We start from the raw sequence: 72089 nt of genomic DNA on the forward strand, positions 1-72089 counted from the left end.
CAACTACACGGGCTCCCACCTGGCTGGGGGTGTAGGAAGTGGTTCCTGTCCTCACGTTTTTTCCTCCTTTAAAGACCAGTTTGGCTACCCAGCCCACTTCCTGTCCTGGCATCCGCAGCTGCAGATCTCCCCCCTCCAGATGGTCCCTTTGTATCAGCCCAGGCCACATCATACCTCGTTTAGAAATTTTGCCTCCACCAGCTAAAGCAGAAGAGGCTGCTACAGGGTTGATTTTAGGTAACTTCAGGAGATCACCTCTATACCTTCTTTCCTGCCATAGTTATAATAAATCTAACTTTGGCAAGTTGCTGGATTTATTTTAACTGATTGTCATACCTTTAATTTTACTTAATATATTAGGTACTTACGATAGGTTTTCAGTACCAATTGAAATTACACCTAATTACCATACACCTTTTAAAGAGAGCCCTAGCCCTGGTTAAGAAAGCCCAGGGCACAATCAGAGTCAGTAACCAACAGTACCAGTCATAAAAATTGTGGGAGAAAGGGCAAAAAGGTTTACTTTTCACAACCGGGTACAAGGAGGGCTTGACAGACCTTGCACACTTGTGTGAGTGACACTCAGCCACTTAGCATTGTCAGCTATGCAGCTCATTCCCCACACAACGAAAACTCATAGCACAGGGTGCCCACTCAGGGACAGACCCCCTGCTTCTTCTGCTCCTCCATTTTGGATGGTTGAGGCTGAGCTGTCTCCCCAACATGGCAACCCACCAGACCAAAAAGGATCAACGCTCAAGGAACTGCTTGCCTGCTTCCAAAAAGCCTGATCCCCAGGGGAACACAGCCTGCGTGCATGGAAACCACATCTTGCCATGATGAAGCACAGGCTCCTGTCACCTTTGCCTTAATGAAAACTCTGTTTGACAAGTTAGGTACAACATCGCCTCCTTGGGTGAGGACGTTGCATCACACATTAAGGACATAAAGAAAGATGTGACCAACATCAATCAGGGAGCAGCCTCCCTGGCACCAGTGGCGAGGCCAGCGATGAAGAACAGGAAGCTCACCAACTCAAGCTACTGGGCCTGCGAGAACAGTACAAGGACCTAAGGCTTTGCCTGAAAGAATTGAAGAACAGATCATTTTACTCAAACACAAGGATTGGGTGGGGGGTTGCACTACAGACTTGGGCGATCTGGAGGGCTATGTCATCCATCTTTTCCATTAAGTGCTACCTGACCATGCAGAAAAGGAGATTGCTTTAGACCACACTTATAGAGTCGGCCACTGCTCCACCACCCCAGGACAACCCCAAAAAATCCTCACATTGGTTCACAACTATTGTGTATGAAAAGCCATAATGTCAGTGGTCTAGGACCGGACCCAAATTTATTTTAAGGAAAAAATTGTGTGGCACTATCAGGACTTATCCCATCACGATGCAGCACCGGCGCTCCCTGTGAGAGGCTACGGCCTTCCTGCGGGATGTGGAATCAAATACAATTGGGGATATTCCTTCCACCTAATGTTTTTGTGGGACAAAGTAACACATATGGTCTGCACTATGAAGGAGGCCCACTCGATGCTTGTCTGGAGATAGCGTACCAAATCCCTCATCTTGCAGAAGGATCTGCCGCACCACCAGGAGGATGCACCCACAACCCATCCCTTTACATGATGTGCCAAGAATGATCGGGCTACTGTCACACCTTCAGGTCCAGGATGATACCCAGCAATCACTCACTGATTAGACCCCCCGCAGCTACAACAGATGAATCGCCGAAATCCAAACAACAGATGGCCACAGAGGATGCCATGATGAGAAAATTACCTGAGCTTTCTTGCACTTCTACGTCGACCGCTACTAAGCAGAGGTGGCTGTTAAAAAGTAGCCAAACTCCAAATAATAAATAAAGCAGATTTATTGACAGCATAGTTAAGACATCTGCCCAGGTTGATCTCCAAAGGGAACTGGAGCCAACAGTGTGGAACACAGATGACAACAATTCATTTAAAATATTGAATCCCACACAAAGGTTTACAGAGCACATGCCAATGAAAGCACGCAACATGAAAAGAAAAAAGCATATGTTATACAAACTGAATTACAATGCATGAACACAGAATGTAACACATCTCCTTTATCAGAAAATGTGAAAGAAAGAAATAAAGAAAATAACATATAGCTAAACAAAATCATTAAACATTTTTGGAACACATCTCAAACGGTTATTCATTTTGACTCTTAAGGCTACTGTCTCATCATTTTGCCTAATCAGTCGGTTATCAGAACTGTGGTCATCATTTAAAAAATCATAAGACTGTGGGAACACTATTGCTAAAAACCTTCTTGACTTGCATAGCTTTACCAATTTTTTAGATCCCTTATTGATCAAACCAGGTTGTAAGACTTTAATCCAATCACAAACCTTGAAATTGTGCACTCTAGTTCTCCATTTGTAGTCATATAATGTGTTTGTTTTATTTTGCTTCATTTCTTTACTCTTAGCAGTATCATGTATACACTCCTTCTCATGCACAAATTCCTTACATTTTTCCCTTAACCACCATGGACATACACTGGATGCAGGGTCTCTCCCTTTAAGCAACTTGAAAGGACTAACTTCGGTGGTGGAGTGTGGAGTGATCAGGAAATGTGACAGAAAGAAATAAAGAAAATAACACATAGCTAAACAAAATCATTAAACATTTTTGGAACACGTCTCAAACGGTTATTCATTTTGACTCTTAAGGCTACTGTCTCATCATTTTGCCTTATCAGTTGATTATCAGAACTGTGGTCATCATTTCAAAAATTATAAGACTGTGAGAACACTATTGCTAAAAACCTTCTTGAGTTGCATAGCTTTACCAAAGTTTTTGGATCCCTTATTGACCAAACCAGGTTGTAAGAGTTTAATCCTATCACCAAACTTGAAATCATGCACTCTAGTTCTCCATTTGTGTCATATAATGTTTTTGTTTTATTTTGCTTGATTTCTACACTTTTAGCAGTATCATGTATACACTCAATGGGCTCAATGATGCCCCCATCTGATAAATATTTTAACATATCTCTTATGTTTATGGGTACCCCTTACATTTGTTTAACTGAGCATGCATTTTCCTTCAATACAATTTCATGTGTAACATTCCTTAGCTCACCCAGTTTGTCACACAATACATTGTTGTAAGTGTTGATAAGTTTTGATTCCCTTTCAAGACATACACCATTTAGAATAAGAGATATATTTCTCTCCATTTGTTCTTCACCTAAGGACACAGGTTCTTTGGACTGTGGGTTAAGGATTATTCCTAATTTCAACTGGTCACACCAACCTAGCACATTTACTCCTCTCACACCAACATATAACTTTATCTCTGCACCTCTCCCTTTGAAATATAAAGGTACTTGGAAAAAACCTTCTATATCAAAACTTTCAGCAGAAATATCTGGTTGTTGTAAGTTATGATAATTGCTAACGTTGAGTATTTTTACCTTAAAATATTGCGTAGTGATAATTCTCTAAGGTGACCCAGAATCTACCATCAGTTCTAAATCAGTTCCCATCACTTGGAAGATACATTTGGGAGATCTTAAGTCTTTATCAGGGTCTCTGTTTAAGATGGAAATAACAAATCCTTTGTTGGATTCTGGTATTAGTTTAACACAAGTAACTTTGTTTCCTTCAGAAGTGCTAGAAATATTACTCTGTAACTGGTTGGGATGGCGCCTATTGTTCCTGCATACACTTCCGAAATGTCCCATCCTACCACAATTTCTGCATTCTTAGTTAGTTGCAGGGCATCCTGGAAAAGATGCCACATGGAATCTGCTTCCACATCTGTAATATGTGTTGTGGTTACAGAAAGGGTAATTTCTCCTACTCGGGTAACTGTTATTAACTTAGGGATAAACTTTCCAGGCTAGGTATAATTTTTTAGACTCATTTTGAACTTTGACAACACACATTTTTTTTCTAATTTGCAGTCTTATTGAACTTTCATTTAAATGCCTCCATCGATTTTTCAGATTGTTCCATAGCTTTCGCTGTAGCAATTGCTGCCGCTAATTTAGGGTCTACCAAGAGCCATCATTTTTCTTGTATTTTCTTGTTTTTTACATGTACAATAATTTGACCACATATCATTTTATCAGTAATGTCACCAAAATTACAATGTAGACACAAAGATATTAGAGCAGTTAAAAAAATCATCAAATAACTCTTCCTCCTTCTGCACTCTGGTGTAGAATTGAAATCTGTTTAATAAAATAATTATAATGGGTTTGAATCTCTTTTCCATCCTGGTTAATGCCTCAACGTATACATTCATGTTGTCTCCTCCTTCACCTGTCCCACTTTGTGCAACAATTTGAGTAGGTGGTCTAAAAATGTCCTGCCCCTAAACAATGCAGGAATATACATTTTTTTCTTTCAGCTCCCATACCCTCACCATCTATTGCTTTTATATAAGTACTTAATTATTCCTTCCACTTTGACCATGGCATAGGCGGATCACCTTTGTTTTTTAAGAATTTGAAAAGAGGTTCAAACTGCATTGTGTTATAGAAAAAGTTTCTAAAATATAATTATGAATAAACAAAATGAAATGACTGGCAAGTTTTATAATATTTGTTATTACAATATATTGATGTTTGTGTGCTAACAAATAGGCTGCATGGATTAGGAAGGTCTATGTAGATTAGATGAAAATGTTACAAAAATAATGTAAAATATATAAATAACTCACTCTCTGTTCAACAGTGATGAGGATGAGTAAAGTTCTTCAGTAGCAATGATCATTGATGACGCAATGTGAAGAATGTGCACTTCAGCATGTTTAATTTACAAAGAGCACTTTTACCGAAGCCCGGTGAAGCGTTGTCAAGGTAACCGCAAAATGGCCACCACGTACGTTGAACGCACAGGCAGCACAATGACAGAGAGACGCTCGTCTGGATGCGTGTTCTCACCTCTACAGAATGTGGAGGAGCAGAGGATAATGTAGAATCTCCTTAACTAGAATGACGGTGTTGATTTCTCATGTTAGGTAGGAATCCGTTGATCTTGTTGTTGTTTGAAGGGTTACCATGCCAGAGACACAGGGAGTAGAAATACCAAGAAAGTAAAATCCAATTGAAAAATTCCAAATAGCATTTTTCATCGCATGCAGGAATAAATCCACAGATCATCAAAGCGGTAGAATCTAAAACAATTCCAGGTCATCCATTTAAAAAAAGACATTTTAAATGGTAGGTTTGAAAGACATTCCGCTCCCATGCTACAGTATAAACAAGGGTGAATCTTTGATCTTTAGCTTGTCACTATTGTTAAAAAGTACCCAAAATCCTAATAATAAATGAAGCAGATTTATTTTTAGCACGGCTAAGATATCTGCCCAGGTTGATCTCCAGAGGGAACAGGAGCCAAAAGTGTGGAACACAGATGACAACAATCTATGTAGAATGTGGAATCCCACAAAAAGATATACAGAGCGCATGCCAATGAAAGCATGCAACATGAAAAGAGAAAAGCAATACATACATGTTGTACAAACTGAATTGCAATTTATGAACACAGAATGTAACAGTGGCCCACTTAGAGGAGATTGGAGCATTCATCCAACTCATTTGCCTTGGAGTGATGCCCTTTCCCTAGAGATGAACATCCGGATGGAAGATGTACTCACCGCCATATTCCGCCTACAAACAGGCAAAGCTCTGAGGGCTGATGGCTTTTTACTGAGTTTTTATAAACTCTTCACTCCCCAATTGGCCTCTCTCCTCACATGCCTCTACAAATCATGTGGGGGGATCGGTGACTTCCCTACCACAATGAGAGAAGCATTGATCACTGTAAAACCCAAGCCTGGGAAAGACTCAACTCGGTGTTCCTCCTACCACCCTCTATCCCTCCTGACCGCTGACACCAAGCTCTATGCAGGTATCCTGGCTGCATGTCTGAATCCACTCATGCAGGGTATACTTGACCCTTGCCAGGTGGTGTTTATCCCAGAAAGTTGCTCTAGCGATAACACTAATCCTCTCTTCCGTCTCATGGACAAATCTATATGCTGGCGTGTTCTGGAGCTCTTCTTATATATTGATGTTGAGAAGGCATTTGACTGAGTCCCACACCTGTTTCTTTGCCAGGTCATGGATAATATATATTTTGGGAAGTGCTTCCTGAGATGGGTCTGCTGCAGCTGTACTCACCCCACTACCCAAGTGAAAATTAATGGCCTAGTCTCCAAGACTATTACAATAGCCAGAGGCACCCATTAGGGTTGCCATCTTTGCCCTCTCCTCCTCGCCCTGTATATGGAACAGGTACAGAGCATATATGCCGTGGCCCTCTTGGGAGTAATGGATGCATCTAAGGTAGTGTTTGGCTTTAAAGTATATATCCAAAAAACACACACCCCTAACTTGACCATACCACTGATCAACAAAGATGACTTTGAACACTTCTTCCACTTCTTTGGGCAAAGGCTGGGCAGAAGTACTTGGGTCTAATGCTACTCCCCACCTTGCGTGAAGCAGCGGAATGCAAATAAGCCAAACTTTGGTCTTCTCAGGTAAACACCTGCAGGGATGGAAGGCAAAGTGCCTCGCCTGGGTAGGAAATATTGCTTCTGTGGAGATGAGTCTACTCCCCAAGATATGCAGACTATTCCACTACACCTACCCCCTTCTTCTTAACAAACTTCAGCACCTGATAGACACCTACATTTGGGATGGCAGTGCATGGCTAAAAAGCAGGCCTATTAACCCATTGCAGAAGGTGGCTTTGGCAATCCCCACATCACTTACTACTACTTAGTAGCCTAGCTCAGATACATGGTGGAATGGAACAGACCTTCCATGGAAAAACATTGGCGTTTTATAGAGTAATCCATAGCTGGTATGCCCATCTGGAAAGTCCCCTGGCTACCCAAAAACACCCCCCTTGGAGTCTATCTCTCCCCATCACATGTAATGTGATAGATTCCTGGGAAGGAACTATATTAGTAAAAGGTGTATACACACCTACCTCCCCCTTACACAAGTAATAGGTAACCCTGCATTTCTGTCCACTTCAATGGCTGTCAACCAGCCAACTGTAAACACATTAGAGGCCTCTTTGACCACACAGGGATGCAAGACATCTTGCAAATCCAATTCAACTATGGCATCCCCGTCAGTAAGCACTGGCACTACAAAGCTATCAGATACTTGGTTACTCCACCTGTGATTCACCAGTGGACCACTCACGGACTTTGAAAAATGGTTATTCACTAAAACAGACGATAAACACCTTCTCTCTGACAGCTATAGCTTCATCAACAAGCCCATGGATACTGGCAAATTCCTGGCTCAAGGACATTGGGGAGTTGAACTGGAATGCACTTTTTCACCCAGAGTGGTGCAAGATCCTCCACAGAACAAGCACCTCCTCTCACAGCACCAAAGGAAAGGAATCAATGCTCAATGTCACTCACTATTGGTACTATACTCCAGCAGACTAGCAAAATGGTAGTCCAAAAGCATGGATACCTGATGAGAGACCTGCAGACAAGTGAGAACGCTCACCACTTGCTATGGCGCTGCCCCAAATTTAAGAGATACTGGGAGGAGGTGCTGAAAAATATCAATGAAACCTTTGCAACAGACATTCCTCCTTTTCCTAGCTATGTCCTATTGGGGCTGTCAAACCCATTGGCTTACCCACTTTACTGGGCAGGGAAGGGCTATAACGTTGACTCTCTGACAAGTGATTACCGCCATGTGAGGTATAGACACCACGCCCATCCACTCAGGTTGTCTATTCAAGCTGTGAGATGTAGTCGCAATTGAGAAACTAGCAGCCTCTGTAGATCAATCATTACCATACTTCAACAAAATCTGGAGCTCTTGTATCCACTTCCTGGCACAAGACATTCAAGAACTCACTTGCCCTCAATATCGTCATGTTCTCCGATTAATGGAGGGTGAGGACTTAGAGGCACCCTTGGAGTGACTACCTGGACATGCCAGACTCGTACCCCCAGTCACTATCAACAATCCTGGACATTCAACAAAGGGCTCAGCTTCAGTGCATGAAAGTCTCTCATTGGGTGACTCTTCAATACTCCTACCCTTTTCAAGTATTCAACCCTGCCCCACTGGCCCCCTCACATCTCCCCCATCCCACTCACTCTCGTCCTCACTGGCCATTGGATGTTGAAGAGAGTATGTGTTGTAAAACCTGAAATAAAATGAACTGAAGAACAACTTCTTTCCAAACCCTCCCTGCCCTGGAAACAGTCAAAAATGTAGTCCTGATGAGGGCAGGAGTAAAACGTTTTCAATGGTGGAAAATGACCCCTCCTCCGCCTGCAAAAGGGAGTGCAGAAAGAGGTTTCTTCAGAAGGGTGAAATAATTTCATGTGGTTAGAAAAACCAGAAAAAATTATTTTAACAAATGGATTTGCTCTTTGCTGATATCTGCATAGGAAAAATAATAGCAAGCATCAAACGTATTTTATTAAATACTGCCTTTACAAGTTTTATTCTGAATGCAAACAAACACAAGTTCTCTCATTCTTTTGCCTCAATTCGCATACTATCAGGGAGAATTGTGTCAGGGAGAATTGTGTCAGGGAGAATTGTGTGGCATTAAAACAAGCTACAAATAATTATATACAGCAGATGTGTACATGTTTTTTATATGGGAGCTGATGTTGATAAAGAAGGCTGAGCTCACTGCTTACTGTAGTTCTCACCCTAAAAGCAAAGATTTTACATTAATGAGTTGTTAGAAATGTTGTTTCTGGTTGGCAGAGGACTGAAACCTGTCCAAACAGGAACCACAATCCTAGTCAGGGTAAGTCACAAACACACCCTAAATTAACCTGTGCCCACTCCCTGGTAGCTTGACACAGAGCAGTTAGGCTAAACTTAAGAGGCAATGCATAAAGTATTTGTGCAACCCTTCAACCAGTAAAACAGAGAAATCATTACATTACAAAATACAACAGCAAGTTAGAGAAAAATAGCTACATTTCATGAACAAAACAAAAAAATACCAGGTGGCCGTGGCTTGGACGGCAGGGTGGGCGTGGTTTGGACGGCAATGAGGACGGGCGCCTAGGTCCATTACCTCCGTAACCCGGAGGCGTACAACAGCGAATTTTACAGTGAAACAAGCTCGGTCCTGAAACAAAAGACCTGCAAAAGACGTCGGAACACCTGAGGCACACGAAGATCGCACAAGAACGGCCACCAGCAGCAAACCACAGAAGTTTTGGCCAGCATACTCTGCCAAAGGAAGGTCGGGTGAAGCATCACCATAAGGGCGCCCTAAACAAACTAGGGAGCTGAACAGATGCGGACGGAGGCGCATGGATGCTGTGTGGGCTACCAGTAGAACCACGAGACGCGTATGGTGAACTCTAACACTCCGGCTGCTCCATCCCACGCCTAGTAAGTGCCGCAAGAGATTTAGAGGGAGCTGAAGCAGCACAGAGAGCACTAACCAAAATCGAAACTATGGGGAAAGCGAAAGTGTGGCTGGCGGCCGCCATTTTAAAGCCCAAACAACAAACTGCACTCTGTAGCTGCGAGCGGCGCGCAGAGGCTGAGAACGACAGCCAGGCACTTCACTGAGGGAACAAAATAGAAAGAGATTACCAGCATTCCTGCCAGGTACAGCAAAGTTAGCAGAACTACTAGAAGAAGTAGGACACAAACCCGTAATTGAAAGCACACTATAGGGGGCCGCCATCTTGCATCCCGCCCGACGCCAGAAAGACGGTGGCAGCGAAAGAACAGAGGCTCGGCGTGAACCTGAAATAGCCACAATAAATATCAGCAATAACCGCAAGACTCCGATAAAACAGCCAAGTAAGTGCAGCAACACAGAAAGCGCAACTAGCAAAAAACATAATCAGGAAGAAAAGCTAAAGCTGCAGAGGAGCTAGAACATTTGTTGGCCAACTGTAATTTATTTGAGCCAACTTCTTCGGAAGGGGGCCTAGAACAATTACTTACAAGGGCTTGGACCCCGGTAACATAATTGATTACATATTCTTGTTCCCAGGCATTTTAAGCAGGGTTATCCCCTACAGAACAATTACCTCTTCATACAGTGACCATAACCCTGTTGCACTTGAGGTGCCCTGGGGGGACTTCATGGGACCTATGCCTTGCCAGGCTAAGTCAAGGCCTGTTTTACGCTTGGTGGATCAGGGGAGAAGTGGGCAAATGTGGTACCCGAAAATTTTTATGATGAGCTCCTCCCAAAAATAGAGGGCCATACAGCGATCTGTCAGGACACCATGGCCCTAGATTACAACATACTAGGGGCCTTTGAAGCAATTGGTAGTCAAATCTCATACAACTTGACGACGAGAACAAGGCAGGGCACCAAAAACCATTGTCGCTGGTTTGACTCGAACTGCTCCAAGGCGCATAGAGCACTAATATTAGCCCTAAAACATACACCGAGGGACAAGGCGGTCATTACCGTCTTAAGGAAGGAGTAAAAACAAGCACTCAAAGTTAGGAAAGATGACATCAAGAAAGCCGCTTGGGAGAATTTACTTTGCTCGGACGTCCTGCGGGACAGCAGACAATTTTAGACCATAATTAATCCGCTTTTTTTCTCCGACCCGGGCAACACTATTATAGATTGTGTCATCTCAGATGACAGATGGCTGGGCCACTTTAGAGCAGTGTATGGAGACACGGCCACAGATAGCTATGTGAATCAAATGTTAGCCCCTGAGGCTGGTCCTATGTGAGCAAGGTGGAGAAAACAATCCTAGCTACATTGAAGAACAAAGCCCCAGGCCCGATGGGGTCCCTGCAGATTTTTATAAACATTCACCTAAGCTCTGGGCTAGGGTCCTTGCTAATGTTTTTAATGCTGCAAACGGTAACTCACGGCCCACCACTTGGGCCTCTTATATCTTAGTTCCAATCTTTAAGAAGGGACAGCGTGACGACCCTGGGTGCTACAGGCCCATATCCCTTCTAGACTCTGCAATTAAGATCTTAGGCAGAGTCCTCTTGGATAAATTGAGGGATAGTATTGAGAGCTGTGGTGGGCTATCCAATATCCAGTATGGATTTAGAGAGAAGAGAGGCACTTTGGAGCAGTGCTCTAACTTGCACCTGCTGATCTCTAAATACACGATAGCTAAGGAGGGGTCATTATTTTTGGCATTCATGGGCCTCTCCTCAGCTTTCGACTTGGTGAACAGGGCCAAACTGTGGGCCATCCTTCTAAAGATCAGGATAGATGGGGCACTGGTCAAGTTCATGGCATCTCTCCACCAGGAGCTGTTCGCTGCAGTTAGAGTTACTAACGAGGGAAGGTGCACAAATCATTTTAAATCTATGTGAGGGGTGCGGCAGGGCTGTATCCTGGCCCCCTCCTCTTCACTATCTATAATAACGGACTGGGCAGGCACTTGGAAGAGGTGGAAGGGGATGTTCCGCATGTAGGAGACGTAAAGATCCCTGCTCTCCTATATGCAGACGACGCAGTCCTCATAGCCCGTACTGGTATCGGTCTCCAGCGTATGTTGGATGCGTTCGGAGCTTTCATGGACCAACTGGATTTAAAGGTAAACGCAAACAAATCACACACGGTGGTGGTCGGATACCATAGAAACAAGGGCAAACCAAAAACCTTCAAGTGTAAGGGTGAAGTGTCTTCTAGAGTGGCAGTTTTCCCCTACCTGGGGGTGCTCTTCGACGAGAGGGGCTTGTGGGGTCCCCAGGTTGGGGTAAAATGTTCATCTGTGGCCAGGTCTTCTGCGGCCCTCTTGGGTTTTTCAAAAAGGTTGGGGGCTAGACCGATGGAGGCCCTGCTGAAAGTCTTCAACACCAAATGCATCCCACTAGCAATGTATGGTTCACCCATATGGGGCTATGTACATCTCGAACCAATCCAGAGGGCGGAAAACAGGTTTCTACGCTCCCTATTGTCCGTCCCCCAGTCCACCCCAACTTTTTCAAACCATCCGGAGGTGGGTCTGGTTCATGTTACGGATAAGCTCAATCTAGCACCCTTAATATTCTGGCTAAAGACATGGCTCAACAAGGAATTAACTCTTAACCATGCAATAATGAATTATGTCATGTCCCTAGATCATTCTAAAAAAGTTCCATGGCTGGATTATTTGAGGAAGTCTTTTGAACAATTGGGCCGCCCTGAACTTTTCACATACCCATCATGCATTAGGAAAGAGGATGTAGACTTGACTAAAAAGCACTTCATGATGAGGGCAAGACTAGGCCATGAGGAAAGGCAATTGCAGAAAACTAAAGTTAGATCACATTACCTGTTACTTAATTCCACCTCGCTTGAGCCTTACCTCAGTATTGTTACCAGGCCATTTCACAGGTTTTTACTGATCAAGTTCAGATTTAATTTGATTCATTTTTACCTAGGCAGTTATCAGTCATGGGTCAAACCAGAAATAGCGTCACCTTGCATCTGTGATAATTTTTCAAACCAAGATACCATGCATTTTGTTATGTTTTGCGGCTTGTTTTTAGAGATACGGAAAAAATATTTGTTGCCAATTTTAAGGGAGGCAGGCTTCCTTCAAGTGAGGCCAGCATTACTTTACCTCCAGTCATTGTGCAACACTCGTACCATATTTAGCATGGCAAAATATCTAGTGGCGGCGTCTAGAATTAGATCACGTAAAGCACCACTGAGTGTATTGTAAGATGTTTTTATCAATTGCACACCCCATGTAGCTTAACTTTTGACCCAATGTATTGATTATAACCCAATGTACTTATTATAATGTTAGTGTAATATATATTTTTATATGTACATAAATGTTTTATATCTTTTTATGATTTTAATGAAATCGAATAAAGTATTTTGACTGACTGACTGAGTGGGACCTGGCATAACTGTGTTGCTATGTTGCTTTGTGTATGTCATTGTGGTACTTTTTTATGTTTACCTTAGAACTGTTTCTAATGCTGCTATATGCCTGCAGATTTAGCACCTTCCTGGGACCAACAACCATTAATGTGGCAAGATAGAGCTGCTCTGGCTCTTCAACTAATTCTAACATTCCACCCAAAAATGTGGCAGAGACTCTCTTAGCATTTTCAATGCTCTCTTTACATGCCACGACCTGTGGTGTCTGAACATGTGGCTGTGGCTCTTGCAATTTAATCTCTCCCACCTACAGCATCGTGTTTCTTCAATATTTCACACAAAGTGTGCTCCAAATGTTCCCTGGGTGTGGCAAAATAGATGTATAATAGTCAGAGGGATCTGCTCGAGGTCAAATATATTTGAGTTTAGAGTACGAATATATAGAACAAAACACTTGACACGTTTACAGTGCTTAATGCTTTCCAGTAGTTGCAGGTTTTGAGAACCAGCACTAATTCTTGGTACCTGGGACATGTTTTTCAGATTTCTATTCTGTTTAAAAGAGAGAGAATGAGATGCAAGTAAGGAGGTAGGAAGAAGGGAGAGAAAGGTAAACAGTGACAAACAGAAAATGCAGGAATGCAAAAGAATCTGCAAGAATGAGTTGAAGATACAAGTGCACAATTGTGTAAGAGACGCATGAGGGTGATTCACTAGACTGGACTGGGCGGCTTTGGAGTTTAAGCAGTCCCAGTGCTCTGTAATGCCTATGGCGGACATCTAAGAAAAATGTTGGCTTCCGCACTTTTTTTTTTACAAAATATGTACTGCACCATTTCTAGAATTGAATCAGCAGGGAGCTCTTTTTTATTGTACTATAATAAGACTAACGTATGCACGATTCTGCAGAACGTATGCACGATTCTGCAGAAAGAATGTCTCACCTTCTGTTCGCACTCCTCCTGCCCAGACTAGCATAATAAGAACACGTCTTATTTTAATCAGAGGCAAAGAGAAAATCACAAATGAACTTATTTGTGATGGAAGAAGAGCGCTGTCTATCTCTGTGATACCACCTATCTTCTTATAGAGTAAAATATAGCTTTGTTGATGAAATATTGAGCCCGGAAGATGCAGGCATTTGTGATTTGTGTATAGCCTGAGAGATGAACTGTGAATCTGGTTACTGAATGTTTAATACGTTTCAATAACTAGAATTTGATTTTAATTTACACTTTGTCAGAGCCTTCTGGCCATATCTCAAGTAAACATATGCGATTAGCGGTGAACAGTGAAATATAATTTTAATATACTATAATATAATATAACATAATCTATACTACTATTATAAAGGAAGAACTTTGAACCTTTGAGGCGGGTAAACTCGGGAACAACAGCGCCAATACAAACTCCCGATACATCGTTGTAATTGGCAGGGTCTGTAGATGGACATAGGCTATATAAAATTAAAAAATATACGTTATTTAAAATATTTACCTAAAAAAAAAAGTAGTCCCTTGGAAGTAGCGCCGGCAGGCCGCGACATGCGTGCTGACATCAGGAGCCAGGAAGGAGTGGTGTACGCGAGGAGGAGCGGCAGACATGAGCGCGGGGAGGAGCGGCAGACAAGCGGGGAGGAGCGGCGGACAGGCGGTGAGGAGGGCGAGGAGCGGCGGACAGGTGGGGAGGAGCGGTAAGCGGCGGATGAGGTAGGTGAAATACAAAAGCTACAGGCGGGAAGGAGCGGTGAGCGTAGGTTAAATACAGGTGGGAAGGAGGAGCAGTGAGCGTAGGTGAAATACAGGCGGGGAGGAGCGGTGAGCCTTAAATGAAGCAAAAGAGGTAGCAAACGGCAAAAGTGAGTGCATTACAAAAGTGAAAATCGTGAGCCAACAACATAAAAGACCTAACAAACGGTGCATTACATGAGAAAAAAGTGGCAGGAGGAGCGGTGAGCGTAGGTGGAATACAGGCGGGGAGGTGCGGTGAGCAATAAATGAAGCAAAAGAGGTAGCAAACCGTTCATTACAAAAGTGATTGCATTACAAAAGTGAGAATTGTGAGCCAACAAAATACAAGAGGGTGCAAACGGTGCATTACATGAGGAAAAAGTGACATGTGCAGGTTACAAAAGCGTAGAAAGGAAACAGAGGTATAATACTGCAATATATGAAGGAAGGCTCCGGGGGACCCACGGACATTACAAAAGTGAGTGCATTACAAAAGTGAGAATCGTGAGCCAACAAAATACAAGAGCTAGCAAACGGTGCATTACATGAGGAAAAAATGACGTGTGCAGGTTACAAAAGCGTACAAAGGAAACATAGAGGTATAATACTGCAATATATGAAGGAAGGATCCGGGGGACCCACGGACAACGTCGGGGCGGGCGGGGGCCCTGAAGCCTGATTGCTCCTGGACAAGGTCGGGACGGGCTGCTAGAATATATATACATATATATATATATATATAAATATATACACACATATATATGTATATATATATATATATATATATATATATATATATATATATATATATATATATATATATATATATATATATATATATATATTCGTTACCACACCAAACTTCCCATCAAAGAAGGCGCTGACTCCGTGAATCTCAGTTCAAACGTTTTATTTCATGCTCAGTTTCTGCTCAGACGCGTTTTGGCGGCTTGCTCCCGCCTTGCTCACTAACATCTGTCTGTTACATCCAAACATATATATACATGTTAACTATGTCATGTGATGAATTAGCCAACCTGTTACAACTGGCCGTTGCTATGGTGAATATGGTTACACCCCGTGAATTAACAAGTTGGTGACTTGCACATTTTAAATTCATGGTAGTCTTTCTTCACTTGTTATTGTGGACATATATATAACATTCAATAAATAATACATTACAATTGGAATTGCCATTCCCATGTGCTCAATAAAATAAAATAAAATATTTTGTGAATGTTTTTAAAGCGTCACCTCTAATATTGACCCATGCAATATTTTGTGTAGAGTCTGTTTACCGAATTCTTGGCCCCTGGTGTTGACACATGTGTATAACATATAACGCATGATTGGCCGGGGCTTGCTAAGTTGGGAGTCTGTGGGTCTGTAATTGGACACTCGTGCCGAGGGTGAGAGCACAAATGTTACACTACTGCAGGTGGCCGGTGATTTCTGTATTTAACATCGGCCCTGTGACACATGGCATGCCGCGTATGCCACGAGGTAAATCTGCTCTGTTCTTGTATTTATTTAAGAATTGGTTAATGTCAGTAAAATTGTTTAAACATACTCCGGTTGAATGCTGGTTAATGATTTCAGTGTTTACATAATACCCGCTGCGCATATTCATATTATATGCTCCAATGAGGTTGATTATACCAAAGAGACACTCATTATGGCAGAACGTTTCAGACAGAGAGGCTATAACCACAAGTGTATATCGAAAGCCTTGGCTGAAGTGAAGAAAAGAGAACGGTCCAGTTTACTTAAACCTAAGGAGAAAGAATGTGAGTCAGAATCTAGTACAACCAGTAGATTCATCACGTATTACCATTCCAAATCTAGGGAAGTGAGAAAAGCATTGAACAAGTATTGGAATGTGCTCAAACTGGACAAAGATTTAGCACCTGAACTTTCAGAATACCCGCAGTTGACCTTTAGGAGACCTAAGTCCCTGAAGGATCTCCTATGCTCAAGACTCGTACCTGAAATTTCTAGGCAGAGGAACCCAGTGCAAGGGTTTTACATTTGTGGCAGATGTAAAGCCTGCCGCAACAGTAAAAACCTGAAAGAAGTCCAGTTGTCCAAAGACACAGACAAATACAAGATCACAAAACATGTCACATGTCTCACTGACCATGTGATTTATGCCCTCAAATGTCCTTGTCAGCTTTATTATATTGGCAGTACCAAACATCCAGCCAAGAAAAGAGTACTCGAGCACATGCGGGCGATCACCCATGGGGACAAACAATACCCCATTGCGAGGCACTTTGCAGTACACCATAAAGGTAATGCTAATCTGCTTTCCTTTTGTGTGCTGGAAACTGTTCCCAGTAGGGAAAGAGGAGGAGACAGAATTAAGGAAATGAGAAGACTTGAGTCAAGACTTATAATAAAATATAGGACCACACAACCAGGTGGCCATAATTTACACAAAGAACTAACTGTGCATGTAGGCTAGCCTGTGAATTTCTATTGGATTGCTGATGTAACATATGTCGTTTTTTTAATAATGTTTTTTAACTTACTGAATTTCTTTGTATTTTGCACCACAGTCACGAGTTGACTTGATTTCTTTTTATGTTTACAGAACCTGGTGGTGACATTATAAGGGAATCTGTTCAGCACTTTATGAGCATCTGCACGTTTGAAAGAACTGTATGACTGGACCATGCATCGCTCGGCGTTGATAGCCTTTACTTGTGCCCACTTGGGCTTGATCGAACTTTGTTTGGCAATCTTTAAACCTATTTGTTGGCAGCTTTCGATTTGAATTTGTGCCCACTGGGGCTTGATTAGAAATTGTGTGGCAATCCATGAATTATGTTGCTTCATGGCCCACCTGGGCGAAACTATGACTTGTTGGTTTGTCTGCTCAGCAGCTTGAGTGGAACAAATTTGCCACAAACTAGTGAATAATTTTATTCCCCACCCGGGGAAATCGACCCTTTCACTACTGTTTATTACATGAGCTGGACTACCTGAATGAGAGTTGATTAGCCGATTTATGATAACTTTATTGTTTCCTGACGGACATGTCACGTGTTGTTGGTTTCACAGTGGTAATGTGGGAATACCTTTCCCGTTATTTGCCCGCAATTGTACTTTTTGTGAACACGCTGAATTGCACGCTTATTATGAGTATACCAGTCTTGTTTCAAACGTAATGATCACATTTCATTTATTTATGTAAATACGTTTAACAGAGTCTGAACACAGCCCGTTTGTAAACCGGCAAGTCTGTTGTCTATTACATTTGGTATGATGCTAATACCATGTGACTTTGTATATAGTGCACGTCATTCAGTTGGTTTGTTCTCGTGAAAAAGCAGGTTTCACCTGCGAAACGCGTCGAGAAAAGCCGTTGTGAAATAAACACGCTTTGCAAACTTAAAGTGGCCTGGATTTCTTTTCTGAACAAGGAGAGTATTTGGCTGGAATATATATATGTATATATATATTCACGAGGAACTCCAAAACACCACTTCCAACCACACAGATCGGCGAAGCGCTAAGCAGGAGACAGACCACCAGATTGGATAACAGTTCTTTAATCCAGGTTAGATGTTTTTTTGCAGGAAATGCATAACACGTTTCGGGCTACAAGCCCTTGTTCACATGCATAAAACTGTCTGTTACATCTTTACTTTTATAATGCCAAGTGATTACTGGTGCAAGCCCCTCCCACACATCATGTGATCATAGACAAGGTAGACATACTTCTTTCCGCAACATGTGCAAACAAGCTATATAAATAGTATAAATACTTGTATTAGACATGTAATCATTGTTATTTAAAAGCAATAAAAACTATTACTGGATAAATCCGTTAGTTGCTCAAGTTCTTTCCATTTTGTCACATACAAACACCCTGAATTTCATGGGTGGTGCGGACCCTTATTCATTGCATGTCATTAACTTATTTAGTGGTGGGCATAGTCCAGTGAATAAAGTGTAAAGTGCTAAAAGGTATCAAACAGTGCTTGTCCAAAAGTGCAAAGAATCACATAAATATTACAAAATATTTACAAGAGAAGGAAAAAGGTGCATAATACCTGATAAAACTACCTGTATTTAGAAATGATTATTCCATGCAAGCTACACAGACGGACAAAAGTCTCATTCTGTATGATAAAAGCTTGATAAAAAACATTTCATATTATTAACAGGGTTCATCATAAAAAGTGATAAAAGGGGATACTACCAACAGTGTGTGTAAAATAGTGTTAAAAATGGATATATCAAAAAATTATTTTAGGTTAAATATATTTACACGAAGGAGTTGATACTTGCATAGACTAGATCCCTGGCTAACAGGGATCCTGACCAGCCAGGGCAAACAGAGCAAACATATATCAAAATGATAAACCTTAACAACTGGTTTTGCGCATCCCTTGGTAACAGGGAACTTGACTACCAAGGGTGACATAAATCATGTTGATTTACAGGAGATCAAAATCAAGAAATATCAGAAAATATCATTCAAGGACCAGCCTACAGAAAAGTGTGTAAAACCTCAGTGTTGTTGAGGCCATTTGGCCACTTGCTATCGAATTCCAGGATCATATTCGATTCGAGCTGTCTGAGCCTTAACTCTCTGTTGCCGCCTCTTCGCAGTTTAGGCACTGCCCCTACAACAAAGTATGTTAAACAATTTATCTTTATTGTGTTTGATTTCAAAGTGTCGTGCCACTGGGTAACTGGGGTCACTGTGCAAAATTGCACGCAGATGTTGCAGAATCCTAACGTGCACCTGCTGCTTTACTACCAATATAATTGAGGCCGCAGGTGCACATTAGGACATATACTGCAAACTCCGTCTTGCAGGTGTATTGGCCAACAATTCCAATTGCCTTATCACTAAAAGGGGTAGTGTAATGAGTTTTATTTACCCCAAATTTACAAGCGCGGCAATGGAACATTTTTGGAAACCACCTGCAGATTGTAACCAATTCGTTTTTTCTTTTAATTCTGGACATGGTTGATCCAGAACCGCGCCCATATTGCGCGCTCTGCGGAAAGTTACAGTTGGTTTCTGTGGTAAAAAGGACCCCAGGATGTTATCAGATAAAACAATGGGCCAGTTCCTATTAATAATCTTTCTGATATTGCGCTCCTGGTCACTAAAAGAGGTAATGAATCTGGGGCAAAGTTCGAACTTCTCCTCTGATGAAGTGGTCAGAACTACCTCTTCACCAGTAACAGGTAACAGGCTTTCACGGGTCTTTAGATCGGCTTTAGCCAAAGCTCGATCAAAGGTTTTCTTTGAATATCTCCGTTCCCTCAGTCATACTTCTAGCTCCACTACTCATTGCCTAAAATCAATCTCAGAGCTGCAAATCCTTTTTAGTCTGAGAATTTCTAAATTTGGAATGCTCTCGATAGTGTGTTGTGGGTGTAGACTAGAGGCATGCAGGGTGGTGTTGCCTGCGGTCGGCTTTCTGAATAATGTGGTTTGTAGTTTCATCGAGTCATCAATGTAGACTTTAACGTCTAAAAACTCCACCTGGCTTGCACTGATGTGCAATGTAAACTTTAAATTCAGGGAGTTGTTGTTAATTTCCTCACTGAAGGAGACAGCTTCCTCCTTTCCACCTTGCCACACAATAAAAACATCATCGATGTACCGCAGGTACTTAATTACTTTTTCATTGACCCACACTTTATGTGTCACATTGAGGACTCACTCCTCCCACCAGCCAGCGTGGAGACACGCATAGCTGGGGGAGAAGCAGGCCCCCATTGCCATGCCTCTCACCTGTCGCCAAATCTCCTTCCCAAAAGAAAAGTAATTGTTTCTCAGGCACCACTCTATGAGACTCAAAATTGCCTTATTATGTTGATAATAATGTGCGGGTCTCTGGCTCAAGAAATATTTTACTTCATTGAGGCCATCTTCATGTGCTATATATGGTGCTATACTCGTATATAAAGATTCCACATCGAGTGTTATCAGCAACATGTCCTCCTGCCATTCAATTGTCTCTATTTTCTTAAGGAATCTGTGGTGTCACGGACATAGCTAGGTAGCTTTTTGACAAAGTCCTGGAGGAAGAAATCTATGTATTGGCCTACCCTCTCACCCACACTATTTAATGCAGATATAATGCACCTACCAGGCATAGGTCTAATGACTTTATGCACTTTTGGTATCAAGTAAAATGCAGGGAGGGTCGGGAACTCATTATGCAGGAACTTGATCTCATCCCCTGAGATGAGTCCTTCCCTGCGCCATTGTGATAATAACTTATAAAGGCTCTCACAAGCTTTACCATAGTCCTTATTGCTAGTTTTAACATAGCAGTTAATATCATGTAATTGTCTATGGGCTTCCGCGATATATTCTGTTTTGGGTCATAAAACCAAGTCGGGCGGAGGCATTTTGGATGCGCTGGAGTTGTTGTGGGTGTTTGGCTGGGATTCCGGCAAAGAGTGCGTTGCTGTAGTCCAGCCTGCTGCTGACGAGGGCCTGTGTCACCATTCTTCTTGTTTCGGCCGGGATCTATTTGTAGATCCTGCGAAGGGTGCAGAGGGTTTTGTAGCAGGAGGAGGAGACGGAGTTGACCTGTTTGGACATGGAGAGGGTGGAGTCGAGGATGAATCCCAGGGTGCGTGCCTGGTCGGTGGGTGTCGGTGCTGTCCCCAGAGTGGTAGGCCGCCAGGAGTCATCCCAGGCTGAGGGGTTGGGCCAGAGGATGAGGACCTCCGTCTTGTCCGAGTTCAGTTTCAGATGGCTGCTCCTCATCCAGTCGGCGATGGCCATCATTCCATCGTGGATGTTGGTTTTGGCAGTGTGTGGGTCCTTGGTGAGGGAGAGGATGAGCTGAGTATCGTCTGCGATGATGTTGAGGTTGTGGTGGCTGGCCACTTGTGCGAGGGTGGCCATGCTGAACAACATCGGGCTGAGGGAGGAGCCCTGAGGGACGCCGCAGATGATGTCGGTGGCTTCAGATTGGAAAGGCGGGAGGCGGACGCTCTGGGATCAGCCGGAGAGGATGGACGTGGTCCAGTCGAGGGCCTTCTCTTGTATACCGGCTTCATGGAGGCGAGTTTTTAGTGTGCGATTGCAGACCATGTCGAAGGCGGCAGATAGGTCCAGGAGGATGTGGGCTGATGTTTCACCATTGTCTAATTGGCGCCTGATGTCGTCTGTGGCGGTGATGAGGGCTATCTTGGTGCTGTGGTTTCGTGTGGATCCGGATTGGGGTGGGTCCAGGATGTTGTTGTCTTTTAGGTGGCGGGTCAGCTGCATGTTGATGATTTTCTTGATGACCTTCGCCGGGAACAGGAGCAGGGAGAGGGGCACTATCAAATCAAATCAAGGATTCTTTATTCGATGATTAAAAATCACCATAAAAACACATACATTATACATAAGTAAAAAATGTAATTAAATCATTTTCAAGATCCCGATTACAGTAATTATTGTTTACATGTTACAAAAAGGGAAAAGGGATTATGACACTTTAAAACGGATTAATAAAATTTTTTAAACATCATTCTTCTCCTCTGGTTACCCTTAAACGGACCACCACTTTGATAAAGTTCATTATGCAGCATAATGTTAAAGGGTCAGATGCTTTCTGTAGGTAAATTAGGGCCTCATTAGCATGTTCCAAATTGGCTTGTTTTAAAATTTTCACTAGAAATCTGCGCCTAGGCATGGTGAAGAAAGGGCAGAGTAGAACAAAGTGAAGGGAATCCTGCGGAGACTTGTTGTCGCAGCCGCAGGATCCCTTCTGCTCAATTGTTGTTGAGAACCCTGCTGGTGATGCCAATAAATAAGGAAGTAAATTTAATCTAAAGCGGCACATCAAAAATCTATCCTGAGCGTTGTGCATGAGGTACAAATATGGCTCCATACCCTCGACGCTCTTGGCCAGGTTGTGAGCCCTCACTGTCTTTTTGAGCCCTTGAGCCTCAGCTCTCTGTTGTGCTATTTGCTCTAAAAAAGCTTTTTTTACTAACATCTTATGCTGGGCTACAATTGCTGCAGGGTTAGTGAAGAGGTTCCTATAGCCAAGGGCCTCTAAGGTACTCTGTACATAATTGAGCCATGGTATTCTCATACATTTATCCCTTTCTAAGCAATCATTTAAAATTTCTCTGCTTAGAGACGCGTCAGGGTTGACCCAAATTTTTAACCAGGCCACTATTGGCCTAAGTTTTACCAGATCTTCTAGGTAAGGCCTCCCTAGATCACTTTGGAGCAGCATATGGAGCTATAAAGGTTTATCACCTGTTCAGGGCTCCATCTACCTACCCTCCTACCATAACTTGCTATTGCCCCATTGGTAGCGATCATTTTGCTACAGCGCTCCTCAACTAGGGAATTAAATTGTAAAGCCCCGTCAAAAATTACACCTAGATAGGGAAATGTTTTAACCTCTTCTATTTTGTGGTTTCCTATCGTGTACATAAATTTGGTGCAAGGTTTGTTACCAGCCAGCAGCACATATGATTTGCCCAAATTAACAAAAAGGTCTAGGGAGCCCATAAATTTAACAAATCCGTCAATCAGAATCTGTAAGCTCCTAGGCGTACGTGCGAGCAGGACTGCGTCATCTGCATAAAGCAGAACGGGAATATGACGCTTCCCCACCCTTGGGCAAACTGTCTTTAGATTTAACAAAAACTGCTCCAAGTTATTTATATAAAGGGAGAATAGAAAAGGGGCAAGAATACAACCTTGCCGAACCCCACTCTTACAAGGAAATGAAACGGTCAGCCCCCCCTCCCTGTTGAAACGAACCTTAGCAGAGGTATCACTGTGAAGTTCCCTTAGGATATTAATTAGGCCACCCTCTATCCCCATGAGGGACATCATGACCCAAAGTTTCTCCCTATTAACATGATTGAATGCCGCTGCCAAATCCATGAACCCCATAGAGATGGCTTCATTGCTGGCCATGGTGTATTTGGCTGTCAGCATATAGAGGTTCAGGCATTGATCACTGGTGGACCTCCCCGTCCTGAATCCATATTGAGTGTCCGTGAAGGTGTTATTTTCTTCGGTCCACTCGGTCAGTCTATTAAGATCGCCCTTCCCAGAAGTTTGGCAGATACATCAATCAGGGAAATCGGGCGATAACACTTAGGGTCATCCCTGTTGCCCTTCTTAAAAATAGGGACAATTATGGCCTTAGACCAGGACGGTGGCAGGCCACAAGTGATGGCGGTATTTATGACCCTGGTCATTATTGGAGCCCAGAGTTCTACACAGCTCAGAAACAAATCAGGGGGGATTCCGTCAGGGCCAGGGGCTTTATTTTTTGTCAATCCCTCTATTCCAGCCGTGATCTCCTTGATGGTAAACTCTACTGTAGAGCCCTGGTGTGAGATCTCAGGATGCTCTTCGCTGCTTCCTGGCTCGTAGTTATACAGTCCCTTGTAATGGGAAACCCACTGTTCTGGGAGGATATTGGATCCTATCTCCGGGGTGTTATTTTCCTGGAAAGTAGGTTGATTAATAATTCTCCAGAACCCGGACATGTCCCTTTTTTCCCCCGCTTCTCTAAGATCTGCCCACGCTTCTCCCATGTAGGGCTAGTTTCCTCCTCTTAATCTCCCTCTTGTATTTATTCCTACACACCATGATTTGTAGGGAGTCCCTTGGTTTGTTTTTAAGGCTGCTTTTGAGCTCCCTCAAGGCCTTTGAGCAGTCTCTATCGAACCATCGTGGGTTACAGTGGTTCCTTGTGGGCGTGCTGGTTTTTAATAGACCATCTATAAGGTCAGCAATCTGGCCAAATGCTTCAAGGAACCTCGGGCCTTGAACATCCGTATCTAAACAGTCGTCAATGGCGGGTTTGCCAGAGTCCATCAGGGATTTATAAAAGGTTTCCCCGTCTATTTTGGACCACCTTAGTCTCCTACCCTGGTCTTTTACCTTCTCCATAATTATACCTTGGTGTCTACTTTTTGAGCCCGCCTGATACAACAACTTCAAAACAAGGGGGTTGTGATCACTAAAGCTGCTCCATTCAATCCCTACTCTAATGACTCTATTTGTTAAAAATCTGGAAACCAAGATATAATCAATAATGGATGAGCATCCTCTGCCCTTAAATGTAGGTGGGAGGGTGCCATCCCTCTGCACACCCATCATGTTGATAGTGTGCTCTAGACCGTAATTAAGCCTGAGCTTACTAAAAGCTGACCCATCCGGCGTGTGGGAGAAATGCGGCCCATTCTCTACGGGGCAATGAGACCATTCAGCATCTATTGGGACCAGTGCCGAGCATAGGTGACAGTTAAAGTCTCCCATGACCAGCAGAGCAGGTGCCTGCCCCTTTTTCTGAGCTATAAATTCCTGACCCAGTCTGACTTCCAACTCTCCTACAAATGAGGTATGGTCTCCCCCTGCCCCATTGTTGTAAATATTGAAAACAGTGAGTCTTAGCCCCTTCTCGGTAAACCGTACTGCTTGTATGGCATGGGAGTTCCAGTCTGGGGTAGACCAGCTGCCCGGTAGGTTTAGATCTACATAAATGGATAGTCCTCCCATGGCTCTCCCCGATCTCGTTTTTTGCGCCGGGACAAAGAAACATTTATACCCCTGCATATGGAAGTTACTGTTATCAAGGGCCCATGTCTCCTGTAGGCTAATTACATGAAAGTTGCTAATATAATTACGCCACTCTTTGTTGTTGAATTTAGCTGCCAAACCTGCTATATTCCAGGAAATGATTCTCAGTGCCTCGTTGACCTGCTCTATTCCCCCGTAAAGCTCAGTTTGTTCCACAGTCTCCACCCGACCCGTTTCCAGCCCATTTCTTCCCCCTGTGAGTTCAATAGCTGTAATCATGGGCACGTCTGCCTCAGTCCTCCTAACCCTACTAGGTGAAGTTTGTTGTACCAGGGGGCTTAGCTGCTCCAGTTCCAATATAGAGTCCTCTGTTTTTAAAGAGTCCCCTGTTTTTACAGCTCCTGGGGATACAGTTCCCTTTCTGTTGGTATATCTGCCCGTGTGTCAATCAACCCCCTAAAGTCCATTCAGGCAACTAAATCGATTGAAACTGTGAAAGGGTAACTCCGGGCGAAGAAGAGCTGGCCGAGCTTTAAAATCATAATGTCTGCCCCTCCGGGCGACCCTCGTCCAGTTGTCAACGGTTTGATTGGGGTGCATTGGGGTTTGATTGGGGTGCATTGGGATAGGGGGGAAAAGAAAGACACATGGAGGGTCTGAATTGTTGATTCCAATGATCTGTTCTTCCCTAGGCATATGTGCATAACAGTCCCAGCGTCTCTGAAACTCACCAGTATGCAATCCCCTATTATAGATTTGTTTGTTTTGCCCACCCAAGGCACCCTTCTCACCATGATGATTTCGTTATTGAGATGTACCGGGAGTGGTCTATTCACATTCAACCACTTGATTACCTTACTTTTCAATGAGCAAAAGTTCTCAGCTTCGCCCGCTTCAAGTGGGGGAACACCAGCCATGACTACCATAAAATCGTTTGCCTCTGGGGGGAGATTGGGCCTACGTGGCCTAGCAGGAGGCTTCATTGGGAGTGGAGGAGCAGTACTACCAATAGTTGGTATAGAGGGAGCTGGACCTACAGGTGAAGATGGCCTATTAGGATTAGGTGGGTGGGCTGGGACTGAGTTAATCATGGGAGGTTGTGGAGGGGGAGCAACAGTGGTGACCTGGGGGGGGGCTAAACTAACTGCCCTATTAGGGGGCTTCTGAGGGGCCATGGGAGTGGGAATACTCTCAGGAGATTATTATTATTATTATTATTGGGACATTTGTAGAGCGCTGCGATTACGCACACCGGCGTGTCCACGCGCTAAAAGTGGGAGAGGCAGCTAACAGCGGGCACAGAGACTAAGCGGACACATTATTTCGGGTAGAGAAATGTTTTTAGTTTCGCTCGGAACCTGGTCTCCTCCGGTTCCAGGCGCAGGTCCGCTGGCAGTTTGTTCCAATTAGTAGCCGCTAGGCATCTGAAAGACCTGCCTCCCATGCGGGCTTTTTTTATTCTCGGGATCCTCAGAAGGCCGCCCCCTGTGGATCTAAGCGCACGTGCTGGTTCGTACACTTCGATCAGTTTAGTTAGAGGGTCGGGTGCCCTTCCATTCAGAATGCGATGGCAAGTGCAAAGAGCTTTGTACTCTACTCTTCTCCTCACAGGGAGCCAGTGTAGCTGGTGGAGAGCCGCCTTAGAAGGCGCCCTTTTGGGCAATCTGAGGATCAGACGCGCTGCCGCATTCTGCAGCACTTGAAGGCGGGCTATACTTTTTTCTGGAGCCCCCAGGTACAGCAGGTTCCCATAGTCCGACCTAGCTGTCACCAGAGCGTGAACCAGGGTTTGACGGGCCTCAAACGGGAGTAAGTCGAGGACTTTCCTTAATTTCTTTAGAATTCCGAAACATACTCCCACCACCCGATTTATCTGGGATTTGCCCTGGGGGCCAACCGAGGATTTCATACTATTCAATGTAGCCTCCAAAATGGTGAGTCTGATCTCAACCTTTTTAATACTCTCGCTAATTGGCAATAGTAGGGACCTGAGCAAAAATTCAAGATTTCCTAGCGGGGCAACAGAAAGGGCGACATTGGTAGCCTTGTTTACCATGGCATCTGTCAAGTCGGTAACAGTGGTAACCTTTTCAGGGGGTGTTAAGTGTTCCTCTTCCAATAATCTCTCAGGAGGTGGGGGAGGTTTTGTTGTCCTCCCGAAATCAGAGTGGGGGATTTTCATTTTAGTTTTTCCTTGAACACCCCTCGACTTCCTCCTGCGTTTATTCGGTGGGGGCCCATATACCCCTTGCACAGAGGTTAGCTTGGGTTTAGCTTTCCTGGCTTTGGTAGCCGGTGGAGGCTGGGAAATTAAATCAATAGTCACACTACTTTGGCTATTAGAGGGGGTTAAGTTAGTGGTTGGGTCAGTCGGGTTGTTGGTGCAGTCCCTCAGCAGAAGTGGAACATCATCCAGTGAGGTTGGCTCCTCACTAAGTGACATAGAATTATCTCTGAGGGGCCTATTCTTCAAGTTTTCTATAGAGCGTCTGCGCTCTGCCCTGAGCTTAATCAAGGTGCTTTCTTTATCCCCTTCTCCCGCAGCCCAGGGGAAATAATTATCTAGAGTCCTATTTTTTACTCCTTCCGGCTTCATGGGAGTGCCCTCCCTAGCCGTAGAAGGCATACTAACCGTAGTAGGTGCAAAACTAAAAAGAAATTTAGCAGGGAAAGAAACCAATGTTCGAGAAACAGTCTAAAGAGGGTAGGCCCAGCCCAGCCTAATCCGGCCTATGACGGCCTTAGACGGTCCCGCCCTTGTCCCGGGCTTCTCCCGGTCGCTCCCGCGCAGCGGGTCTATCCTTGGTTGTTTATAGGACCTGAGAGTAGAGGGGGGAGGAGCCTGCAGGGAGAGCTGGCCAGGTGGTTTGAGTGAGGGCGGGCGGGCGCTCCTGGGACAGGTAGTCCTGCGCCTCCCCGCCTGCTCGCAGCCCTGCAGATTCAAGGAGCTTCGGTTCGCTCCACGCCCAAAAGTTCAAATAAATGCTTAATTGCACCTCCCTCGCGACACGGGACCGGCGCAGTGGGTCCCGCTAGCTGTTGCAGTTCTCAGCATTGGGAGACGATGTCCAAACTGCTACCAGTGACCAGCTGACTACCACAGAGGTAAGGGAAGTAGTCCGCCAAGAGTCCCACCGGTAATCCGGTTCTGCTTGCTTATCTGTCGTCCAGTGGGGGAGGAGCCTGCAGGGAGAGCTGACCAGGTGGTTTGAGTGAGGGCGGGCGGGCGCTCCTGGGACAGGTAGTCCTGCGCCTCCCCGCCTGCTCCCAGCCCCGCAGATTCAAGGAGCTTCGGTTCGCTCCACGCCCAAAAGTTCAAATAAATGCTTAATTACACCTCCCTCGCGGCGCGGGGCCCGCGCAGCGGGTACCGCTAGCTGTTGCAGTTCTCAGCGTTGGGAGACGATGTCCAAACTGCTACCAGTGACCAGCTAACTACCACAGAGGTAAGGGAACTAGTCCGCCAAGAGTCCCACCGGTAATCCGATTCTGCTTGCTTATCTGTCGTCCAGTGGGGGAGGAGCCTGCAGGGAGAGCTGGCCAGGTGGTTTGAGTGAGGGCGGGCGGGCGCTCCTGGGACAGGTAGTCCTTCGCCTCCCCGCCTGCTCGCAGCCCTGCAGATTCAAGGAGCTTCGGTTCGCTCCACACCCAAAAGTTCAAATAAATGCTTAATTGCACCTCCCTCGCGATGCGGGACCCGCGCAGCAGGTACCGCTAGCTGTTGCAGTTCTAAGCGTTGGGAGACGATGTCCAAAGTGCTACCAGTGACCAGCTGACTACCACAGAGGTAAGGGAAGTAGTCCACCAAGAGTCCCACCGGTAATCCGGTTCTGCTTGCTTATCTGTCGTCCAGTGGGGGAGGAGCCTGCAGGGAGAGCTGGCCAGGTGATTGAGTGAGGGCGGGCAGGCGCTCTTGGGACAGGTAGTCCTGCGCCTCCCCGCCTGCTCGCAGCCCTGCAGATTCAAGGAGCTTCGGTTCGCTACACGCCCAAAAGTTCAAATAAATGCTTAATTACACCTCCCTCGCGACGCGGGACCCGCACAGCGGGTACCGCTAGCTGTTGCAGTTCTCAGCGTTGGGAGACGATGTCCAAACTGCTACCAGTGACCAGCTGACTACCACAGAGGTAAGGGAAGTAGTAGGGGCACTAAGTTTTTGAGGTCTTTGTGGTCCACCTTGGGCTTCTTGAGGAAGGCGGTGATTTGGGCGTGCTTCCAGCTTTCTGGGAATGTCACGGTTTCGAAGGAGATGTTGACGACCTTCCGTAGTTGGGGTGCGATGGCTGCGCCTGCCTTGTTGAATATGTGGTGTGGGCATGGGTCCGTCGGAGATCCACAGTGGATGGAGTTCAATACCTTGCGTGTCTCGTCATCGCAGACATTGGACCAGGAGGTCAGGAGGTTGGTGCTGATGGTGTTCGCAGGAGGGGTAGGGTCTGGTGCGGTCGGGTCGGTCGTGGCTTTGAAGCTGTCGTGGATGTCAGCGATCTTGCGGTGGAAGAAGTTGGCGAGGTAGTCGCACAGTTCCTGTGAGGGTGGGATGTCGTTGGCAATGGCGCTGGGGTTGTAGAGTTCTTTTACGATGAGGAAGAGCTCTTTGCTGTCGTGTGTGTTGTTGTCCAGTTGGTCTTTGAAGGAGGACCTCGGCTGATCTGATGAGGTGGTGGTGTCTGAGGGTGGCGTCCTTGTGGGCTGCGTGGTTGTCCGGTGTGCGGGAGTGGAGCCATCTCTTCTCCAGTTTCCGGCATGTGCGCTTGGAGGCCAGGAGCTCATCGGTGAACCAGGAGGCTCTCTTGCTGTCATGGTTGTTGGGGGGTTTCCTAAGTGGGCGAGGGTGTTGGCACAGTCTTCGATCCACTGTCTCAGGTGGCGGGCTGCGGCGTCCGGGTTGGTGGGCTCGGTGGGTTGGTTCAGGGAGAGGGTTGTGGTCATCTGGTCTTCAGTGATATTGCTCCAGCAGCGGCGAGGCAGCTGTTGGGTGCGGTGGTGCGTGGCAGGTTTTTTGATGGTGAAGTGAATGCAGCGGTTGTCTGTCTACTTGGAAGACGGCGTCTAGCGTGTGGCCAGCGGTGTGGGTGGGTGTGGTGACGAGTTGTCCGAGGCCTAGGTTGGCGAGGTTGGCGATCAGTGTATATATCCGGCATGTGAAATAGACACAATTTATAGTCACTATATGTATTTTATTTCTTTACATTGTTGTCCTACAGACTAATTGCTCCGAAATAAGAATAGGGCAACCATTACAAAGCTCGAACATTTTCATAAATCAATACCTTAATGTGTTAGCCCACAGAGTGGTAGAGAGGATTACTGGTACAACGAATTCAAGCGCAAAATTCTAAATAGGAGAATTAAAATAAAGCCTGTGTTAGAGCCGGTTTTCTATAGGCCATAATTCGATACAAGGAGATATAAATTCCTAATCGTACCTATGTGACCGTCGTATAAAATACATATAGTGACTATAAATTGTGTCTATTTCACATGCCCAATATATTCCTATAGGACCCTTAGCTTAATACATTATGAGACTTAGAGGTCCTAATTTCGTAGCACAAATCCCTCTGTTTTGCTGTATTAATTTAGAAATGTAGCAGACAACATTGATGTGTTTTGTAGTTGAATAACTCTATGTATTGTTTAGTTTAATGTTTAGTTTGTCATGTTAACTCTAGGTATATAATGTTCAATGAAATTAGAGGATTCGATCCAATTGTAACTGTAAATATTTCTTGTTTCATTTTACAATAGGGCTTTACAAATATTAATTGATCAGTCCTGAAGATGGTCTCAAAGAATCATTCATAGGAGACCGAAACGTCGACCCTCACCCTTATCCTATGGAAATTAATAACATTTACATATTGGATAGGTGTGCACAGGTTCTACAGAGAAGTGAACTGAAATTCTTTTTATTCTTCTTGTATTCCTGCCTATATATTTGTATTTTAAATCCCTTGTGACTTTTTTGATAAAATCTAATATTTTGCATATACACCTTCTTGTTGTTGTTTTCCTTGATCATTGTTTTATGTTTAATGTATTTATGTGTGAATAGTCAGTTGTGAATTGAATACATATGATTGACTGAACTAAAATATTTTTGGGAATAAACTGTATGTGTTGAAGGCAGCATATCTGCAGGACTGTATGGGTGGATGAATGTGTGTGGTGAGTAGCTATATAGATTATTATTTGTTTTTTTCTGTATGGGTGGATTAGTGTATATATGGGTGTGTTAGTGAATGAATGACGGTCTTAATAGTGTATTTGTGAGTAAGTACATATGTTTTAAACTAGTAGATATGAGTTATGTGTGAGTAACTCTATGGATGTTATGTGTGTGTAACAGGATGATCAGGATGTATCAGTGTATGAGTACATATGATGAGTGAGTACATGTGTGAGTGACAGTATATGTCTGTTGATGAATGAGTGGATGTGTGTATAGATCTTAGAATTACTAAATAGGTGTGTTGTAAGTGGCATTGGTATGTCTATTGTATTGAAAATGTTATTTTATATTTTTGAATGTGTGTAATAAAGGTTATATTAGGATGAGAAAAGGTCTGCCACTCTTCCACAAGGATGATGTCATCAGTGATGTCATCAGTGATGTCATTTGAGATGTCATGAGTAATGTCACTGACCATGTCATGAGTGATGTAATATGTGACGTCATCAGCAGTGCATTGCGGGCGCGCGAGCTGTACTTAGCTGAACTAACTATAATGGGGGAATTTCAATAGTTTTATATGAGTGAAATGTCCAGCTAACTATAACATGTGTCAAACCTATGGTTTTTTCAGTGAATTTGCAAGGTTGTTTAAATGCTAATTCCTAACTATAACATGTGTTAAACCTGTGTTTTTTTAGTGAATTTCAAAGGTTTTTTAAATGCTAATTCGTAACTATACCGTGTGTTGTACAATTGTGGTCGAATGTGTGCACGGTTTAATCTCTCTTGATATATGATGGACGTCGGCTCTTTGATGTACAATAATCCTTTAACCCCTCCCACGCTTATGACAGAACCGCTCCGTCATAGCCCTGGGGTGGGCTGCGCTCGTGCCGGAGCAGTTCCGTCATGGCCCCCCCCGGCACGCCTGCGCGGTGATGATTTCGCGCCTGCACTGATGTTCTGAAGAACGGACGGGGCCATGACGGAACCTCTCCGTCACCAGCACAGCCCACCCAGGGCCATGATGGAGCAGTTCCATCACAAGTACGGGAGCGCCCTACGGCCACCCCAACCCATAGCGCTGCGATGGAATTGCTGCTGCAGCGAAGGGATTAATGAAAGTATGGTGTACTTTTTGTTTAAAATGATAATGATAAATTAATTATATTCAGGTGTTTCCTTACATAGTAATGAAATAATGGTAATATATATTTATTTTTTACCACATGCGCACTCGGGTTCGCGCACCTCGCGATATTCTTTTTTTCAAAATGTGTTTTTTTTTTGCTTGTCAGGGTTACTTAGGGATCCCCTGAGAAGCTCTAGGAGGTCAGGGAGTGTCTACCATGCCTCCTTCTCACGTTTTGAAACTTTTATGTAAATCGGGTTAAACGCCATTTTGAGACGGGGGGCGCGATCAGGTGCGCGCACTCCGCAACTTTTTAGAAAAAAAAGAAAGTTTTTTTTTGGCCTTGGGGGTCCTTAATGGACCCCCTGAGAAGCTCTAGGGGGTGAGGGAGTGTCTACCATGCCTCCTTCTCACGTTTTGATACTTTTATGTAAATCGGGTTAAACACCATTTTGAGACGGGGTGCGCGATCGGGTGCGCGCAACCCGCAAGTTTTTAGAAAACAAATAACGTTTTTTTTGGGCCTTGGGGGCCCTTAAAGGACCCCCTGAGAAAACTAGGGGGTCAGGGAGTGTCTACCTTGCCTCCTTCTCACGTTTTGAAATTTTTATGTAAATTGAGTTAAACGCCATTTTGAGACGGGGAGCGCGATTGGGTGCGCGCACCCCCCAACTTTTTAGAAAAAAGGTTTTTTTTGGCTTTGGGGGTCCTTAATGGACCCCCTGAGAAGCTCTAGGGGTGAGGGAGTGTCTACCATGCCTCCTTCTCATGTTTTGATACTTTTATGTAAATCGGGTTAAACACCATTAAGAGACGGGGTGCGCACGGTGCGTGATCGGGTGCGCGCACCCCGCAAGTTTTTAGAAAACAAATAAAGTTTTTTTTGGGCCTTGGGGGTCCTTAAAGGACCCCCTGAGAAAACCTAGGGGGTCAGGGAGAGTCTACCTTGCCTCCTTCTCACGTTTTGAAACTTTCATGTAAATCGGGTAAAACGCTATAAGCGCCGTGCGCGCACCCGAGCGCGCACGTTGAGTCATGTGACACAAAAACAACACTTTTCATTGGTTCATAGTAGTTTCAGTTCTAGAATCTTCAGGAACCCCACCCATTTCCCTCACTATCTGTTTCAGTCTTGTGGAAGAAGGACCCTCTCCAGCTTCACTGACAAGAACTTGAAATGGCTACAAGACAAGATTCATCTTCATCAGAATCTGATGACCAACATCGTGTTCCTCATCGGCATGTCAAAGAATCCTTCATTTGGCAATTTTTTCGCTATCCAGAGGGCCAAAAAAAGGTGAATGCGCCGAAGGTCACATGCAACCTTTGTGAAAACCTTCCAAAAAATATTCCTTCTCCATCCACACCATGATTAGGCATGTGAGGCAAGTTCATCCTCATCAGTTTGAGAAGGCATCCACCAGAGACCTGGCTACACAACTGCCACCAGCTGTGGCCAGCACTTCTTCGGCAACACCTCCATCTCCATCAACTGCCGAACTGGACCTGAGGCCATATTTAAAGAAGGTGCACATGAGGTGCAACAAGTGCTTCGAAATTCTTGTGTACTCAGAACAGAGCCTTGTGCTTGTTGAAAAGCGCATCATGGAGCATGTGTGCACGAAAAAGCAATATTTTTTTTTTTATTTCAGTTTTTTGAACACTTTTGAAGTTCAGGATTTCAGTTTGCGTTTCAAAAAAAACAAAAAAAATATAAAACTTTGAAAAAAAAATACAAAATAACAAAACAAAAAAAAAGTTATTTTCAGAACTAACTCATTTTTCCAAAAAGAGCTCTATTTCTTACGCACTGTGTCATCTTTCTTTTGAATGAATGTGTAGTGTATAAATGACTAACTGAAATAAATGACAAAAATGGTGTAAGGGACTGAGCAAATGAGTGAGGTAAAGGAAGTATAGTGACTGAAGAATGTGAAGTAAAAGAGTGACTGAAACAAGGGGGCTGATGTACGTTACATGCGGCATCTCTGCAAATCAGCAGGGATGCGCCAAGTAACCTACGACAAGCAAAACCACCCGTGTGCCACCACTGATGTGTCACATTTTCAATGTGGTGCACCATGGAGCAAAAACGGCACTCATGCGTGACGCATCTGTGCCGTAAAGGTGTCGCATTGCTGGAGTTGCGTCGCATGCGCTATGCAGCTCCAGCAATGCTCCTGGGGGCCCATTCAACTAATGCTGCGTCAAGCCTTACGCCTGATGCAAGCAGGCGCAGGGTTTTGACATAGCATTGGCCTGAAAGTGACTGAGTGAAATCTTGTAGATTTCACTCAGCCACTTTTAGCAGGCGTTCCTGTGCAGGAACGCCCCCCGCGCACCGGAACGCCTCCTTAAGGCGCAGGGCTTTACAACGTGACGCATCTCCCAGATGCGTCACGTTGTAAATAGCCCACACCATGGCGCAACTTTTGCACCGCCGCTGTGTCACAAAAGTGACGCAACGGCGGCGCAAAAGAGGCGTAAAGGGCTTGTAAATCTGCCCCAACGTGTCTAAAGGAAGGGTAGTGAGTTAAGGGACATTAAAAATTATGGGAAGAGCAGTATGGAAAAGAAAGTAAAGGAGGAGGAGTGACAGAAGGGGAGTGAGGATGGACATATGGAAGGAGAGTAAGGGACAAAGAGAGATACATAGAGTAGGGTAAGAGGAGTGAAGGTAAAAGAAATGGAAAGATGATGAGGGAAGGGGATTTGAGGATGATAAAAGGGAGGTAAGTGAAAGTGAGAAGTGGGAAATAAGTGATTAAAAAATTGAGTAAGGGAATGAAGGGACTCAGGAAAGCGTAGAGAGGGAATGGAACAGAGGGACAGATTTATGTTACCCAACACATCTCTGCAAAATAGCAGAGATGCGCCAGGAAAGATGCGACACACAAGGTAATCCTTGCACCCCTCATGATGCACCGCATTTGCAATGCGGTGCACCATGGCGCAGTAATAAACAGATGTGTGTCCCATCTAGGGCTGAAAGTTTGCACAGTGTTGAAATTGTGTTCCATGCAGGAAGCACTCCAGCCCTTTTCCAACTTGCTCTATCTGTAACGTGGTACGTCAACCTTAACACCTGCTTCAGCAGGTGCAATGTTTTGACACATCAGCGTTGGTGAAGTGACTTAGTGAAATCTTGTAGATTTCACTGATTCACTTTTCAAGGGGGTTCTTGCGACGGAACGCCAACCTCTGCGTGGAAATGCCCACATGAAACCTCACACTGGTTTCATGTGGTGCAGGGTTTTACAACGTGATGCATCTCCCTGCACTATGGCGCTTCTTTTGCACTGCCACTGTGTAAGAAAAGTGACGCACAGGGGGTATAAAAGAGGCGCAATGGGCTTCTAAATCTGCTCCTGAGGAATTAAAAGAGTGAAAGAGTGTGAGGGAGAGTAATTGAAAGAGAGAGGACAAGAGAAAAGGAGTGAGATACAGGCAGGACGAGAAGTTAGACTGAGTAACAGACAGCAAGAGAGGGAGAAAAAAATATTCAAAATATGAGTGAGAGAGTAAATGAAAAGGAGGTAGCAGAAAGGAATGAGAAAAGGAAATTAGGGAGCAAGATTGACAGATGAAGTGAAGAAAAGAAAATGAGGGGTAATGATGAAATTGGTGATGCACAGAAAAGAGAACATGAAGTGGGAGAAAAGGAGTGAGATTGAGTAAAGGGCAGTGATAGTGAGGGAAGGGATGTAAGAGTGAGGGGAAAGGAGTAATGGAAAAAAAGCAAGACAAACGTAGTGATAGTAGAAGATAGGAAAGACAAGTAAGGGACAGTGAGAGAAAAAGGTAGTTAGACAAGGTGAGTGGGGCTGAAAAAACAGTATTAATAATGACAGAAAGACTGTAAAGAAGAAAGAAGGGAAATAATGGGAATAAGTAAAGGAAACTAAAGGAAAGTAAAAAGAGTTAAGGAAGGCGAAAAAGAAATAGATTTAACAATGACCGAGAGAGAAAGAGAAGTAAGAGAGTGATGAAAAAGTATTTTTGTTTGTCATACTTACCTTACAAATAGTAACAAACTAATAGTAAATTTCTTTTGAAAACATACTATCTGTGGAAGAAAAGAAAAAATAGAGTTATAATACACATTTCATAAAACAAAAGAAAGTAGGAGTGCAGGAGACAGAAAGTGAAAGAAAGGAAGAGTGAGGGAGAGAGAGAGACAGAATGTGTAGTGTATAAATCAATGACTGAGATGTTATGTTAATTTTACTTATACCGCGCACAGCTGCCCCAGCAAAGGGGCGTCCTGGCGCTTTGACAAGGCAAACACAACACAACACTAAAGAAACTCAGAAGAATAGACCACAGAAAAAGAGCTAAACAAATAAAAAGGTCTTGATGGCCCGTCTGAACTGGAGAAGCTCATCGATGAGCCGGATATGCATGGGGAGAGAGTTCCACCAACTTGCTGGCAGAAGTCGAAAAGAGTGACCACCAGCTCTACTCAATCTAAAACGCGGGACCACTGCTAAATTCTGACCCAGGGATCTAAGGGTACGCGGAGGAGTGTTTGGTGTAAGCAAATTCTCCAAGATTTGAGGAGACGTACCCTTGAGAATTTTAAACGCAAGGCAAAGGACCTTGAATTTAATCCTCTGGTGCACAGGGAGCCAATGAAGGGAGCGCGAGGATTTAGACACCAAGCAGCGCCTTGGCAGGCCTATCACCACTCGGGCTGCAGCATTTTGGACTCGCTGCAACCGAGAGAGTTCTGCTTGATTGATCCCAGCCAGTAGAGAGCTGGCGTAGTCCAACCTAGACAACACTGATGCTTGAACCACCAGTTGTCTAGTGGATTCATCAAAGAATTTGAGGATAGGTTCAAGTCCTCTGATAATGCCATAGCGAGAAGCCGCCACCTTCTTGGTATGACAGACAAAACTGAGAGACGGGTCAAGCCATACCCCCAGATTTTTTATCTCTGATGCTGGGGAAGGAGTCACACCCAAATCAGAAGGCCACCACTTGTCACCCCACAATTCCACCTGCTTAACAACTACCATAATCTCAGTATTCTTGGTGTTTAACTGGAGACAGTTGGAATTCATCCAGTTAGCCACTGCCCGTAAACCGTCACAGAATCTGGGAGCCTCTATGTCTGAGTCCCCACTCAGTGTGACCTCCAGCTGCGTGTCGTCTGCATATGAGACCATCGTCAGGCCCCACTGCTTGACGACCGCAGCCAGTGGTCTCATGTAAAGATTGAAAAGAGTGGGACTTAACGATGACCCCTGTGGGACCCCCTGATCTAGCGAATGAAATTTCGATTTACCGGGCGGGATCGCCACCTGGAATGACCTATCAGCAAGAAAAGATCGAAACCAGCATAAGGCGGAGCCCGAGACACCCACTTCCTCAAGTCGCTGAAGCAAAATCCTGTGCGAGACCGTGTCGAACGTGGCGCTGAGATCTAATAACAGTAGCGCCGCCATCCGACCCGCATCAAGCACAGAACGCAGATTTTCGACCATGGAAAGAAGGGCCGTCTCCGTGCTGTGGCCCGCACGGAACCCATTCTGAGTAGGGTCAAGAATGTTAGCCCTAGATAGATGGTCTGAAAGAATGGCGTTCACATGGGCTTCCGCAACTTTCGTGGCCCAAGGAAGTAAAGAGATGGGGCGATAGTTTTCAGGTTTAAGGGGGTCAAGGGTTGCCTGTTCAAAATCGGTGTGACTACAGCCTGCTGCCATCTGACGGGAACTACTCCGGAGGAAAGAGACAGGTTAATCAAGGAAAGCACAGAGCGGCGCCAGATTCTTAAGATGGGCCGGTTTCAGCGGGTCTGCCGGGGATCCTGCCTTGATTTTGAGGCTAAGAGAGTCAAAGGCCTCCATAGATAAGGGAGGCAAGATGGTAAGACAATCACTGTCTCCCAAAGTGCGGCTGACCCGCTCCAGGGTTGGAGAGCCGATTGGAAAAGTTCGATAAATGGCTTGCACTTTCTCGCGGAAAAAGGAGGCCAGTCCCTCACAGTGGGAATCCGAACATATATCGGCCGCAGATGCCCTCTTAGCCATCAGATCCTTTAGCACCTTAAAGATGAGTTTTGAAGGGTTCTAGTTATTCTGAAACTCATGGGCATAAAAGGCTGCTCGTGTTTTACATACCGCCCTATGGTAGATTTTAATCTTAGCAAGATAGCAAGCCTTCAATTCAGGAGCAAACGATTTCCTCCATGATCTCTCGGCCTGTCTACAGGCTCTTTTGAGGGATGCTAAGGCACTATCATACCATGGGCTAGGCTCCTTCCGACGGCACTTGGCCCAACCCAAGGGGATGAAAGAATCAAGGGCCCCAGAGATCCACTCACAGAAATGTTATATCCATGATCGACCTCAGTAAAAGGAGCTAGAGGAGCCTCCTCAAGCAGATGATAAAAGTCCTCCAGTCTTAGTTTGTTCCAATGTCGTCTAAGAACCAGTCTATCCTGAGGTATAAAAGGGGAATCAGACATAGGGCATGATATTTTCACCGGCATATGGTCTGTCCAGACCAGCTGGGTGGAACCAAGAGCTCTAACTCCCTCTAAGTTCGTAAAAAAAGGGTCAAGAATGTGACCATCTCTATGTGTGGGGGTGGTGATCAGCTGGGAGAGCTGTAAGGCCTCAAGGACGTCCAGAAAGCTCCTAATAGAGGCAAAGACCTACAATCAAGATGCAGGTTGAGGTCTCCGATGACATTGAAATTGGCACATCCTAATGCCTCTGAGCTAATGAGATCAGGGAGAGCAGCCCTGAAAGCAGAGTCACACCCCGCAGGGCGGTAAATTAGCAGGCCGGAAAGGGTAAAATGGTGGCTAACCGAAATTTTAAATAGAGCACTTTCACACCCTGGAAGTTTAATGGCCTTCCACTCACACGGATAGCTCCGCTTAATGGCCATGGCAATCCCCCCCCCCTAGTCATCCGGTTTAGGGTAAAGATGGAATATTCTGGGAGGAAGGCCAAATTAATTGTAGAGGAATCGGAGTCCTGGTCAGGAAAAGCACATCAGGGGAGTCATCAATGAGGAGATCATATACCTCCTGATAGTGCTTTACCAAAGATCTGACATTTAAACTCCAGATATTCAGATCACGCAGTCCTGCCTTACTTTTATAAGGAGCTGAACGCTGCCTGTTGTGAAAGATGACTGAGTGAAAGAGAGGAAGGGACTGAGGGAATGACTGTTGAAAGGAAAGTATGGTGAGGGAGGAAACGAGAGTGTGAAGAGTGATGGAAGGTGAGAGAAACAGTGTCTAAAAGAAAGGGACTAAGGGTAGGGGAGTGAGTTAAGCAGAGTGAAAAAATAAGGGAAGGACACTAAGAGAAACGGAGTGAGGAAGGGTGAGTGAGAGAGGTGAACGGGGCAGAGACAGGGAAGGAGTGTAAGGGACGGACAAAGAGCAATAGAGTAGGCTAAGGGGACTGAAGTATGGATTGAAGTATGGGGAATGAGGATAAGTGAGGGAAGCGGAGTAAGGGAACAAGGGTTAAGGTAGGGTAAGAGAAGGGCATTGAGGTTGAGGAAACAGGGGTGATAGAGGGTGGATAAAGGCAAGTGAGCATGAGACAACGGGAGTGCGAAAGTGAAGAGACAGAGGGAGCGAAGGAAACAGTGACAGAAGGGGACTCAGGGAAGGAGCAAAGAAAGGTAAATGACGGAATGTGGATGAGTTAAAGGGAGTGAGCGTGAGAGATGGGGACTGACAAAGAGAGGGGAAGAAGGGAATGAGGGTAAGGGAGAGGGAGTGAGGGAAGGATAGGGAGAAACAGAAATAAAAAAACTAATGAAAAAGTATTTTTTATTAGTCGTACTTACCTTATAAATGTAATATCTGTGGAAGAGAATAAACAAATCAGTTATAATAAATATTTCTGAATACAAAATACAAAATAATTTGCACAATATGTTATATGGTTTATTTTTGCTGTTATCAGAATATATTGATTTTCACTAAACACAGTGAGTTCAATACTACTCATCATATGACAGTGTGCAAAAAAAACACAATCAAAATGATTGTGTTTAAAAAGCCCATACAACATTTGAATACATAATGTAAATATTTGAAAAAAACATGTCTTAAATGTTTTTCTCTAAATTGCAATTTCTTGTGTAAGGACGCTACATTTTCAACAATCACAAAGTTAATAAAACAATATCACTTATTTTTAAGTACCTCTCAATAAACTTCCGTACAAGCATGTTCTAACAACATTCATATGAAGTAGTCATTTTGTTCTGACATACTTTTCCGCGTGGCCAAATAGTATGGGTAAAGTCCTTATTTTACAAATTACTTAATTGTACTCTTAACCATTCTTTTCCCGACCTTTAGAATCAAAAGTTCCAACGTGTTCTGTAGCTTCAAACATTACTTAAATCTATACCTGATACTATCACTATGGCAAATACAAGTTTCATTTTTAAATTTGGTCACCCTCACTCACATGATATTTTTGAACAACAGAGTATCTTTTCTTAACAGCAGTAATCTTCCTACGCCAAGTAATTTTACTGAAATTTGAGTTGCAAAAACACCAGAGAAGAAGTTGGTAAGTCAAAAGGCAAATGTTTTTTAAAAGTCAATTGACTAACATTACAGTGTGTCCGGCCTGTTGGAGATTTCAAATAAGCTCTGTAATGTCCTTATGTTGTTGAAGGACCATCATGGAAGATAATTGCTACAGTTACAAAAGTTCTTCCAGAAATTGATAGTTGAGAAGCCACAACATTTTTAATTGAGGTTGTCAATTTTGTTCCATCAGATCTGCATCGTTGGAACATTAAAATGACATACTGTCCATATCTTCGGATAAGTAATGTTGATAACATTTTTGAGTTACATTGAGAACAGACCATGTTTTGATGCGCATCTCTAACTAGATTATTGAAAGACACTGCTTTACAGTCTGGTAATGTTAAATATATAAATCTTTCAGTGTGTATGTCAGTAAAACTTGAAAATTAACAATTGTCGCAGTTATGTTGCCATTTATAAGAAAGGCCAAAAAGACTATCAATATCTACATCTTCATCTTGTAAAACTGTAAGCATATACATAATAAATTCCTGACAATCTTGCTGAATATTCTGAGAAAATTGATTTAGTCCAGCACATATGTCTAAAACATTTCGAAGTTCAGAAACATGTGCTATTTCACTATTATCACTGCTACATTTCTCAAACACAGAATTTAATGAACAACAAAATGTTTGGTCCCGATTTTCAGCAATCTGTTGCTGTAAAGTTTTAAGAAAAAAACAACATTAACCACTACATTTGCATAGCAGTTGACAACAGAACTGTTTTCAAATTTAAATCCAACAATCTCTTCAGTAGTAAGCTTTTTCCTTTTGCTACCAATCACAGGTTCATCTATTTTTTTCGTTTCTCTACTACTTCACTACATTTTTCCTCATATCTCCTTTTTCGACCTACCGCACACTTTTCAATTAAAGGATATTAAGGTAAACTTGGAGCATATTCTCTTCTTAACCTGTTATACTCCTTCACACAATTTAGATCTGCACTAATCTTTGTCTCATCAAAATCAATTAGATACAATCCAGATAAAGTTCTAACTCGAGATAAAGCAGCATAGGCCATACCCTCTTTGAACACAGTACTTCCAATATTTACCAAAGCACTATCTACACTTAAACCTTAAGATTTATGAATAGTCACTGCATATGCCAAACAAATAGGAAATTGTTTTGGACGGACATATAAGTCTTTCACAAGCAAAAATCGGGTTGAACAACGACTGAATTGTTGAACTTCTTCAATTCCATAAAATTTTATTTTTAAAAAATTAAATCTCATCTCTATTTGGGTAATTCACAACACCAACAACATTACTCATTGCTCCATTCAACAAACCTCTTTCCACATGTAAATTTCTTCTTAAAATAATCCGACAATTTAAACATACATACATATTATTTTCTAAACCAGCAGTTTTAGATATAGATTTCTCTAGAGAATCCAATTTTAACTTCAACCTTTCCGACAAAATAATAGTACTTCCTTCATGCTCTATTATATCTTTATCTTCCAGTTTCTTAATTTCTTGATTTTCTAACTTCAACATTTTTTCATTGAACATTAAACATTCTTGTAGAGTTGGCTTCAAGCATATAACTGACTTATCTTCTGCCTCTTTACTATATATTTTCTCTGCCACATTATTTTCATTTGGAAACAAATTGGAAAGTAATCCTGTTTTTAAAGTTTCTTTGGCATGTTCACTTAGTTTTCCAATTCTTATATCTTGTAGAATATTTCCATATTTAGCATCCTTTGCCTGTCGCATATTTTGAATGAGTTCAGTATATTTGAAATGTGACCATATATTAACATTTCCAATACTTCCCAGGTACTTTCTGGTGTCTTCATGTGTAACAGTTTTAAATACAGGTTGTCCTTTTACAGGAGTTAGGTGTAGTAGATCTCCAAAAACTATGACGTGTTTGCCTCCAAATAACACATCATACACTGTTTTAAGAATCTGTTGCATTCTTAAATGCACAAAGGCAAGCATTAAGTTTGATTCCATGCTTACCTCGTCAATAATGAGAAGTTTCATTTTTTTAACGACTCTAGAAACTTCACAACCAGCTTCTCCAGTTAGCTTGTGGTATTGTAATTTATTTTCATGTTCAACTGGCAGCATCAATAAACAATGTAAAGTAATTTCTTTAATGTGTGCTGCCAACCCAGTTCGGGCTGGACTGTTCCCATGAGGCACAGGGTCAGACTGATTTGCATATGGCCATCTCTGAACTGGGGTGGTGTGGAGTGCAAAAAAAAGATGGATTAAGGCCCAGATCTCTGTACTGGGGTGAATGTATGACATTCTGTCCATCAACTGTGGTTTTTGCATTTGTCACCCTGAGTGGGATGAGTATGCTCAGACGTGAGTCCCATGCTCTCCACACCACTGGATTCAAGCAAGCCGGGCTGAAGATGGCTGGAATGCCAGAAACCGGTCCTCGGAAGCTTGTTTCCAGTCCAGGGAAGGCATGGCTTGGCAGTTCGGGCTGGACTGTTCCCATGAGGCACAGGGTCAGACTGATTTACATATGGCCATGTCTGAAGTGGGGTGGTGTGGAGTGCAAAAAAAACAATGGATTTAGGCCCAGATCTCTGTACTGGGGTGAATGTATGACATTATTCTGCATTCTGTCCATCAACTGTGGTTTTTGCATTTGTCACCCCGAGTGGAATGGGTATGCTCAGACGTGAGTCCCATGCTCTCCACACCACTGGATTCAAGCAAGCCGGGCTGAAGATGGCTGGAATGCCAGAAACCGGTCCTCGGAAGCTGGTTTCCGGTCCAGAGAAGGCATGGCTTGGCAGTTCGGGCTGGACTGTTCCCATGAGGCACAGGGTCAGACTGATTTGCATATGGCCATGTCTGAACTGGGGTGGTGTGGAGTGCAAAAAAACAATGGATTAAGGCCCAGATCCCTGTACTAGGGTGAATGTATGACATTGTTCTGCATTCTGTCCATCAACTGTGGTTTTTGCATTTGTCACCCCGAGTGGGATGGGTATGCTCAGACGTGAGTCCCATGCTCTCCACACCACTGGATTCAAGCAAGCCAGGCTGAAGACGGCGGGAATGCCAGAAACTGGTCCTCGGAAGCTTGTTTCCCGTCCAGGGAAGGCATGGCTTGGCAGTTCGGGCTGGACTGTTCCCATGAGGCACAGGGTCAGACTGATTTGCATATGGCCATGTCTGAACTGGGGTGGTGTGGAGTGCAAAAAAACAATGGATTTAGACCCAGATCTCTGTACTGGGGTGAATGTATGACATTGTTCTGCATTCTGCCCATCAACTGTGGTTTTTGCATTTGTCACTGCGAGTGGGATGGGTAGGCTCAGACGTGAGTCCTATGCTCTCCACACCACTAAATTCAAGCAAGCTGGGCTGAAGACGGCTGGAATCCCAGAAACCGGTCCTCGGAAACTTGTTTCCGGTCCAGGGATGGCATGACTTGGCAATTCGAGCTGGACTGTTCCCATGAGGCACAGTGTCAGACTTATTTGCATATGGCCATATCTGAATTGGGGTGGTGTGGAGTGCAAAAAAATGATGGATTTAGGCCCAGATCTCTGTACTGGGGTGAATGTATGACATTGTTCTGCACTCTGTCCACCAACTGTGGTTTTTGCATTTGTCACCCCGAGTGGGATGGGTATGCTCAGACGTGAGTCCCATGCTCCCCACACCACTGGATTCAAGCAAGCCGGGCTGAAGACGGCTGGAATGCCAGAAAACGGTCCTCGGAAGCTTGTTTCTGGTCCAGGGAAGGCATGACTTGGCAGTTCGGGCTGGACTGTTCCCATGAGGCACAGGGTCAGACTGATTTGCATATGGCCATGTCTGAACTGGGGTGGTGTGGAGTGCAAAAAAGCGATGGATTTAGGCCCAGATCTCTGTACTGGGGTGAATGTATGACATTGTTCTGCATTCTGTCCATCAACTGTGGTTTTTGCATTTGTCACCCCGAGTGGGATGGATATGCTCAGACGTGAGTCCCATGCTCCCCACACCACTGGATTCAAGCAAGCCGGGCTGAAGACGGCTGGAATGCCAGAAAACGGTCCTCGGAAGCTTGTTTCTGGTCCAGGGAAGGCATGACTTGGCAGTTCGGGCTGGACTGTTCCCATGAGGCACAGGGTCAGACTCATTTGCATATGGCCATGTCTGAACTGGGGTGGAGTGACAAATAACGATGGATTTAGGCCCATATCTCTGTACTGGGGTGAATGTATGACATAGTTCTGCATTCTGTCCATCAACTGTGGTTTTTGCCAACCCAGTTGGAGCAGTAACAACACAAGAGAGTGATGACTCAGTTCTTTGCTTTAGATATGTGGCAGTTCCTTTAATTAGAAAACTTTTACCAGTTCCAGCTTCTCCACTCACATATAGTCGGACAGGTTGTAATGACATACATGAGCATTCTTTTTTCTTATGACGAAAACCATGCTCAATCTGCTCTGTCACTTCATCATATATTTGTTTTTGCTCAAGATTAAGTTGTTTTTCCAATTCTTCTAAGTTTATTACATCCTCTTGAGCTTCTTCCATTGCTCTTTCCACCTCATCCATGGCAGTGGCTGCTTCATTTTGGATAATTGGTTGTCCAAGTGGATTTTGTCTCAACGAAGCAGTACTTTGACTATCTTGAGAACTGTCTCTAGCAATCTCCGCTGCAATTGTTGCTTCTTGCTCTATTTCGTTGTTCAACATTTGCAGATAATTACTAAAAACAGGACATTCTATACTATGTTTAGATGCGTTGAATGAATCTTCATAACTGTCAAAGTCACCAAGTAGTTCCTCTTCTGTACGCCATGGTTTAAAGAGTTGCAAAAGAGCTAAATAGTAAAATTCTCTTTTGGCAGGAGTTTCGCAACTCAGTTTTCGGTGATTAATCAAATGTCCTTTTCTTTGTTTCACCAGACATCCTTCATATCCAATCACAGCATATACACCTTTATCGATATCCTCTGTAATATTCCTTTTAAAAATGTAGTTTTGTAGTATTTCATACAGACAAATGTTTTCCAGCAGAATACCTCTATTTGGATAGTATGCATCCAACATGTTTGTCTTCAGAATGTCTGTACTGTTTGGTTCTTTCTCTGCTAAATATTCAATTTCTTGAACAGGTTTCAAAACTCGGTTTCGTGTTCTAGCAAGACCTATACTCACCCAAATGATTGTTCTAGATTTCGCATAAATACTTGCTGATGATAATCGATCACAAAATTCATATGCTCCAATTTCTCCATGAGATAACATCTTCAAACTGTAGGTATACAATTTGTTACTTAGGCTCTTTTCAAGAGAAATGTCTTCCCACATATCTATTAGTTCCATCTTTACAGATTTGGTGATGTAAGACGTTACATATCGAGCCACAGCAATAGAGTTGCTCGAAACATATTGATTATCCATGTTAGCATTCCACATGGACAAAATGACTGGGTTATAGTCATTTATGTATTTTGACTCCTCACTTCTTCTTAAATTGTAGGTATTTTTTGGTGATCTTCTTGTGACAGTATGTCGCAAAGATGACATAAAATTGTTCACTCTTCCTTTTGATATTACTGGTCGTGGAAATCCAAAACGACATTTGGTATAGAATTTATCCTTTGAATTGAATTTTCGTCGACAATATTTGCCACAACGATGGCTTTGAAATCTTAACACTTTCCCTCTTAAGTCCTTATCAGTTGTACTTTTGGGTATATCACATGTTGCATATTCTTCAATGAAAGACAGTACTGTGTTATCTGAGTCTGTTCCAAATTTGGGAGCATCTTTGATCCATAATAGCATATGAATATGAGTAGCACCTCTCGCTTGATATTCTTTTCTCCAAAAGAAATCCAGAACTTCGCCAAGAGGAGGTTTTTTGTTTGTTTGTAATAAAAGACATCATAGCTTCAAATCTATGATTAAAATACCTGCAAACATTAACTGGATAGAAGAGCACAGTTCTCCAGGTGTCTTGTACTCTATATTTTCTATGTTTGCATTTGCCTCCCGAAGAAATTCAAGTAAATCTTCCCAAGCATACTCAGCACAGCTTAGAGTTAGAAACCATAGAGGTGCTCCTAAGTTTCTTAGCATACATTTCAAATCCCCATGACGACGGTACCAATACTCATTAGTACCACGCTGACATGCCATTAGATTAATTAGGTGAGAATCCAAAACAGTGTCTTTCTGTTGGACTTTATCCATAAACTCCCTTGCTGAAACATTTTGCAGATTTACTCCACTTTTTAGTATATGGTTCACTGCATAAGAAAGTCCAGATAAGTCACTCTCAAACAGAAGATGAAACAAATATGGAATACATTGACGAAATCTCGGATCTTCTGCATATAATCTTGTTGTCCGGTATTCAGATGCAGGAATCTGCATAGGTCGGTCATCATATCGTGCACCTTGACCTGTTGGAAATAACAGAGGAAAACGAGCTTCCAAGCTTTCTTCCCATACACTAATGGGACTTTCTTTTGCTTTTTTCATTTGAAATAATTCAATAGCATTTCCCATTGCTTCTTTGGAATGCAGTGGATGAACACTGTAATGTTCATAAATTTCTTCACTTCTGGACACATCCACTTTTTCAATTTGTCCAGCAGGCAAATCATTACCCTCTTCTTGATTTATTTCCTCTTCTCCTACGTATACATTTTTATAGTATTTATTGTTTTTGACCAAATACAACGTTGGCTTTTTGACTTTTCTAACATCCACTAAATCTTGCCAGATTTTCTTACTCTTTGTAGGCACACCATTAACTAGAATAACTAGAGGTTACTCTTCTACATTTTCAACACCAATTGTCTCAATGTTTTTCTTTAAATCAAAAGGCAAATATACAACTCTTCCCTTTAATCCTCTTTGTTAATCTGAAGGATTTAATTTCCCTGTCTTAGGCTCCATACGAACAATAGCCTGAAATGGATGCACACATTGAATCAGAATAGTCTCCTAGGTATTTAAATCCTTCAGTTCAGATGGAATATTCACCAACTCAAGATTATTATGTACAGCTCTAGCAGGCATTCTATTTTCATTTAATTTATTATAACAATATTTACAAATACGTTGATCAGAACCCAGATCAAAACAATTTTCTACCAACAAATACGTTGCAAAATCTCTTCACTTACTATTATTTTCCTCTTCACTTTTTAAATATAAATCAACTATCCTGGTTTGATTTTTGTAATGAGTGCGTCGACAACACACACAAGGAAAATTTGTTTTTTTACCTACAATGACCTTGAACTTTGTTATTTCCTGTTCAAGATTTTCAGTATTAAAATTCCGGACATTTTCTACCACATTTCCTTCTAATACTGTATCAGTTTCTGCACTGTTTTCTTCTGGACCAAAGTAACTAACCTCAATTTCTTCACAGATCTTCTTAACATCTAATTCAGATCCATGCAAAAGAGCACTATTTAACTGTTTGAGTTTAAGTGCTGGACTTTTTGCATAATACAACTTTCTCACTAATTTCCTCACTTCGTTATGATGCACTGCTAACATCCTAAAATGGTGAAAAACATTCTGGCATTTTTTTTAGAAAGACAAGCCAGAGAATGCCCTTGCAGACCAGTTTTTTCTCTCACTCTGCAACGGTCTAATTCTTGCAACATTATAGTCTTTTTTTTTTAGACTTTCCTTAGCATACTTACGTAAGAAATTGCGAAAGAAATCAATTGAATCCTGTTGTACACTTCAAATACGACTACAATTTCAAGTGTACACAGGAGCCATAGGACGTCTCCCTAAAACTTCTTCAGCCAAAGAGGCCTAGCCTAAGATTCTCTAACAGTACATATCCTGAAACCTAATTGTCTTCCAAACATGATTTTAAAACACATCAACTAAGCAAATTATTCACCCACATTCATTTAAAATCAAGCTTGACTCACAGTGCGATCTTAGACACATGACCAGGATGTTACATGCAATCTACCATGTCTGTCTCTGCCTGCACTATGTGTGGCTCTGCTCATACCACCTCACTGTCTCTACTGGCAAAAAATAGACCATATATATGTTAGCAAGAAATAACATTCCTTTTTCATTTCAACAGCACACCCTGGATCTTTTGGCAACTAAGAGCCTAACAGACATGCTGCCTAAGATTCTCTAGCAGTACATATCATAAAGCCTAACTAACTTCAAGAAATTATTTTTTAACACATCAAGTAAGCAAATTATTCACCCAGATTCCTTTAAAATCAACCTTGACTCACAGTGTGATCTTAGACACATGACCACGATGTTACATATAATCTACCATGTCTGTCTCTGACTGCACTATGTGTGTCTCTGCACCATCTTTACAGATTACAGAAAAACGCTTGCAAATCAGTGAAATAATTACTGTCTGCTCTTAAAACATTTTATATACCATTTTTTCAGTATACCAACCTTGATTTACCAAATGTGGACATTATGTGGATTGGCCAGAGAGGATTGAGATTCAGCAATTGATACCATTGGTGAAAACATTTATGCATCTCCCACAACCTGACCTCATAATTTAGCACTGTGGTGGAAATGATCTAGGCACATTGACTGGGGTAGGTCTGGAAATGCTTTTAAAGTACACTTTTGGGCAATTGATGTCACTTTTTCCTCAAACTGCCTTTGTGTATTCCAATATATGCCAAAGACAGAAATTGAATTGGTCCAATCAATATTGTCCACAGATTGAGAAAGCAAGGAAACATGTAAATACATCTGTTTCTGCTTTCCTCCGAGACTATGGCATGGGTTCTATATACCACACCAACTTGCGTTACAACATGCAAGGCATCTATAGGAGAGATGGTGTACATTTTACAGATGAGGGGAATAGAGTCTTCCTCTGTAACATGAGACTCTGCATCGGTACTTACTTGTAGGTACAAAAAACACCCAATTAACACAAAGGCTCTTATTAGAGCCAACCAACATCTAAACACTCAAACTTGTAATTTAACTCCATTTTTTTAAACTTTTTTTGTCGCCGTGCAAAATGTTTCTTTTTGACTTTGGGGGTCCTTAATAAACCCCCTGAGAAAACCTAGGGGGTCAGGGAGTCTCCCCTCTGCCCCTTTTCCATGATCTCCGCTATCGTTTTTCAAAGTCTTGTAAATAGTGGTGCGCAATCGGGTGCGCGCACCCCGCAACTTTTTTTGAAAAAAAAAATGTTTCTTTTTGGCTTTGGGGTCCTTAATGAACCCCCTGAGAAAACCTAGGGGGTCAGGGAGTCTCTACCTTGCCCCCTTTCCAAGATCTCCACTATAGTTTTTCACACTCTTGTAAATCGAGGCGCGCGATTTTGTAAAAAAATAAAAATGTTTTTTTGAGCCTTAGGGGTCCTTAATGGACCCCCTGAGAAAACCTAGGGGGTCAGGGAGTCCCTACCTTGTCCCCTTTCCATGTTCTGCCCCTTGGTTCTCTACAATATGTTGACTCGCACTGACAAAATGGCGGTCAACACTTCCTGATTTCCTCCGAATCGAATGTTGACAGACGTCAAACAGCAAATCAGAATTCTGCTTGAACACAGGATTGCGCGCATGGGTACGCGCACTTATAGATATATAATTGATTTCAACTTTAAAAGCACTCCGACAACCATCATTGTTACAGGTAAAGGCAGGGTCAGCATGCCGAACACAACAACAGCATTCTGGTCTTTTTTGGCAGCTTATCTTCTTAAAGCCTGACACGTTTCAGTGCTTCTGCACTTCTTCTGAGGTGTGGCAATAGCAATGCACATGTCCATCCATTTCAATAGGTCACATTCCAATGGGCAGCTCGGATGAGCCTGCATAGAATATGGGACATTTAGTATGTTGTTGCGATATTTGGAGCCCTCCAATGGGCCTCGACATGCAGATCCTGCTTATTCATCCCTATGGAAGTCCCCACAATGAAGATCACAGTAACGATAACACTATTTACCTGCTAGGTGAATTTCTAACAATAGGATAACAGTGATGTACTTTTTAAGAAAGTTAAAGAACATTATTAAAATAATAACATCAGATAATCTCTTGTCCTAATATTTATATTAAATATATATAAATAAGTTTATCAATATTGAAAAAATCGTGGAAGTCGTGCACACACTGCATCTAATATGTATATGATGTCACGCGCTACCGCGCATCCATCACGTCGCGTTATATGTACATCTCGCGTATGCGCAAGGTGTCGCGCGCAAGTCGCATAGCAACCTCGTGTGAAAAGTTGTTCCCTTCGCGGATCCTAGACAGCGACCCTAAAATGGCGGACACGTTTCGCGCAGTAAATGAGTAGGTTGTTCGTAGGGTCCACAACTGCAAAAAATATCAATATTAATAATCAAAATATTTAAGAAACAATATAAAATAATGTAAAAAAATATTTTTATGAAAATAAATTATTAAAAAAATGTGTAATGTCATTTAAAAAATAACATCTAAAAATAAAAATATTGAAAAAATGTAGTTAGAAAATATAAAAAAACAATAAAAATACTTACAAATTAACATTTAAAAATTCTTTCAAATTCACGAAAAAACCATAGGTTTCAGACATGTTATACTTTGAAATTTTCATTTAAAAAACCTTTGAAATTCACTGAAAAAACCATAGGTTTCAGATAAGTTATAGTTAGGAATTAGCATTTAAAAAACCTTAGAAATTCACTGAAAAAAACATAGGTTTCAGGGGTGTTATAGTTAGCTGGACATTTCACTCGTATAAAACTATTTAAATTCCCAAGTTATAGTTAGTTGTATTAACTATAATTTGCGCGCCCGCAATCCACTGCTGATGATGTCACATATTACATCATTCATGAGATGGTCAGTGACATCACTGATGACATCACTGATGACATCTCAAATGACATCACTGATGACATCATCCATGTGACAATCTGATACACCTGATCATACAGTAGCATAATCTTTTAACACACATTATAAAAACCCACTCAGTTATTCCTACATCTACACACACATCTAAACACTTATCTATTGATTCACTCATAAATGCTAACAAAGATCAATAGAACGCTATTAAATATACTTATTTATTTATTTATTTATTTATTTATTTAAGAGTTTTCTATAGCGCGAACAAGACCCTTAGGTATAAGAGCGCTTCACATTACATGAGGCAGTTATAGATAAGAATTTGTAGATTTTCTCAATGTTAAGAGGTAGATACATACAGCAGCAATAGATAGACATTATACATTAGACGTTATACAGTAAAATATATACAGGGTATGACAAAGTCTGAGATTTTACATTAATAATTATACAGAGAATATATACAAGATGTGGTAATTGTTTGAATCTGGCTAAAATGAGTGGAATAGAATCCATAAAATCCCAAATGTTTATTGTTTGTGTAGCTTTTTGTTTTCACTCCTTTTTCAAGTGTTCTATTGACCTGGGTCCAGCCTATGGAAGGAACCTATTTATTAGGAAGTTTTTCGTTTCCCTCTTAAAGGATGTAGTGTCTGGAATTTTTCTTATGTTTGGCGGAAGTGAATTCCAGATCCTTGGTGCTGCTCCTGAGAAGGCTCTATTGTACGTTTTCTTCTTCTTCTTAAAGATGGCTGGTCTCAGCACCAGCTCCTTTGCACTCCTGGCCGGTCTGTTTCCTCCGGAGATTATAATTTTCTGAGCCAGGTACTTAGGTGTGTTGTGGTGCAGCGCTGTGTGGGTTATGCATGCCATTTTTAGCTGGATTCTGGCTTCGTAAGGTAGCCAGTTTAATGCTTTCAGGTGCGGTGATATGTGGTCAAATTTTCTCGATCCGGTTATCAGTCTTGCAGCTGCGTTGAGACATGCCTTTAGTGGTGCTGTTCATATTTTTGGGAGCCCTGCTAGCGTTGTACATCCATATTCAATCCTTGAGATGACTAGTGATTGTACTGCCAGTTTGAGATCCTGCTTGGATATGAATGGCTTCATTATTCTAATGTAGTTCAGGTGATAGCGTGCGCTTTTTGCCATAGCTTTGATGTGGGCTTTCATGTTTAGGTTCTCATCAAGTGTGATTCCTAATGATTTCGCTGAGCCAACTAGTGTAGGAGTGCAGTTTAACGCTGTGATCATATTGCACCATTCTTTCCCTTCTGTTTTTTTTCTTTGGTGGTGTGATTAGTAGGAATTCTGTTTTTTGTGCATTTAGTTTCAAATGATTATCAGCTAGCCATTGTAATGATATTTTTAAGGCTTCATTCATTCTCTTGACGTCCTCCATGGATGTTATCTTGATGTAAATCTGCGTATCATCCGCATAATGTGATAGGATATTTTTGAATTTCGGAGGTTTTCTGTGAGAGGTTCAATGTAAAGGTTAAATAGTGATGGAGATAACATAGAGCCTTGCGGGACTCCAATTGAGTTAGGGCTTGATGTTGAGAGTGATTGATTGACCAGAAATCTTTGCGTTCTATTCTGAAGGAATGATTCAAACCATTTTAGCACATTTCCTGACAAACCCATCCTGTCATGGAGCCTGTTCAATAATTTCTCATGATTTACCGTATCAAATGCTCATGATAGGTCTAGGAGGATAAGAAGACATGTCTGATTAAGGTCTAACGCCTGTAGTGCATCATCAACAATATGTAAGATCGCAGTCTCTGTGCTATGTCCTGTTCTGAATCCTGACTGACAATCGTCTAGAAGTGAGAAGTTAGTGATGTGTTGGCTTAATTGGTTTTGAACACATTTCTCAATTAGTATGGCAAGAATAGGGATGTTGGTCACTGGGCAAAAGTTATTTGGATCTGCTGAATCCGCTGTAGGTTTTTTGATGATGGGAACGACTTGACCAGTTTTTAGGCAATCTGGAAGGGTCCCTTGGGATAGGGAGGTGTTTATTATTTTCGTCCATATGGGAATCACAATATGATTTATTTCTTTGATGCACTTTGATGGGAGTGGATCGTTATAGTGGTTGTTGGGTTTGATGTCCGATAGTGTTTTGGTGACGGTATTTTGGTCCAGTATCTTGAAGTTATCCCATTGCGCCATGTTTTTTGTGATATGGATGTTTTCCGAGGTGATATTAACTGTTTGCGGTGTACGGTTGTCTGTACTATCAATATTGTCAGCTTCATTTTTTCTAAGCTCTCTTTCCAGAATATTAGCCTTGTTTGTAAAGAAAGATGCGAACTCTTCACAACTTGGTTGAGTTTTTGTCAATTCTTGGGCAGTTTCGGCCACTTTATTAGATTGCTGTTTTAAAATCTCAAATAGTTTCTGCGGCCTATTTTTGGCATTATCTAGTTCCGATCTAATAAATTCCTTTTTTGAATTTAGGACCTTTTTATTGTATTCGCTCCGGATTCTTCTGAGGGTATTCAGTTCATGCGTTGATGGGTGTTGTCTCCATTTTCTTTCCGCCTGTCTCAGTTTTCGCCTTTCTTCATTCAGTGTTCCACTGAACCATGGATTTTTGATCTTCTCTGTTGTTCTTTTCAGTTTTAGTGGCATTGTGGTATTGACTATGTTCGATACTATTGTGGTGTAATGGTTCGTAAGATCCTCAACTTTCAGCATATTGTTTGGTGGGTTTAGGTTCTTCTCACAACTTTCTATTAGTAATTTCATATTCAGATCTTTGGTATCTCGCATCCATTTCTTGTGTCTGGTAGGTTGACTGGTTCTGGTATTATTCATAGTGTTTATCAGGAAGGTTATGGCATGGTGATCTGACCAGTCGCATGGCTCAATTGCCGTAATTGAGGTATTGTTCGTCTTTGAAATTATCCAGTCTAACGTGGCTCCCTTCACGTGTGTTGGTTGTGTACATGCTTGGTTAAGGTTTAACTCCGCTAGAAGGTCTTTAAGAGCATTGAGCTGTTTGTCATCACTATCATTCCAGTGTAAATTAAAGTCTCCTAGAACAATGTTGTTAGTTTCAGGATTGGAGTTGGAAGTGATGATTTCCATTAATTGGTCTATGAAGGATATATTATTGCCTGGGGGGTGGTAGATCGCATGCATGTTGCATCTTTGATTCTCTGCTGATCTAATCTTGAGATTTAGGTGTTCAGAGTATCCGAGTGGTTCTATTAGTTCTTGGATGACCTCTACCTCTGATGTATAAATGCAGGCAATCCCGCCCCCTATCTTTTTTGGTGTATCAAGTCTCACTATATTATACTGGGGGGGTACAAGTAGGTCCATACAACGTGATGAGGATTCCGTTAGCCACGTTTCTGTCAGGATTGTTACTTCAATTTCCTTGTTCATGATGAGGTCAGCTATATCTGATGCATGTTTTTTTGCGGACCGGCAGTTGAGAAGTAGGCATTTCAAAGGTTTCCCTGATTTCCTTGTTTCAGCGTTCTGTGTGTCGTCGATTAATTGGACTTGCTGTAGGTTGTTAAGATTAGTTCTCCTTTCACTTATCTTTGCTGTTCTATTCACATCAATCTGAACTGTTTTAATATATTCCCCTCTTTCAAGGTCAGTGGTTTCATAATCCCTTAGTAAGGAAAGCGTTTCTTCCTCCGATAGGTCTTTAAGGTATCTCATAGGTCGGTTTTGTCTGTATGGAAATGGCATTGCCCTCATGTTTCCCTTTCTTTGAGAAATGCTAATTGCATCTCGGAGTTGTTCGATTTTGGTGTGAGAGCTTACTGTGAATTCCAGCATCTTTTTCATTGCTTGAACTGTGCTTAGAATATTATCTACTTGGGTTTGAAGTTCTTTGATTTCTCTTATCGTCTGGGATGAGGTATTAGACTCGTTCATCCTCTTCTTTCTGTGACCTTGTTTTGCTTTTCTGAGTTTACCTCTCCTCACAGGACCCCTCTTCATGTCAGTATCTCTGTTGTCGGCTCTGTATCTGTTCAGGTCGTCCTCTTTTCTTGGTGTTCTCCCAACCATGTTCGTGGGAATCCTTCTTTGTGCCTTTCTAGAAGATCTTTGTGTAGTGTTGGTGTGGGGTGAGTGAGTCATGCTGTCTTCTATACCAGTATTTTCAGTGGTTTCCTTGTTGCGATTTTCCGTGTCGAGAGGTGTCAGCTCTTCCTTCTGCGATTGTTTCTGGCTGTTCTTCTCATATTGGTCTCTCAGATCAACTTTAGAAGACCTTTGTGGAGTGTTGGTGTGGGATGAGGGAGTTGTGCTGTCTTCTATACCAGTAGTTACATTGATTTCTTGTCGCCACCTTCCTTGTCGAGAGGTGTCAGCTCTTCCTTCTTCGATTGTTTCTGGCTGTTGTTCTCATATTGTACTCTCAGTTCAACTCTTTCTATATCCTTCCTGATGTTATGGTGCGGCGTTGGGTCTTCTATCTATGCCACTTCCTGGGTTATGTTTGTATATTGTGTTAGCAATTCTGTTCTTGTTGGTACATTCCCTGACTGCGTTCCTCCTGTCTTCAATAAGACTCCTAATGTGTTGGATGTAGTGGATCCTGATGGTTTATGTTTGTTATGTCGTCAGTGTTGTTAATATGGTTCTGGACCGTCGCGTCTTCTCGAGGTGTCAGGTGTAGTTTCAGGTGTTGTTTCCGGTTGCCATTTTCAGATTGTATATTGTGTGCTCACTACGGTTCTTCCTGAGACATTCCCGGATTGAGTTCTTCCTGTTCTTGATACGACTCTTGAAGTGTTGGTTGTGGTGGATCCTGAAGGTTTATGTTTGGTATTGGAAGAACGGTCAGGGACTATAGTGTCTTCTCGTTGGGTTAGTTGTGGCTGGTATCTTGTGTTTTCTACTTCTATTTTTAAGGTTGAGAACACATTGTCGAATTTTACTAACTCCCTGTCAGCTGCTTGAATGAGCACAATTCCGTTTTTATATATAGTTATGTTTAGGACAGCTCTGCACCATGTTGATGGTTTGCTCCTAATTTTCGTGCCGTGTGGGATGTTGGTTATATTTTCTATATTAAGACTTTTTGTCACGACATTACGCCAGGTCACCGTTTTTCTAGTGAAAAATATCAGGTCATTTATGATAATGCCTCTACCTGTGTTCAGCGAGGGGTCCAAGAACAGTTGTTCAGGGTTTTTCTTTAATAAGTTGTGTTTGACCTTTTTGGCCGCGTTCCTGGAAATCCTGGGGGGATGACATGCGCGTTCATACCTTCATGCTCTGTGTAAATGACCGACATAATAATTGTTTAGTTCCTGTAAATCTTTAAGTGTTTCTAGTTCCTATCCTTCCATGTTCCACTATGACCACCTTATTATCTTTCTTAATTGATAGCTGTGATCTCTTTACCCTTTCTACTGGCTTGATTTTCTTCTTTCATTTCTCTTCGTTTGCTGCTACTATATTAGTCCTTTTTCTCTTACCAAGCTTTTGTCCTCTTTTTCTTTCCTTGCTTGCAAGTGCTAACTTGTTTGAAGATTTTTGGTTAATGAAGAAGTTGCCCCCAGTTTCATGATGGCCGCTTGATTATCTATCTAAGTGAGATCTGAAGTCCCTTCTCCCTTTCACTAGCTTGATTGACCTCATTCAATTGTCCTTCTTTTGTTGTTGCTATCCTAGTCCTTTTTCACTTTCCACCTTTTATGTCCTCCTATGCTTTCCTTTTGCTTGATGGTGCCGATTTGGGTGCAGCCTTTGTTCTCCTCTGTCGATGTCAGTAACGGCCGCCATTTTAAGGTCAGGCAAGCTGGACCCTGCTTCCCTCTGTTTAACTTTCCAGTGACTCTTTAATTAATTTTGTGCACATTATCTTCGCTTTATTTTTTTTTTCTTTCAGCCCCGCGTTTCCTATGAGCTTCTGTGAGCAGACGTCTCTCTCTCCCCCACCAGTCTCTCCGTGCTCCGCTCCTGCCGGGACCAAGAATCCCGTTGCTGACCCGAACCTTTGCCGATCCGCTTGTGCATATAACCCTCGCAATGCACAGTGGCGGCAGCATGCGTCTCCCGGTGCTGTCTGGACCCTCTGGCCGCGCGGGCGTCTTGGGCAGAGGGAACGTTCACTCACCTCCTCTCCTCCTCCTCGGATGTGTCCCGTTGCAACGGCTCGGCTTCATCTAGTGCCTCTCGCCTCTACCAGCCACCCCTCCGGTCCGTTGATGGCCAGTTGTCGTTCACTCCGGCTCCTCTCCTGGCGAGCAGCATCCACGGCGTCAGTGTTCCTTGTATCCCCTCCGGACCATTGATGGCCAGTCGTCGCCCACTCCGGGTTCACTCCTGTGGCTAGCAGCATCCACGAAGTGGCAGTGGCGCCTCCGGTAGGTCAAATCCTCTATTCTCCTTCTCTTGAATGATCTCTGTTCCGTTGGTGGAGGGTGAACTGTCGGGTTATACCAGGGATTTACAACCTTTTGTTTATCCCCAACCCCAGCACATATCCTATTCAGACATCGTACTCACTTATGCAAACAATTGATCATACTTACATTTACTTAGCTATACACTTATACAAACACCACTTTATTTCTTCATATCGATAGTAACTCATACTTAGTGTGTTATAAAATCAGTATTACAAGTATACAGTTATCCATACATCACTCATACAATCACTGAGTATTATGTATACTTATTTAAATACAATAACTATCACATACACTACCTTTTATATTTTTAGTTTGTTGGACATATATCATTGAGAAATATATTTACCCATCACCACACCCATAAAGAGATTCACTCACCCAAACAACTGTTTCCACATACAGTCTTAACCTCATATACTTACTAGTTCAACTATTTATACATCTTTCCACAGTCACAGACGATCCACCCAACCACACACACATTCATTCACTATCCCATACAAATACTCATTTAACTACTTAATAACTAATGTAGACTTTCACAAAGGTAGTAACCAACTTATGTAGTAGTTTACACAACAGGAGCTAGAGTGATGACGTCACATATTACATCACTCATGACATGGTCAGTGACATCACTCATGACATCACTCATGACAGGTTTTTTAAATGCTAATTCCTAATGCTAATTCCTAACTATAACGTGTGTGAAACCTATGGTTTTTTCAGTGAATTTCAATGGTTTTGTAAATGATAATTTTTAAATGTATTAATTATTATATTTCTTTTATAATAATTTCCTACATTTTTATAATAAATATTTATATTTATTTTTAAAGTTATATTTCCTATTTTTTATGTAAAATAATTACAAAATGAAATCCAAAAATATTTTTGTATTAATAATTTTTTTTCTCCAAAATATTCAAATTAAATTCTATATAAATCCTTTTTCATTTTATGGGGGGGATAATCTTACCGTACACGTACGTTGCTTGCACCATACTTTCTATGGTAAATCGTACTCTGCGCGTACACGCACACACGTCACAAATGCGCTTTGGCGTTACACGTCACAACTACACTTGTGACGTCATGTACGGCGCCCCGTACGCGCACGGCACATAATTTTCTAATTGTTCAAAAACATATATTTATGTATTTAATGCACATATTAAGGGAAGACATTATCTGGGATAATCATGAAAATAGTTTTTTATAACTTTTTATAAGCGTATATTACTTTAAAGAGCAATTACGCAAATGGCGGCAGTATGTCTTACGTATTCGCAGCGTAAGAGCATCGTAAGCGCACCAGGAGCATACGCAAAGCAATGTGACTTTAAAAGAAGAGATTTGATTGGTTCATAACACTTCCTAATCCAACTGTTGGAAGACCCCTCCCATTTTATGCATTCTACTTTGACTTTCTAAGAAGAACCATCTCTTCTGAGAATCCTGTCAAATAGAAGGAAGATCACCATAATACCAGCAATGGACTCATCTTCCAGCCATTCTTCAGAAGCAGATTTCATTCCTGAAGAGCCTCCAAAGAAGAAGAAAGAAGCTCTAATTTGGAAGTTTTTTACTTTCTCCGAAGGGCAAAAAAAGGTTAATGCTCCGTTAGTAACCTGTAAAATTGGCCAAACAACTCTTTCAAGGGGTGATCCATCCAAAAAATACTCCTTTGGCACAACGAGTATGGTGCGACATGACAAGGATTTGCACCCCGACAACTTTGCTCGAGCTGCAACACGGAGGTTACAGAAAACCCACCTGCTGCTGCATCAGGCACATCGACTGCCGCAGCACCATCTTTAGCAAGCAGACTGATCCTGATTTCGGTGAAGTTAAAATGATATGCATTTATTGCGATTAACTTTTGTGTTACGGGGAACAGTCTATCGTCTGATAAAAAGCAAGAAGCAGGAGCATCGCTGTCCTTGACATTAGTTTTTTTCTTCATTGTTTTGTTTCTGTTGGACACTTTTCGGGTTCCAGTTCAATTTCTTTGGTTCGAAAAAAAAAAAGTGTTAAAAAAATAATCCAAAAAAATAGAAAACTAAAAACACAAAAAAAACAGTTATTTTTAGAACTACCTTCACTGGTCGGAGAAAGAACTATATTTCTATGTTAGTGTGTAAAAGTTTGTCAGAATTAATGTGTAGTTCATAAATGAATGAATGAATACATTACTAGTGTATGGTGAATGTGAAAGTGCAGAACTATAAGGAAGTGCTACAGCATAAATCTATAAGGTGTTTACCTATAGTATACTGTAGTACCTCCGAAGCACTCGAATGTAACATATTCACATAAATATGTTACAAGTCTATACTTCAATTTGCACTGCTGGTGAAACTGCCTGGATGAATTGGTATGTGTTAGGGGTGGATTTACAACCCCCTTGTGCCTCTTTTACACAGCCGTCCCGTCACTTTTGTGATGCAGCAGTGGTGCAAAAGATGTGCCATGGTGTGAGGTATTTATAATAAGACGCACCCGGAAGGTGCAGGACATTGTAAAGCCCTCCGCCAAAAGGAGGCTTTCCTGCGCAGGGAGGGGGGGCGGTGTTCTGTCACAGGAATGTCTCCTAAAAGTGACTGTGTGTAATCGTTAAGATTTCATTCCGTTACTTTTGGGCTTATGCTGCGTCAAACCCTGCACCTGCTTGAAGCAGGTGTATGGATTGACACAGCATTGTGAGCATAAGGCCCCAAGAGCATTGCTGGAGCTGCGTTACGCTTGCAGCGCAAGTCAAGCAATGCGCCGCCTTCACAGCACAGATATATCACATATCTGTGCCGTTTTTGTCCCATAGTGCACCACATTGTAAATACAATGCATCCATTGTGGTGATATCACAGTATACAATAACTAGCATATCTCTGGGGATGTACCACTTATTGTACATCTGCTGATTAGTGTTTTAATGTAGTGAATGGATTATTTTAGAACAGTGTATAGATAAGCACATAGTGCTGTATGGATCACTAAAATACTGAAAGAGAAGTGTGATAATGTTTGCTGGAAGTATAAGGATACAGACTAGGGAATAGGAGATATAATAGACAAGTTTGCAGGTGCAAAGAATACTGCAAATATAGTCTATAGGGGTTTAACCACTTCAGTGCTAAGGCACCCATTATACTTTCCATTCATTTTCCATTGAAATGAATGGAAAGTTCATGACGAGTTACCCTTGTCATTAGCAGCCAAGAGGTTAAAGCAGTCCATGGCCTTAGGCCTACTTTGCTCCATAATTACATGGGTACTGACTGCATGATTACAATTCTGTAAAATTTGCCAAACAACTCTTTCAAGGGGTGATCAATGAAAAAAATACTCCTTTGGCACAGCGAGTATGGTGCGACATGTCAAGGACTTGCACCCCAACAACTTTGCTCGAGCTGCAACACGGAGGTTACAGGAGAACTCACCTGCTGCTGCACCAAGCACATCGACTGCCGCAGCACCATCTTTAGCAAGCAGTCCACACCCACAGATTGATCCTGATTTCGGTGAAGTTAAAATTCTATGCATTTATTGCGATTAACTTTTGTGTTACGGGGAACAGTCTATCGACCTGATAAAATGCAGGAAGCAGGAGCATCGCTGTCCTTGACATTAGTTTTTTTTTCATTGTTTTGTTTCTGTTGGACACTTTTTGGGTTCCAGTTCCATTTTTTTGGTTTAAAAAAAAGAAAAATTGTTAAAAAAATAGAAAACTAAAAACTCAAAAAACCCAGTTATTTTTAGAACTACCTTCACTGGTCAAAGAAAGAACTATATTTCTATGTTAGTGTGTAAAATTTGTCAGAATTAATGTGTAGTTCATAAATTAAAGAATGAATACATTACTAGTGTATGGTGAATGTGAAAGTGCAGAACTATAAGAAAGTGCTACAGCATAAATCTATAAGGTGTTAACCTATAGTATAGTGTAGTACCTCTGAAACACTCGAATGTAACATATTCACATAAATATGTTACAAGTCTATACTTCAATTTGCACTGCTGGTGAAACTGCCTGGATGAATTTGTAGGTGTTAGGGGTGGATTTACAACCCCCTTGTGCCTCTTTTACACAGCCGTCACGTCACTTTTGTGATGCAGCGGTGGTGCAAAAGATGTGCCATGGTGTGAGGTATTTACAATAAGACGCATATGGAAGGTGCATGACATTTTAAAGCCCTGTGCCAGATGGAGGCTTTCCTGCGCAGGGGGGGGGGGGTGTTCTGTAACATGAACGCCTCCTAAAAGTGACTGTGTGAAGTCTATAAGATTTCATTCAGTCACTTTTGGACTTTTGGGCTTATGCTGCGTCAAACCCTGCACCTGCTTGAAGCAGGTGTATGGATTGACACAGCATTTTGAGCATAGGGCCCCAAGAGCATTGCTGGAGCTGCATTACGCTTGCAGCGCAAGTCAAGCACGCCACATATCTGTGCCGTTTTTGCCCCATAGTGCACCACATTGTAAATACAATGCATCCATTGTGGTGATGTCACAGTATACAATAACTAGCATATCTCTGGGGATGTACCACTTATTGTACATCTGCTGATTAGTGTTTTAATGTAGTGAACTGATTCTTTTAGAACACTGTATAGATAAGCACATAGTGCTGTATGGCTCACTACAATACTGAAACAGAAGTGTGATAGTGTTTGCTGGAAGTATAAGGGTACAGACTGCGGAATTGAAGATATAACAGACAAGTTTGCAGGTGCATAGAACACTGAAAACATAGTCTACAGGGGTTTAAAGCAGTCCACGGCCTTAGGCCTACTTTGCTCCATAATTACTTAGGTACTGACTGCATGATTACAATTCTGCAAAGAGAATGCATGACTGACTTTATAAGAGCTTCATTTTGAGCACAGTGCATAGATAAGGACATTCTTCTGAATATCTTAGTACTATACTGAATCAACAATCACAGAGTATTTGCTGGAAGTGTAATGATAGAGACTGGGGAATTGAAGGTATACAACACACGTTTGTCGGGGCATAGAATAGTGCATGCATAGTCTGTAGAGGTTTTAAGCAGTCCATGCCCTAAGGTTCACTGTACCCCATGAGTGTTTGGGGTACTGGCTGAATGATTACAATTCTGCAAGGATGGTGTCTAGCTGAATGTATAGCAGCTTTACTTTTATAATACTGTATAGATAAGCACGTACTGCTGTATGGTTCCCTACAATACTGAAATAGTAGTGTGAGAGTGTTTGGTGAAAGTGTAACGATACAGACTGGGGTAATTCAAGGTATAAAAGGTAAGTTTGCAGGTGCATAGAAGACTGCAAGCATAGTCTGTAGGGGTTTAAAACAGTCCAAGTCCTAACGCCTACTTTGCTCCATAATTACTTTTGTACTGACTGCATGATTACAGTTCTGCAAGGAGAGTGCATGACTGAATCTATAAGAGTTCATTTTTTGCACAGTGCATAGATAGCTCAGTACAAAAATGAATCAGCAATCACAGAGAGTTTGCTGGAAGTGTAAGGATATAGACTGGGGAGTAGAAAGTACAAAACACAAGTTTGACGAGTCATAGAAAAGTACACGCATAGTCTATAGGGGTTTGAAGCAGTCCATGCCCTAAGGCCCATCTTGCACCATGACTACTTGGGTACTGGCTGAATTATTACAATTCTGCAAGGATTGTGTCTGGTTGAATGTATAGCAGTTTTACTTTTAGAATAGTGTATAGATAATGACATTCTGCTGAATAGCTTAGTACAATACTGAATCAGTAATCACAGAGTGTTTGCTGGGAGTGTAAGCATACACACTGGGGAATAGAAGGTATAAAACACAAGTTTACCGGTGCATAGAACAGTACATGCATAGTCTATAGGGGTTTGAAGCAGTCCATGCCCAAGGCCCGCTTTGCACCATGACTACTTAGGTACTGGCTGAATTATTACAAGGATAGTGTCTAGCTGAATGTATACCAGCTTCACTTTTAGAACAGTGTATAGATAAACACATACTGCTGAATGGCTCACTACAACATTGAAACAGTACTGTGAGAGTGTTTGGTGAAAGTCTAATAATACAGACTAGGGAGTAAAAGCTATAAAAGACAAGTTTGCTGGTGCATAGAAAAATACATACGTAGTCTATAAGGATTTGAAGCAGTCCATGCACTAAGGCCCACTTTGCACCAGGAGTACTTGGGTACTAGCTGAATGATTACAATTCTGCAAGGAGAGTGTCTCAAACCATTAATATTATATAATAATACATTTATTCTTGTAACATCTCATAATTTAATAGAGCTTCTAAAAGAATTTCATCAGATATTTCATTTTCCTGGTTATCAATTTCAAAACTCGTATGATTAAACTCAATGTCATGTAATGCTTCCACAAAAGCAGCATTCAAGGTTTCATCTAGAAAATCACAGCTTATATCTACAGCATTCATTTCTTCCTCTTCATTCTTGCTGCTCGTAAAAGGTATGCTCAGCTCTTCTATGACACTGTTACTAATTTCGAAACCGTCTTCCATATTGTTTTGTTGATTTTCCATAGTGAATTTCTTATGTTGTAGGTCCTTTTACAAAAACATAAACAGTTCATTTTATCATTTTTCCTAATATAGAACACAAAACTAGCTTTATCAACTAATTTGCCCTTTAAAAAATATTATACAAATACCATTCTCAACTACTTTATAACATTATATAAATATAATTATCTATATGAATGTTCAGTTTTTAAAATGTCTTAAATTATCAAACCAATCACTCCTTAGCACTAACGGAATACATTCAGGCTGTTATAATAAAATGCAGTACTAAAAAAAGTACAATATGTCTATTCACCTTACCTGTTCCAAACTAGTAGATGTGTTGTTATAAAATGCGAAGAATACTGGTACACTCAATATATTTATATTTTAAGTTTTTCAAATGTATATAAAAGATACAAACCATCTTTGCACACTTATGTACTCCATCCATGTTTTGTTATTTCACCTCTGTAGAAGCACACTCCATTGGCCATTTTTAACAGTTACTTATACTTATCTTAAACATAATAAATAATAAAAAAAGTATATATTATAAAATTAGCATCTGTGGAAGACAAAAAAAAATACAGTTACATTATATCCTTTACAACACCAAATAATTTGTAAAGCATTTCATTTGCCTTTTTTTGCTGTTCTCAGAATATATTGAATTTCAATAGTACTCATCACATGACAGCGGGCAGGAAAAAGACAATCAATAAGATTATCTTAAAAAAACATTCAATATTTTCAATAACAATCAAAAAAATTAAAATAAAACATATGTTAAATGTTTTATTCATACATCAATTTCTTATGTAACTATGAGATATCTCAAAGAATCTTAAAATACCAAAACACTATCATTAATTTTCATACACTTTAAACAGATTTACTTTTAAATATATGCTGACAAAATATACAACAAATAGTCCTTAATAGTTTTATATACTTTTCCTCATGGCTAAATAGTATATCTCAAATTCTTAGTAAAGAAGTTCCTCAATAGTAATCCTCAGCATCCATGTCCCACTTTTCTGATCCAAAACCACTGACATCATTTGCAACGTCCCCCAGGGCTCATCCCTCAACTTGACGCTATTCAACATGTACATGGCACCCTTGCACAAGTGGCCCACCATCACAACCTCAACATTATCTGCTAAAGCAACGACACCCAATTCATCTTGTCAACTGCATATGGATCAACTCTCTAAATCTCAACTCTGACAAATACCTACAACGAGTACAACGAGTCCAAAACACTTCCACCCGACTGATCATTAATGTCCCTTGCCGTAGCCACATTACCCACCACCTGAGAAATCTACACTGGCTTCACATCAACAAGAGGATCACCTTCAAACTCCTCACCCTCACTTACAAAGTACTCTACAACACCAGTCCAACCTATCTTAACAGCAGTAATCCTGAAAGGCCAAATATTGTTCCTAAAATGTTGGCTTTAAAAATATTAGGTAAGAATTTGGTAACTCTTGTTTAAAAACCAATTGACTATCATTGCAATGTATCCAACCTTTCAGACATTTTTAAATAAACAGTGTAATGTCCAGATGTTGTAGAATGTCCATCATGAAACATAAATGCTACAGTTACAAAAGTTCTTCCTGATATTGATAGTGGAGTAGCAACAACATTTTTAATTCAAGTTTCCAATTTTCTTCCATCAGCTCTACAACGTCGAAGCATTAAAATTATATAACGTCCATATCTTTGTATAAATAATGTTGAAGACATTTCTGATTTACATTGGCTACACTCCATGTTTTGACTTGCTCCTCTAAATAGATTGTTAAAAGACACTGATTCAGTCAGGTAAAGTCAAATATATTAATCTGTCAGTGTCAATGTTAGTGCTACATGTAAACAAACAATTTTCACAGTCATGTTGCCATTTATAAGAAAGGCCAAAAAAGTTTTCAATATCTATACCTTCATCTTCCAATACAACAAGCATATACATTAGAAATTCCTGACAATCTTGCTGAATAGTCTGCGTAAATTGAATAGAACCAGAACAGATGTCCGAAATATTTCGAATATCAGAAACACTTTGTAATATACTTTTATCACTATCACATTTCTCATAAACAGAATACAACAACGAACAGAATCTTTCATCACGATTTTCAACAATTTGCTGTTGCAAACTTTCAAGTAAAAAACCAACATTAACAACTACATTAGCATAGCAGTTGACACCAGAGCTATTTTCAAACTGATAACCAACATTCTTTTCAACACAGTCCTTTTTCTTTTTGCCTCCAATCACAACTTCATCTTGTTTTTTTTCTTTCTCTACAGCTTCACTACAGATATTCTCAAATCTTCTTTTTCTACCTACCACATGCTTTTCAAATAGTGGATATTGACCTAAATTAGGTGCACATTCTCTTCTTAACCTATTATACTCTTTCACACAATTTGCATCTGCAGTAATCTTTGTCTCATCAAAATCAATCAAATATCTGATTGTTTCCTCTTTTCAGTTCTTGTAGGCATGATGAATTTTTTTCAGTGTTGTTAAATAGAATCTATTATAAATATTATATATAACATTACAAAAATAAATATATGAAATATACTATTATATTACTTATAAGAAGAGAGGGAGGATTATGAAGACAAAGGTGGGAGTACGAAAATAGAAGGAGTTACAACAAGAGAAGGAGGGAGGGAAAATATGAGGAGAAAGGGGAGTATAAGCAGAACCTGCAGTATAAGGGGATAAAGGGAGTATGAACAGACTGGAAAGTAAGAAGAGGTAAGGGAGAGTATGAGGAGAAAGGTGGGAGTATGAGGAGGGAAGGGAGAGTATAAGAAGAAAGAGAGAGAGTGTGAGGAGAGAGGGGGGCAGTATAGAAAGACAAGGACTATAAAGAGAAAAGAAGGAATATGTGGAAAGAGGTGCAAGTATAAGGATAAAAAAGGAATATAAGGAAAGAGGGGTGTGTATAAGGAGAGAGAGGAGAATACCAGAAGAGAGCAGGGAGAATGTGAGGAAAAGTGGAGCATAAGGAGAAAATGGGTGTACAAGAACAGAGGATACAGTATGAGGAGAAAGGAAGGAGTATAAACAGATGGGGGTTATGAACAGTAAAAGGGGTATGAGGAAAGAGGCAGGAGTATGACAAGAGAAACAAATATAAAGAGAGAGGACAGTATGAAAAGACGGGTAGTATGAGGAAAGTGCTGCAAAGTGTATGCAGGGAGTCAAGGAGAAGTAAGAGAAGAGAGCAGCCAGTATGAACAGAAAGGGGACGTATAAAGAGAGAGGACAGAAAATTAAAATAGAAAAGGAATATGAAGAGAGACAGGAGAATATGAACACAGAGAGAAGGAGTATGGGACAAAAGGGAATATAAGAGAAAGGCAGTAGTATGAGAAGACAGGGAGAACTAAGAGAAGAGAGAGGAGAATATCAAAACAGGGGGAGTATAAGGACAGGGGGAGAATGAGGAGAGGAATGTGACAATAGGAAAAGAGGGGAATATCAAGAGAGAGTGGTGAGTATAAGAAAAGAGAAGAGAAGTGTGAGCAGAGAGAGGGGAGTATGAGAAGGAAAAGAGAAGAATAGGGAGTATGTTTAAAGAAGTGCAAAAATAAGAAGAAAGGAAGAATATAAGAACAGAATAGTATATGAGGAAAGAGGAAGAAATATAAAGAGAGAGAGAGACAAAAATGTGGAGAAAAGACAAATATAAGGGAATACTGAGTGTATAAGGAGAGAGGGAGTACCATGAGGAGACAGTAATAACTATGAGGACAGGGGTGAATATAAAGACAGGAGAGAATATGAAGAGTAGGGGAAGTATGCAAAAAGAGTGGCAAGTATGAAGAGAAAAGAGAAGTATAAGAAGAGGGGAGAATATAAGAAAAAGGAGGTAGTATGATGAACAACCCTGACTCACTTTGCAAATACATATACAATTTACTACATTATTTCTACCAACATTACATCACAAAAGTGACACAATAAAACAACGAAGATGCACAAAGGGGCTTGTAAATCTGCCCCAGAGTATATGCAGAGACAGACAAAAGTAGAAAGAGGAGAGAACAGGGAGTATGAAGAGAAAGATGACGTATGAAGAGAGAGGGAAGAAAATAAGGAGACAGGAGGAATATGAGGAGAGAGGTGGAAATATAAACCCAAAGAAAGGCAGTATGAGGACAAAGGAGAATATAAGAAAAAGAGGGTATTATCAGGAGAGAGGAAGGAGTAAGAAGAGAAAGTGGGGAGTATGAAAACAGAGTTGGAAAATATGGAAAAAGGAGCAAATATAATTCCTTAATGTACACAGATACACAGTGTGATATTAGACAAAGAAATATGACACCATGCATTTTACCAAAATACATTTACTGCTGTAAAATAGTTAAGTGACTATACACATTCCATGTATATAACTACTACATTTCAATGAACAACCCTAACTCATTTTGCAAAAATATATGCAATTTACTACATTATTTCTACCAACATGACATCAAAAAAAGTGACACAATAAAACAACAAAGACGCACAAGAGGCTTCGAAATTTGCCCCAGAGTGTATGTGCTTTTATGAGAAATTATCTCGAATAAAGCTTGTTCAATCCGTATGCAGAGAGGGAGAAAGAAGAAAGAGGACAAAACAGGGAGTATGAAGAGAAAGATGAAGAATGAAGAGAGAGGGAAGAACATGAGGAGACAGGAGGAATATGAGGAGACACACAGAAATATACACACAAAGAAGGGCAGTATGAGGACAGAGGAGAATATAAGAAAAAAGGAGTAGTATCAGGAGAGAGGAAGGAGTGAGAGAAGAGAGGAGGGAGTATGACAAGAGAGGGTAGAAAATATAGAAAAAGTAGCGAATATAATTCCTTAATGTACACAGAACCACAGTGTGATATTAGACAATAAAATACAGGACCATGCATTTTACCAAAACACATTTACTACTGTAAAACGGTTAATTGACTGTACACATGACATATATATAACTACTACATTTCAGTGAAAAATCCTGACTCATTGTGAAAATACATATGCAATTTACTACATTATTTCTGCCAACATTACATCAAAAAAAGTGCCACTATGCAACAACAAAGACACACAAGGGGCTTGTAAATCTGCCCCAGAGTCTATGCCAAGAGAGAGAAAGGAAAAAGAGGAGAGAACAGGTAGTATGAAGAGAAAGATTAAATATGAAGAGACAGGGAAGAAAATGAATAGACAGGAGGACTATGAAGAGAGACAGGGAACTATAAACACAAAAAAGGGCAGTATGAGAACAGCGGACAATATAAGAAAAAGGGGGTAATATCAGGAGAGAGGAAGGAGTAAGAGGAGAAAGCGGGGAGTATGACAAGAGTAGGGGGAAAATAGGAATAAGGGGCAAATATCATTCCTTAATGTACATAGACACACAATGTGATATTAGACAAAAAATATGACACCATGCATTTTACCAAAACACATTTACTGCTGTAAAACAGTTGACTATACACATTCTGTGCAAATAACTGCTACATTTCAATGAACAACCCTAACTCATTTTGCAAATGCATATGCAATTTACTACATTATTTCTGCCAACATTACATAAAAAAGTGACACAATTAAACAACAAAGAGGCACAAGGGGCTTCTAAATCTGCCCCAGAGTGTATGCAGAGAGAGAGAAAGAAGAAAGAGGAGGAAACAGGGACTATGAAGAGAAAGATGAAGTATGAAGAGAGAGGGAAGAAAATGAGGAGACAGGAGGAATATGAGGAGAGACACAGAAATATAAACACAAAGAAGGGCAGTATGAGGACAGAGGAGAATATAAGAAAAAAGGAGTAGTATCACGAGAGAGGAAGTAGTAAGAGGAGAGAGGAGGGAGTATGACAAGAGAGGGTAGAAAATATGGAAAAAGGGGCGAATCTAGGGCCAGATGTAGGTATCCAAATACTGGTCCGTAATGGCCAAAAATACCGATTTTTGACCATTACCGACCGGTATTTGGATACTGAGATGTAGGGCATCTCAAAATACAGATTCGGTAATTTAACCAAATCGGTAAATTTACCGAATCGGTAATTTTACAGATTCAGTAATTTTACCGATTTGGTAAAATTACCGAATAAGGTAAAATTACCGAATCTGTATTTTGATATGTAGGTGGCAATGTAAATAGTGCCACAAGGCTTTAAGGATTCGTTATTTATCACCAACTATTAGTTGGTGGTAAATAACAAATACCTGTGTACATGCAAATCTGTGCATATACACCTGTGCCATGTGGCACATATACATGCCCTTAGGGCATGCATGTGTGTCACGTGGCACACAAGCACTAATCAGGGGGGCAACAGGGTGTAAAAGTGACACCATGCCATCCTTGAATTATTCGGTATTTACCAAATCGGTAATTACCGATTCGGTAATTGACATTCATTCCTATGGGCCTACAGGCCCATAGGAATCAATGGCAAATACCGAATCGCTATATACCAATTCGGTATTTACCGATTCGGTAAAAAATACAGAATAATTACCTACATCAGATTTACCGATTCTAAAATACCGAATCTGTAAAATTCGGTAAAAATTATTTGCCTACAACTAGCCCATAATTCCTTAATGTACACAGACGCACAGTGTGATATTAGACAAAAAAATATAAGACCATGCATTTTACCAAAACACATTTACTACTGTAAAACGGTTAAGTGACTGTACACATTACATATATATAACTACTACATTTCAGTGAACAACCCTGACTCATTGTGAAAATACATATGCAATTTACTACATTATTTCTGCCAACATTACATAAAAAAAGTGACACAATACAACAACAAAGACACACAAGGGGCTTGTAAATCTGCCCAAGAGTCTATGCTGAGAGAGAGAAAGGAAAAAGAGGAGAGAACAGGAAGTATGAAGAGAAAGATGAAATATGAAGAGACAGGGCAGAAAATTAGGAGACAGAAGAAATATGAGGAGAGACAGCGAAAAATAAACACACAGAAGGGCATTATGAGAACAGAGGAGAATATATGAAAAAGGGATTAGTACCAGGAGAGAGGAAGGAGTAAGAGGAGAGAGGGGGGAATATGACTAGAGAGGGTAGAAAATATGGAAAAAGGGACGAATACAATTCCTTAATGTACACAGACGCACAGTGCGATATTAGACAAAAAAATAAGAAATGCATTATACCAAAACACATTTAACACTGACTATACACATTCCATGTATATAACTACTACATTTCTGTGAACAACCCTTACTCATTTTGAAAATACATATGCAATTTACAACAGTATTTTTGCCAACATTACATTAAA

Source organism: Lissotriton vulgaris, chromosome 3_1 (genome assembly GCF_964263255.1).
Source record: "Lissotriton vulgaris chromosome 3_1, aLisVul1.2, whole genome shotgun sequence".
In the NCBI taxonomy this organism is placed as follows: domain Eukaryota; kingdom Metazoa; phylum Chordata; class Amphibia; order Caudata; family Salamandridae; genus Lissotriton; species Lissotriton vulgaris.